Source organism: Meriones unguiculatus (assembly GCF_030254825.1).
Source record: "Meriones unguiculatus strain TT.TT164.6M chromosome 13 unlocalized genomic scaffold, Bangor_MerUng_6.1 Chr13_unordered_Scaffold_37, whole genome shotgun sequence".
Lineage (NCBI taxonomy): Eukaryota > Metazoa > Chordata > Mammalia > Rodentia > Muridae > Meriones > Meriones unguiculatus.
In genome coordinates, this window is record NW_026843647.1 from 1251440 (window position 1) to 1323528 (window position 72089).

The 72089-nt window shown below is 38.7% G+C and overlaps 1 protein-coding gene and 1 pseudogene across 1 annotated transcript; both read left to right on the forward strand.

Annotated features, from left to right (window-relative positions):
• The first annotated feature begins 10141 nt into the window (after positions 1–10141).
• Positions 10142–13259, forward strand: LOC132650996 (zinc finger protein 431-like; annotated as a pseudogene).
• Positions 13260–24068: 10809 nt separating this feature from the next.
• LOC132650941 (zinc finger protein 442-like) lies at positions 24069–56420 on the forward strand (the record flags this gene model as incomplete). The annotated part of the gene is made up of 3 exons (XM_060376262.1): positions 24069–24200; positions 53309–53436; positions 56246–56420. Coding segments are annotated over exons 1-3 (435 nt in total), but the record flags the coding sequence as incomplete, so codon positions are not given.
• Between the last annotated feature and the right edge of the window lie 15669 nt (positions 56421–72089).

The following is a 72089-nucleotide window of genomic DNA, read 5'->3' on the forward strand; positions in this document are numbered from 1 at the left end:
AGGGTTGAATGGTTGGTCTGCTCTGGTATAAGTGCTGCTGCTGTGTACTGTGAGGGGATTTCAGCCAAGTTCCGAAGTTGCAACATGGTGTGTGTCCACTTCCCCCAGCCTGGTGGAGCAGGAGGCTGAACAGCAGTAGAAGCTGTTTAGGGTCCTTCCTGAGGGTGGGTGGGAGCTGGCAACCAGAAACAGCCACCAGAGAGGCCCCCTTTCCTTGCCCTGAACATAGCCGGGCATCTGAATATCTTGAGTATATTGACTTTTGGTTCCGAACAGAGAGAACTCACTTCTGGAACAGGAGGTTAGAATGAATGCTTTATTTTCTGAGCTCAGGGAAGTGGCCAGTTCAGATCTGAATGGTGCCCCAGGGTATGCTTTATTGTATATTTAAAGGTTTAAATTCACAAGGTGAGGGCCCCTTGGAGAGAGTTGGGGTCATCCAATCAAATGTGGGTTAAGCAAGGGAGTTTATGTTGGAGGCTATGCTGATCCAGTACACCTGGGCTCAACACTTTTAAATGTTTTCTAAGACATTCGGCCTGGAACCTAAGGCCTCTAATTTTTATCACTTGACATTTGTTCCAGAGCTCAAGGTGATAAGGCAACAGAGAAGTGTGTCCTCTGACTGTTAGTAAGTGAGGGCTTACTTATACAATTTAAGGCACCTGGTTAAAGTAACAGCAAGTTTAACCAGTTAACTGATAATTAGGAAAATGTTTCAATGTGTTCAGTGGAAAACGGCGCTGCAACATTGGGACTTTAAAGTTAGATTTATCTTGCTAGTAAAATGGAAGAGCTGTTTGAGGAAGGTTGGGCTCCGGAGGCCACCTCTTACACACTATGTGTATGCATGTTTAGTGGAAGTTGTAGGTAACATATGTATTGAGTAGCACTTCAGTGTAAAGCTGTGATGTAAATTCATAGAACAGTTGATGTACAGAAATTTTCAGTGCTTAGGTGACAGGACATCACACCAAGTAGAATAGCTAAGGGCTGTTTTAAAACAGATAAGTAGCATGTCAACCCAGCCTGTTAGAGATTGGGATGCTAGGAAACCCATTTTCTCAAGAGGATAGTCAACAAATTTGTCTCCAGCCATAACCAAGGAGAAAGACCCTGATTCATACCAACCATTGGCCCATCTCCATGTCAAAAAAGAGACATCTAACAAGCTGCTTAGTGGGCCATTACAGAATCAGAGCCAACATTAAATCCAGATGTGCCATAAAGTTGCAGTTTTCTTCTTAATAAAAGCATAGTTCAGCCACACGGGCAAGACATCTGATGAAAACAGTTGAACAGAGAAAACACTGTTGTGTTGAGGGCTGCCCTGACCAAACAAAACCTTCCTTGAGGTCCTCATGATGGAGAATAATCTAACTTCTCACACTCCTCAAATATGCTTTGCAGAGCCAGTACATCCTTGTGGCCTAGGCCTTGGGAGATTTCCCCAAGATTCTGAGTTATTTAAAATAAAGCACTGTTCCTTTTCTAAAACCAGAAATAGGGTGAGCAGCAGGGTAAGGACATTTGAGGAGTGCTTACTTCTCATTTTGAGAACCCACCTCTTTCAAACACATGGAAATACCCTCATCAGTTCCAAAGTCACTGTGGTGTTGGTAAATAATGTTATTGAGATCTTGTGTTTCCCTCATGCAGTATTGTTTTTTTAGACTCCTCATGATTTTATCCCATTGTATGAGAATTTCTGATCAATTCATAGACGTTTCCTGTTTCCTTCCATTTCTTTCAAGAAAGTAGTGTACAAGATGCTATTCTTCTCAAGAAGCTTAGTTAGGATAAGACGTAGCTTGTGCAAGACCTTCCCACCCTAGCTTTTTGTTGTTGTTGTATTTTTTAATTTTATTTTTATTAATTTTTATTTTATTAGTTTATTCACTTTCCATCCCAGCTGCATCCCCTTCCCCTTTCCTCTCCTAATCCCACATTCCCTTTCTCCTTCTCTCCCATGCCCCTCCCCCATTCCAATAACAGGGTAGGTCCTTCCCACTTCCATCTAACCCTAGTCCATCAGGTTTCATCAGGACCAGCTTCTCTGTCTTCCTCTGTGGACTGACAAGGCTGTTCCCCCCTCAGGTGGAGGTGATCAAAGAGCCAGTCATTGAGTTCATGTCAGAGACAGTCCCTGTTCCCTCTACCAGGGAACCCCCTTGGACACTGAACTGCCACGGGACACTTCTATGCAGGAGTTCCAAGTTATCTCCATGCATGATCCTTCCTTGGAGTATCAGTCTCAGAAATGACCCCTGTGCCCAGAGTTCTTGGTTCTGTTGCTCTTGTGGGGCTTTTTTTCCTTCCAGGTCCCTCTATCTCCCCCTTCCTCCCCCAAATTCCCTGCACTCTGCAAAAAGGTGGGCTATGAATCTCAGCATTTTTTTTTTGATATCCTGCTGAGTAAAGTCTTTCAGAAGCCCTCTGTGATAGGCTCCTGTCCTGTTTTCTGTTTTCTCCCTCTTCCGATGTCTGTCTTGTTTGCCTTTCTCAATGAAGATTGAGTATCGTACCAGGGTCCTCCCTCTTGATCAGTTTCCTTAGGTGTACAGATTTTAGTATGATTATCCTATATTATATGTCTAATATCCACTTATAAGTGAGTATATACCATGTGCCTCTTTCTGCTTCTGGGATACCTCACTCAGGATGATCATTTCTAGATCCCACCTTTTGCTTGCTGATTTCATGCTTTCTTTGCTGAGTAGTATTTCATTGTGTAAATGTACCATAATTTCTGTATCCATTTCTCCGTTGAGGGACATCTGGGTTGTTTCCAGCTTCTGACTATTACAAATAAAGCTTCTATGAACATGGTTGAGCAAATGTCCTTGTTGTATACTTGAGTAACTTTTGGATATATGCCTAGGAGTGGTATAGCTGGATCTTGAGTTAGCACTATTCCTAAGTGTCTGAGAAAGGACCAGATTGATTTCCAAGGTGGTTGTACAAGTTTACTTTTCCACCAGCAATGGAGGAGGGTTCCGCTTCACATAATCTCTAGCATGTGTTGTCACTTGAGTTTTTGATGTTAGCCATTCTTATGGGTGTAAGGTGAAATCTCAGGGTCGTGTTGGTTTGCATTTCCATGAGACTAAAGATGTTGGGCCTTTCTTTACGTGTTTCTTTGTGATTTGATGTTCCTTTATTGAGAATTCTGTTTAGTTCTGTATCCCATTTTTTAAATTGGATTACTTGATTTGTTGCTTCTTAATTTCTTTATATATTCTAGATATCAGCCCTCTGTCAGATATAGAGTTGGTGAAGATCCTTTCCCAACCTGTAGATCGTCTGTAAACTGTTTTGTTCTTATGACAGTGTCCTTTGTTTTACAGAAGCCTTTCAGTTTCATGAGGTCCCATTTATTGATTGTTGATTTTAGAGCCTGTGATGTTGGTGTTCTGTTCAGGAAGTTGTCTCCTGTGCCAATGTGTTCTAGGCTCTTCCCCACTTTTTCTTCTAACAGGTTTAGTGTGTCCGTTTTTATATTGAGGTCTTTGATCCATATGTATTTTAGTTTTGTGCAGGGTGATAAGTATTTGTCTGTTTGCATTTTTGTACATGTACACATCCAGTTAGTCCAACACCATTTGTTAAGATGTCTTTTTTTTTTTTTCATTGTATGGTTTTGGCACTTTTTCTACCTTCTACTTTTCTTAACATTGGAAACCACTGAGTCCTCTCTCTTCTACCTTGACACTGAATAATGACCTGCTGTATTATGGAAGTGGAGTACTTAAATCATTCAAGGAATATCTTTGCTGTGTAAATCTCCCATTTGTTTCAGTGGCTAGACTTGAAATCTCTAGTCCATATTAAAATTGTTTAATGTATAAACTGAAGCCTAAAATTAAGAGACTTAAGAAAGACTGTGTGTATGGAATACAAAATCAGTTTTAGGCTGACTTCACTCATAGCATTAAGTAGAGCTAGATACGTGCTACTATCAAAGAGATTATTTTTTAGTTAACCATTTAATTATGTATGGTGTACTTTCACTGTGGGGGTGGATATTAATTCTAGAACAGCTGCATCTTCAGCCTTTTGGAAAAATATTTCTAAGGCAAGCTTTATTGGTACAGGTCTCTTAGATCCCAGTCTATTGCTTCCCAGCAGCATGACTTTGCTTTCCTTTTGGTTAAAATTCCCAAAATTTTAAGGTAAAGCCTGTACCACAGCTGAGTTCTAAAAATTACTCATTTGAGTCATGTAATGAGCTGCCTATTTATGTGTGCGAAGTGGGAAGACAACTTGAAAAAATGAAGGTCAAATTTCTGGGACTTAAGGAACTCAATTTCAGGTTTAAAAGGAGTTTCTGAGCTGCAGTGGTGTCACAGATGCACATTGTGTTATATAGTTAACTAGGGCAGATTTCACAGCTTGTGACATAATAGATGTGGCAGGAAACAGTTATAAAATTATTATTTAACATTGTTTTGTTTAGGGGCATCAGTGGGACTGGATTTGCCTGCAGTCACTAGGGGGCCATGCAGGGCTACAGTGCCATAGTCTCTCATTTTGGTGACCTCCATTTAGAGAGACAGGTCATGGGGACTCTGTTTGAAAATAAGGTCAGTAGTACCTAGAGCATAATTTGAACAGTGTAGGAGTTACTTTGAGTTATTTTTGTGGGAGTTGTGATGTTTGTGTTTATTTAATTTCTATATGTATATAATCATAGGAAACATTGGTCTACCTTTTTTTCTTGGTTGAGTTTCCTTAGGTGTCTTGATGAAAACTTGAGTATATTGTTGGGCTTATGTTTTGGAATTTTTGCTATATTCCTTCACACATATTGTATACAATCTTCATTACTTGTACTGAACAGTAAGTACAGAAGTCATATTTTTGTGTCCGTAATATATCTTCATAATCCTGCGTTTCATAATACTGTGGGTTTTTTACATGATAAATTCAGTTCACAGCATGCCAGCCTAAAATTGCTGGTTGCCAGCATTCAAAGAACATGCATGGAATGGACCTAGGCACTTACACATGTCTAGTTGATGGTCAGCTTTGTCTTCATGTTGGTCACCTAGAATCTGAATTGGGGGCTGTCTGTGACATGGACACAGTTGACTGCTTATGAATCATTTTGCCCTAGCTTGGAAGCCTTCTCTGGCCTCAGTGGAAGAAGATGCACTTAGTCTGTATGCAACTTGATGTGCTGAGATTTGTTGTGGGGAGTCTCCCCTTTCCTGAGAAGAAGGGGAGGAGGAGTGAAGGATGATGGTGGGGATGATAACAGCAGGAGAGGAGGTACAGAGCTTTGAGCAGGCTATAAGGTGAAAAAGTAAGTAAACTAATGAGAAAATGGCTGGTTTCTATGTAAACGAGAGATTGCATTGACTGATGATTTCTATAGAAGGTTCTTCAATTGAGGATGGCAGTATCCCTAATTAAGTGGCCCTGGGCTGCATAAAAAAGCTAGCTGAGCCAGAGACAATGAAGAAATGAGAGCAAGACAGGAAACAATATTTGCCCTGATTTTTGCCTTAGTTTTCTTGAAATTTGAGTTTTTATCCTAGGTTTTCAAAATGATGGGCCAAAAAAGTAAACCCATTCATGACCTGAGATGTTGGTGGTTAGGGGATTCAATCACAGCAGCACAGTAGCAGGTTAGAAGAAAAAAAAGTATGCTAAAAGTGACTTTTCTCCTGGACATTAACATTAAAATGTTTAATAAAATGTATGTATGTATATATGTATTGTTTGAAGTTACATACTTCTTTATGTCACATCGTGCTGAAGTTCTACCTTGTAAGAGAATTTCCTACAGATTCTATATAATGACACAATAATTAGATTAATTTCAAAAAAGCATGTTATAGATGTATAATATGACTGTGTTCTTAGACTATGACAGATATATGAAGATTTGATGACAGTTTTGGAGGTTTATTTGGACGAATTCTAATTTGATGGGCAAGGTCATGTTGCCAGTTTTCCCTCTGGATATTTCAGAGAATGTATTAATATTATTCTTTTTCATTTTTATTTATTATGTTTATTTCATGTCCCACCTACAGCCCCCTCCGTTATCACCTTTCAATTCCATTGTCTCTCTCTCTGAGTGTATTAAATTTTTTAGAGAGATTAGTTTGTTTTTTGACTTTACATCCAAAGAGTGATCCTTCCTTCCTCTGCTCTCAGTCCACCCTCACCTTTCTTCCTCCCCTCTCACAAAAATAGAGCCTTAGTCTTCCTGTATCACCCCATTGCAGCACATCAAGTCACATCAGGACTGAGCATATCCTCATCTACTAAGGCCATTCAAGGCACACTTGACAGGGGGAGATTTTCTAAAAGCGGGCAGTAGAGTTCCTTTTAGAAACAGTCCCCTCAACTTACCACTCAACAAACATGGACCCAACCACCCTTAGTACAGATAAGTTCAAGAAGCCTAGGTCTAGAACATGCATGCTCCTTAGTTGATGTCTCATTTTCTTAACCCCCCCCCCCAGGTCTGGGTTACTTTTCTCTGTTGGTCTTCTTGTGGCTTTCTATCCCCTTCGGGTTCTTCCATGTTTCCCCCAGTACTTCCATAAGATGCCCAGAGATCCTCCCCATGCTTAGTTGCAAGTTCCAGCATCTGTCTCCATTGGCTATTGGGTGGAGCCTCTGAGGTAACAGGCATAATTAGGCTCTTTTCTACAAGCTCAGCAATGCAACATTTACAGTTTCATTGCTGGCTCTCTAGTGTAGTGTGGGTCTCAGGTTGGCCCAATTATTGGTTGGACATTCCCTCAATCTTTGTTCCATCATTATCCCTAAACTTATTGCAGTCAGGGTAATTTTTGGATAGTGGGTTTTGTTGTCCAGTTGTTGTTCCCTCTCTCCACTAGTCCTGACTGGCTAAGAGGTGGTCACTTCATACTTAATTTTCCATGTCTCTCTTCTCCTGCCCCTCCATTAGGATTCTCAGCTAGAGTCACACCCAGTCACACCCAGGTCCTCTCATGAAACTTCCCTGTCAAATGACTCCAAGGAGAAGCCCCCTCAGTTACCCTTCTTGTTCTCATGCCTCTCACGTCCTACTACAATTCTCCCCACATCTGCTACCCACATTTGTTTCCCTCCCCATTCTAACTTCTGCACAGTTCCCTCTATTCATCTACTTCTGCTGTCTGTTCTCATTTTTTTTTATTCTGAGTGATATTCTGCCAACCTCCCATGGACCCTTCTTACTTAGCTTCTTTGGGTGTGTGGATTGTAGAATGCGTATGCTGTACTATAGGTCTAATATCTGCTTATAAGCAATGTGTTTCTTTCTGTGTCTGGGTTACCTCTCTCAGGATGATCTTTTCTAGTTTGATCCATTTGCCTGCAATTTCCATGATTTATTTTTAATAACTGAGGTGTATTCCATTGTGTAAATGTATTAGTAGTTCTTTATCCATTCTTCACTTTCTGGATGTTATGAATAAAACAGCTATGAACATAGTAGAACAAATGTCCTTGTTCTATAATGAAACATCTTTGGGATATATTCCCTGGAGTGGTATAGATGGGTATTGAGGTAGAAATATGCCCAATTTTCTGAGAATGCACCAGTTTGATTACCAGAGAAGTAGTACAAGTTTGCACTCCCATCAGACCTGGAGGAAAGTTCCCTTTTCTCTACATCCTCACCAGAATGTGTTGTCACTTGAGTTTTTTTATCTTAGCAACTTCATTGGTGTACAATGGAATCTTAGAGTCATTTTGATTTCCATTTGTCTAATGGCTAAGGACTTTGATCTTTTCTTTAAGTGTTTCTCAGCCATTTGACTTTTCTCTCTTATGACTTCTCAGTTTAGCTCTGAACCCCATTTTTAAATTGTTTTTTTTGATTTGTTGGTGTTTAATTTCTTAAGTTCTTTGTATATTTTGGATATTACTTTTCTGTCTGATGTAGGGTTGGTGTAGATATTTTCCCAATCTGTTGACTGCTGTTTTGTTCTATTGATAATGTCCTTTGACTTACAGAAGCTTTTCAGTTTGAGATGCCATTTATTGTTGATCTCAGAGCCTGTGCTGATGTTGTTCTCCTGTGTTAATTAGTTCCAGAATTTTCTCCACCTTGTCTTCTATATGATTTAGAGTCTCTGGGTTTATGTGACGGTCTTTGATTCCCTTGGACTTCAGTTTCTGCAGGGTCATACAAAGGGTCTATTTTCATTTTTCTATGTGCAGACATCTACCACAATTTGTTTAAGATGCTGTCTTTTTTCCATTGTATAATTTTGGCTTCTTTGTTGAAAGTAAAGTTCCAATAGGGGTGTGGGTTTATTTCTGTGTCATTATTCCAATTTTATAGGATTGTACTGTTATCAAGGGTATTTTATTTTTCCACTTAAATTTAATGTTTGCTCTTTCAAGGTCTGTAAAGAACTGTGTTGGAATGTTGTTGGGAAATGGATTGAATCTGTAGACTCCATTTTTAAGAATGCTGCTTTAGAGAAAGGGAATAAAGGGAGCATTTGGGAGGGGAGAAGGAGGACGGATGCAAAGTGAATAAACCGTAATTAATAAAATATTTAAAAAAGAATGCTGTTTTTCTATGTTAATCCTATATATCCATGAGTTTGGGAGATCTTTCCATCTTTTGATATTTTCTTCAGTTTCTTTCTTTAAAGACTTCAAATTCTAGTCATAGAGGTCTTTCACTTCATCTTGTTTGTGGCTACTGTTCAGGGTGTTGTTTTCCAAATTTTATTCTCAACCCATTTTTTATTTGTATACAGAAGGAATAATGAAAATTTTAATTGTGTTCCCAGCCACTTTGTGGAAAGTGTATTTCAACTGTAGGAATTCCCTGGTAGGATTTCTTGGGTCACCTAGGTATACTAAGAAATCATCTACGAATAGTGATACTTTGAATTCTTCCTTTCCAATTTGTATGTCCTTTATAACCTTCAGTTGTCTTATTGTTTTGGCTAGGACTTAAGGAGTATATTGAAGAGATATGGAGATATGTACCTCATATGAGTGGAATTTCTTTAAGTTTCTCTCCAAATAATTTGATGTTGGCCCTCAGTTCGCTTTTTACTACTTTTATTATGTTAAGTGTGTGCCTGAATCCTTGTATGCTTGATTTCTCCAAGTCTTTTAACATGAAGGGTTGTTGAATTTTGTCAAAGCCTTTTTTTTCATCTAATGAGATGATCGTGTGATCTTGTTCTTTCAGTCAGTTTATATGGTGGATTACAGATGGATTTTCATATACTGAACTATCCCTGTATTCCTGAGATTAAGCCAATTTTTTCATCGTGTATATCTTTGATGTGTTCTTGCATATGTTTTACGAGTATTTTATTGAATATATTTGTGTTACAGACAGCTGTTAGCTGTCATATGTGTGCTGGGAATTTAACCCATGTCCTCTGGAAGAACAGACAGTGTTCTTAACTACTGAGCCATACCTCCATCCCCATGTTGCTTATTTATGATCAACATTTACATTGCTAATATTTTCATCTCTCCTTTTGTAATTGTTCAAACATACATTTCATTTTTAAGAAGATCATATTAATATTACAGTTTAAAATGAGGTACTTCAGGTTTCTAGACATGTATGCAGAACTGGAGTGAATGTGTAACTCTTTATAAAAAGTTGAGAAAGATCTTTAAGGTTTTTTATCTTGTTTGTTTGATTAATTTTTGCATATTGTTCAGGTTCTTATTATGTACCCCTGAGTGTCCTGGAATTTATTGCAAAGAGCCATCTACCGTCCACCTCTGTGAAATACACCAGCCTCTGTTTCCTGAGTGATTTTGGAATTAAAGTCATCAGATAATACACCCAGCCTGCCCATTCTTATAAGAGTCAGGAATCATTTATACTATTTTTCTCATGTGGGCTCTGTACTGTTTTTCTCTTTACTCTCTCTCTCTCTTTATCTGTTAATTGACATTTCTCTTGTAAGCCTATATCCTACTAAAAGGATGCAGAAATTAGAGAGGTGAACCTCACTGTTGAGTTTACTCCGAAAAAGAGTTGGTGATCACATTACAACTTGTGTGTCAGAAACTAAGTAGAAGAGCCACCAGAATACATTGAAAATATTGTAAAAGAAGGATACATTTCCAGTATTCTAAGTATCATACTTTCTGTTGTACATGTGTGTGGATATTTTAGACTGCATTGACCTACAATGATGTGCATGTGAACTTCACTCAAGAAGAGTGGGCTTTGCTGGATCCTTCCCAAAGGAATCTCTACAAAGATGTGATGCTAGAGACCTACAGGAACCTCACTGCAATAGGTAGGGCAATGAATTTTCTTTCCTTATTAAAATATGGGGAAACACTATTCATTATTGATGTGCTTCTGTAATTTCTCTTGAGGATAAGGAAGAATTAGATGAATCGATCTTTGATTGACCATAGATCACGACTTAAACTTTGTATTATTTCCAATAATAAAGCATACATTTTCTGTTACTGTATTTTAGGTTACAATTGGGAAAGTCATAATATAGAAGAGCATTGTCAAAATTCTAGAAGACATACAAGGTAATTTTCATTGTAAGCTGATATGAATATGGTTCTGAAAAAAATTTTAATATGTTCTGGAAGTTTGAAAGAGAAGGGACAGTGTAAATGATCAGTTTTAAGTGTATTTATTGATGATGACTAACTTGTTACTAAACTATGTACGTCCACGTTAGGTATTTGATGTGTGTTTGCAAGGCACTCCTCTAAGAAAGAATGCAAGGAATAATACTCACACAAGATCAATGATTAAATTGTTTACTCATTAGCGCTGAGGTAAAACTGCAATTTGTTTAGTATCCTACAACTCAGATATTGCCAAATGTATTCACAGTAAATAGGTGATGAAAGTATATCCAAAAGATTATACTAATCAACTCATCCATAGTAAAATGGGGTTACTCATATACTTGTAGTAATGTTGCTAAGTTTTGTGAGAAGGGCAGTTTTTTAGAGTCAGGAATGTTGTTGTGGAAAAACCATAATCCCTATATCACATGTCTGTGATGAACAAAAATCAAATGTGTGAATGCATCATGGAACCATGTCATTTATTATTATTCTTTTAATAATTATATCATATATCACAATGAGTACAAGTCATTTTAATGTGTGTATATTGAAAGAAACAATGTACGACCCAGAACAACTAAAAGGTATAGTAGCCCCCATTTTGAGTGGATGTTTAAAAATTGATACCTATTGTGCTTTACATGGGCTATTTAGAGCTTCCAGCAGTACAAATAATGATGCAGAGGCTTTTTAATATTTTAAAGCTTAGGCAATTTACTGGGCAGATTCTGAACCTTTTTTTTTTCCCTAACACAAACCTAGCACAGTGTCTGAATGCATGGCCAGCTCTACTTCTTTGTTCATGGTCATGTCCATCTGTTAACCTCACTGTCATGTTGGTGAATGGTGTGTCATTTGCTTTCTTCTTCCCAGCAACCCTTTCTCACTCAGAAGTTCTGTCCTGCTTTTTGCGCCTTGCTATCACTTGTTAGCTCTTTATTATTTCCAATAGATAAGTAAGGAAGGGCAAAGGTTTACAAAATATACGACAGGTGATCAGCCATAGAACTAACAACACTATGATTTCATCAGTACTTAGCTGATTGCTGGCTCAGCAAAACAACCAGTAGAGGAGAACACTGTGAATGTAAAAATAATGATGAAAACTCAAAATGTAATTATCCTTTACTTTTAATTCAAACTGCAAAATTAAGTCATGTGGCAAAAACGTCCATTAGTGTAATGAATGTGGAAAAGCTGTCATATGTGCCAATTATCTTTGCAGGTATGAAAACAATCAATGTGCAGATAAACTCCCTGAAGATACTCAATATGAAGTCTTTGCACATCACAGTAGTTCCCACACATGTAAAAGTATGCATACTGGTGTGGACCACTATGAATGTAGCCTATATAGTAATGCCTTTGCAAATAAAAGTCATATCCTAAGACATAAAAGGATACATATAGGAGAGAAACCTCATGAATGTAACCGATGTGGTAAAGCCTATGCATCTAACAGTGATCTCCTAAGACATAAAGGAACTCACACTGGAGAAAAACCTTATGAATGTAATCAATGTGGTAAAGCCTTTGCATGGAACAGTGATCTCCAAAAACATAAAAGAACTCACACTGGAGAGAAACCTTATGAATGTAACCAATGTGCTAAAGCCTTTGCAGATAACAGTAGTCTCCAAAGACATAAAAGAACACACACTGGAGAGAAACCTTATGAATGTAACCAATGTGGTAAAGCCTTTGTACGTAACAGTCATCTCCTAGTACATAAAAGAACTCACACTGGAGAAAAACCACATGAATGTAACCGATGTCGTAAAGCCTATGCATCTAACAGTGATCTCCTAAGACATAAAGGAACTCACACTGGAGAAAAACCTTATGAATGTAATCAATGTGGTAAAGCCTTTTCATGGAACAGTGATCTCCAAAAACATAAAAGAACTCACACTGGAGAGAAACCTTATGAATGTAACCAATGTGCTAAAGCCTTTGCAGATAACAGTAGTCTCCAAAGACATAAAAGAACTCACACTGGAGAAAAACCTTATGAATGTAACCAATGTGGTAAAGCCTTTGCAGATAACAGTCATCTCCTAGTACATAAAAGAACACACACTGAAGAAAAACTTCATGAATGTAACCGATGTGGTAAAGCCTATGCATCTAACAGTGATCTCCTAAGACATAAAGGAACTCACACTGGAGAAAAACCTTATGAATGTAATCAATGTGGTAAAGCCTTTGCATATAACAGTAAGCTTTTAGTACATAAACGAACTCACACTGGAGAAAAACCTTATGAATGTAATCAATGTGGTAAAGCCTTTGCATGGAACAGTGATCTCCAAAAACATAAAAGAACTCACACTGGCGAGAAACCTTATGAATGTAACCAATGTGCTAAAGCCTTTGCAGATAACAGTAGTCTCCAAAGACATAAAAGAAATCACACTGGAGAGAAACCTTATGAATGTAACCAATGTGGTAAAGCCTTTGCATCTAACAGTAATCTACGAGTACATTAAAGAATTCACACCGGAGAGAAACCTTATGAATGTAACCAATGTGGTAAAGCCTTTACACAGAACAGTAATCTCCTAGTACATAAAAGAACTCACACTGGAGAAAAACCTCATGAATGTAACCAATGTGGTAAAACCTTTTCACAGAACAGTCAATTCCTAATACATAAAAGAACTCACACTGGAGAGAAACCTTATGAATATAACCAATGTGGTAAAACCTTCGTAGATAACAGTGTTCTCCGAAGACATAAAAATCCATGTTGCAGAAATCCTTATGAATATAACTAATGTCATGAAGTCATTTCATGTAAGACTTATCTTGAACAAGAACACTTATTGAAGTGAAACCCTATGAATATGACCAATGTGTGAAAAAGTTTGCATGCCATAATAATCTCCATGTACATATAAGAAGCACACTGGATAGAAACTTTTTGAATGAAATCAATGTGATAAAGCATTTTGATGTAATAGTAATCTCCTATGACATAAAGAATGCATACTAGAGAGAAACCTTATGAATGTAACTAAGGTGGTGAAGCCATTGCGTGTAACAGTAGTCTCCTAATACAAAAAAGAACTAACACTGGAGAGAACTCTTATGGATGTAATCAATGTGTGAAAGCCTTTGTATGTAACAGTCATCTCCTAATACATAAAAGAGCTCACACTTGAGAGAAACCTTATTAATGTAACCTATGTGGTAAAGCCTTTTCACATAACTGTCATCTAATGAAAACGTGCTGTTCACAATCATCTTCAACATCATGAAAGGATTCATACTGGAACGAAAGACTATGAGTGTATTTACATGGTGAAGCTACTCCACATTTGTATAATCTTTGTCATCATGAAAGAATTCATACAGAGAGAAAATTTATGAATGTGTTAAAATGGGAGACCTTTACACATATCTATATTCTACATCCTCATAAAAGTTTCAAAATGGAGAGAAAAATCTGAGAATATAATCAATATGGTAAGGCTTTTGTGTTCTTCTATTCACTGAATCCAATACAACTCAAATAGGTCAATACAGATGAAAAAAAATATTGTCATCCAGTTTGATGAAGGACACATAATGTTGAACTGTGATGCCTACCCATCCAATGAGCCAGAAAGTTACAGAGGTTCTGAGCTTGAAAATCATAAACATCTTTAGCGTTTTACAACTGAATTATTTCCATCAGTCATGGTTTAGGCATATGGGATTTGTTTATGTCTTTGAGGAAGTCACCTGATGCAAAATGTAGGTTTAACAGTCAAAACATTCATATCCATTTGTTCTTTTGTGGTTAGAAAAAGTTATTATGTTTTAGGATAGAGAATCTGTGGTTTGGGTCAGTCATTTTAGTTAGGGGACCAAAAATCATGGTATGGAACAGTCATGTTTTGGGCAACAAAAGTTTAGGAATTAAAGTCGGTCAGCTATTGGGAAGTCTACAGGTTTCTTAGGGACTATGAACTTAAACTTATGTTCACCTTATAAATCAATGAAGGCTGGTAACTAAAAGGAAATACTTAGGACAAATTGCTTTTTCATGTTCCCACATACAATTTGCTTTTACGTGTAGTACATATCAAAGTCATGTTCAAGTATACAAATGGTCAGATAGTAGAGAGAAACCTTTCACATGCCTTCATGTGATAAAGCCTTTTCTTAATACAGTCATCCCCAAATACATAAAAGAACACACACTGCAGTGAAACCCTCTCAATAAGCAATGTGGTAAATCCTTTTCATAGGGTTTTCTTTGAAATCATTAGAAAAAGACATGCTGCAGAGAAACCCCATGAATGTAGTCAGTATGGTAAGGTTTTCTGCTTCATGCTACCATTATATAAGAGTAAAAGCCTTACTGTGTGGGCTACATCTTAAAGCCTTTGCATATCACAGTAGTCTTTGAGAACCTAAAAGAACTCATTCGGTTGAACATCTATTAGAATAAAAATTTTGTTAAGATCTTTGACCCACCAGGTTGCATTCAATTACACTAGATTATTTTCGAGAAAAATTCTAGCAACAGTGTATGCATGCATTTATGACATCCATCCTTATTTTGTTTCCAATTGAAATCTCATGGACCAAAGGCATATGAATTGAAACAGTAAGATAATATGTTTTTATTTCACAATTCACTTCAATTACATGAAATAAATCATCCAGTTGTAACATTTATGTGTGCGTATTAGTGCATTTTCTGTGACCAAACACAATGTCTAAGGCAACTTCCAAATATGTTGACTTTGCCTTATGATATGGTAGAGGATATGTGATCACTTTAAATTGGGCAAAACAAGTGTCATACATGGCAGCTAAAGTAGGAAGCTTGGAGCTCACAACCTCCACCTACAGCATGAAGCAGAGAGTGGGAACTACAGAAGGTATGCAGCTGAAAACTATCAAGCCCACCCCAAATAACATACTTCTCCAGCAGGGATACATTTCTTAAACATTCCCAAATGATACCACCAACTGAGAAGGATTAATTTCTCTGACTTCAAACCTACGTGTTTGATTTCTGTTACATGAAAGAATTCATGATGAAGAAAACATTTGTAGATAAGCCTGTAGTTGCCGCCAACATATAAGTAAAACATTCATGAGTAAACATATATTCAAGAATTTGTTTTAATTTCCCTTATGTGATATGTTATGGTGTATACGTGCTAGTGAGAGTACAACTTATTGCTATTATGTACAACATCTCATATGTAAGTTCTTAACATGGAACACAAAGAATCTCATACTGGCCCTTATTTAGCCTGAAAATATATTTACGTATCTGCTAGTGTGTGAATCTGTATATACAGCAGTACAACTATAGAAACATTAGAAAAATCTGTAGCAGTGATATGGACTACTCAGGGATTGATCTCAAATCATCAGGCTAAACTAAATTTACCCACTGAGACAATTCTCTGACATTCACTTGCAGGTTTGAGAAAGTCTTAAGAACAAGTCTTTATTCCTAAGAAATAATGTGTCTTTGTCTATCCATGTGCCTGTCCATTCTAGTTTCCATGTAGACTAGACACACTAATTTTTCTCATACCAGGAATTATAGAAAGTTGTAAAAAAGCTGATGTAGGTCTTGGGAATGAATTTGTCTTAACTGCAAAGCCATGTATATAGTACTGTAAATATCTTAAATCTTAGTATATCATCTTGATGTCAGGAAGTAGAAAATAATTCATAGAAGAGAGCAATCTTATTTATGCAAAAGCGTTTATTACTTTGGACATAATAAATGTATTTATTTCCAAGAAAAGTAATTATTTACCATGTTCACTTCATTGTAATGGAGGAGATCACCAATTGTGGTTGTGGTCTAAATTTTGAAACATTGGAGTAGGTATTGAATTTGCTGTGTGTATAGCAAATCCATTCACAGAAGTTTTATTAGGTTCTGATATTCATTCTGTGGTGGCTGTTCATGTTCTAATGCATTTCCACTTGGTTATAGGAATTTTACTGCTGCAATGCATAGAATGGAATCCCCATCCTCTATGTGGTCCATTGCTTATTTATATCAGGCAGTGTGAGATCATAGTTTTCAAGGAAGTGTCTATGAGAACTTGTAATTTTTTTAAATGTTTTCACAAGTTCATTTAAGATGTTGGTTTTTAAGCCTTGCTTGAATATAAATAATTAATTGATGCTTAATAGTATGTGTGTACATATGTATGTATATATTGTTTGAAGTTTCATGCTTCTGCATGTTTCCCATATTTACTATATGGTACTTCATCTTGAAGTTTTGCCTTCTTAGAGATTTATCTAGAAGTGATAGTTAATGTAACAGCAACAAGATTTATTTCAAAAAGGCATCTTGTGTGTGTAATGGACTATTCATTCTTAGGCTATGACAGCTATATGAAGAATGTGTGATACTCTATGGGATCTCTTTTGGTCATGGTTATATGTTTTTCAAGTTTATGTTGTCTCTTGCATACCACAAGCACTCCCCACTAAGCTCATTGAGACTCATAAAACGTACTTGAAAAATTACATCAGTACAATATTGTCTTCTATTCTGATTATGAATATATTGTCATCTGAGGATGGAAGAAAATGAAATTATTTGAATAATAAATGCTACTTGCAAATGAAAATTATACACTCCTGTCTTGTTTTGGAATGTTAGTTATTTCTTAGGAGTAAAGACTTGTTCTTAAGACTTTCTCAAAACTGCAAGTGAATGTCAGAGAATTGTCTCAGTGGGTAAATTTAGTTTAGCCTGATGATTTGAGATCAATCCCTGAGTAGTCCATATCACTGCTACAGATTTTTCTAATGTTTCTATAGTTGTCTTGCTGTATATGCAGATTCACACACTAGCAGATACGTAAATATATTTTCAGGCTAAATAAATGCAAGTATGGTCACTGGCCAAAAGATTCTTTGTGTTCCATGTCAATAACTTACATATAAGATGTACATAATAGCAATAAGTTGTACTCTCACTAGCACGTATACACCATAACATATGTATGTGCACACAAACACACTCCAGCATTTTTAAATTTTTTTATTTCATTTTTATTGATTACAGTTTATTCACTTTGTATCCATGCTATAGACCCCTTCTTCTCCCCTCCAAATCTCCCTCTTCTCTTATGCTTCTCCCCCAGTCCACTGATAGAGGAGGTACTTCTATCCTTCCATCTGAACCTAGTCTATCAGGTTTCATGGGGACTGTCATCATTGTCTTCCTCTGTGGACTGGTAAGGCTGTTCCCCCTGCAGGCAGAGGTGATCAAAGAGCCAGGCACTGAGTTCATGTCAGAGACAGTCCTTGTTCCCATTACTAGGGTACCCTCTTGGACACTAAGCTGCAATGGGTTATATCTGTCGGGTACTACATTATCTCCATTTGTGGTCCTTATTTGGATTATGAGTCTCCAAAAATCTCTGTGCCCAGATTTTTTCATTCTATTTCTCTCCTTGTGGAGCTCCTGTCCCCTCCAGGTCTTTCTATCTTCCCCCTTGTTTCATTAGATTACCTGTACCCTGCCCAAAGGTTGGTTATGAGTCTCAGCATATGTTTTGATACTCTGCTGTATAGAGTCTTTCAGAGGCCCTATGTGGTAGGTTCCTGTCCAGTTCCTTGTTTCCTACATCTTCTGATATCCATCCCCTTTGCCTTTCTGAATGAAGATTGAGCATCTTACCCAGGGTCCTCCTTGATTTGCTTCTTTAGCTGTGCAGATTTTAGGATGATTATTCTATATTATATGCCTAATATCCAGTTAAAAATGATGAAATTAACAAAGGAATGCAGCCACTAATAGATGACTGAAATTATTTGTAGAATTTGAAGTCTTATTACTGTTCATTAAAAGGAAAATGGTTCCTTTGTACATCTTATTTTATCCTTTAATTCCTTGATTCAAGTATAGACCACTTAAAAATCATAGGTTGGCTCATAAGTGCATGTCTGTCATCCTAAACCTAGGTTTCAATGGCAGGGTGATCTCTCTGAGACTGAGGCCAGACTGTTACACAGAGTGTGTTCTCTGTTTGTTTGTTTTTGAGACACAATTTTCTTGTGTTGCTTTGGCTGTTCTGGACTCACTTTGTAGACCCAGCCATCCTCATAATCACATAAAACTGTCTGCCTCTTCCTGGTTGAATGCTGGGATTACAAGTGTGTGCCACCATGCCCAGCTCCACAGACAGTTCTAAAACAGCCATGGTTATGTAGAAATGTCATGTATCAAAATGATTTCAAAATGTAAACTATATTTCAAGTTATAGATGTTTTTTTCCTGAGGTATAGTGTACACAGGGATGCTAGAAATTTTCTGAATTTGTGTTCTCTGTCATTTGTGTAAGTGAGAAATATAGCATTGAATTATCCCCTCATTGATCAGACATCATGATTACCAGATGGCATTGCCTCCTGAGCAATCTAGTTTCATGGCCTCATTTACTTCATTTTCAGTTAAGAACTTGTGGTCATAATCTCAGGGGCATTTCTGTCCATTTTAAAAATTTTACACATATTTCCACCTGGCTTTGAGCAAAGAGTGCCTTTTGAGCTCAGATTTTACATTTTTATCACATTCAGAATAGGACATAATTTAGCATGGTTCTGAATAGAGAACCCGTATTTGAACATATCCATATGCCCTAAGTTAAATCCCAGTGCTTGCTATGTTGAAGAAAACCATTGCTTTGGAAAGGACTCTTATGTTCTTCTTGCCAGGAAAATATCTTTCTCAGGTCTTGTGTCTTGGCTGGTGTAACAAAACACCAACAACACAGGCTCTAAGCAACAATCAATAAATGGGACCTCACGAAGCTGAAAAGCTTCTGTAAAGCAAAGGACACTGTCTACAGAATTGGAAAGAATATAAAGTTCACTAACCTTATATCTGACAAAAAGGCTAATATCTAGAATATATAGAAAACTCAAGAAGTTAAACAGCAACAAATCAAGTAATCCAATAAAAAAAGGGACACAGAGCTAAACAGAGAATTCTCAATAGACGAATGACAGAGAAACACTTAAAGAAATGCTCAATGCCCTTAGTCATCAGGGAAATGCAAATGAAAACAATCACGAGATTTCACCTTACAGCCATCAGAATAGCTAAGATCTAAAGCTCAAATAACAATACATGCTGAAGAGGATGTTGAGAAAGAGGAACCTTTCTCCACTCCTGGTGGGAATGTAAACTTGTACAATCACTATGGAAATCAATCTGTCACTTTCTCAGACAATTAGGAATAGTGCTTTCTCAAGATTCAGCTATACCACTCCTAAGCATATATCCAAAAGTTGCTCAAGAATACAACAAAGACATTTATTTGTCCAACCATGTTTGTAACAGCTTTATTTGTAATAGTCAGAAGTTGCAAACAACCCAGATGCCCCTCTACTGAAAAATGGATACAAAAATTTTGGTAAATCTACATAATGGAATATTATTCAGCAATAAAAAAATAAGGAAATCATGACAATTGCAGGCAAATGGTGGGGACTGGAAAAGATCATCCTGAGTGAGGTATCCCAGAAGCAGAAAGACACACAGGGTATATACTCAATCATAAGTGGATATTAAATATATAATATAGGATATACATACTAAAATCTGTACAACCAGAGAAACTTATGAAGGAGGAGGACTCTGGCTAAGATGCTGAATCCTCATTCAGAAAGGCAAAGAGGATGGACATCAGAAGAGGGATAAAACAGGGAACAGGACAGGAACCTACCACAGAGGGAATCTGAAAGGCTCTACCCTGCAGGGTATCAGAGAAGATGCTGAGACTTGTAGCCAAATTTTGGGCTGAGTGCAGAGCACTTCATGAAAGAAGTAGGAAATAATAAAACCTGGAGAGGACAGCTGCTCCACAAGGAGAGCAAGAGAACCAAAAAATCTGGGCACAGGGGACTTTTCTCAGACTAATACTCCAACCAAGGACCATTGATGGAGATAAACTAGAACCCAGCACAGATGTTGCCCATGGCAGTTCAGTGTCCAAGTGGATTCCATCGTAATGGGAACAGGGACTGTCTCTGATATGTGTTGATTGGCCTGCTCTTTGATCACCTCCCCCTGAGGGTAAAGCAACTTTACCAGACCACAGAAGAAGACAATGAAGCTATTCGTGATGAGCCCTGATAGACAATGATCAGAGGGAGGGAGAGGAGGACCTCCCCTATCAGTGGACTTGGGGAGGTGCATGTGTGGAGAAGAATGAGGGAAGATGGGATTGGGAGAGGAGGAAGGAGGGGGCACAGAGGGATTCAAAGTTAATAAAGTGTAATTAATAAAAAATAATATAAAAAATGGAAAGAAAAAAAAGACACAGAAGCTCTCATTGGTCAAATGACAAAACAATTTGAACATCAAAATGATCTGCATATCTATGTCCTCCCAAAATTCCTATGTAGAAGTCTTGAAACTCAAAGTAACAGAACTGCAGGAGATCTTTGGGAGGTACTCAGGTATGGGTGGTGAAGCCCTTGTAAATAGGTTCAGAACCTTATTGAAGAGATCCTATGAAATCATGTGGCCCTTTAGAACACTGAGTTTAAAGTGAGAACATGACTGTAGACAAGCATGCCCCCAAGTACACCTTATAATTTAACTTTAGACTTTCTAGAGTTTACAATTGTGAAAACTAAAGCCTTTGTTATTAATCATTTGTCACTTAGCCCCAGCAGACTAAAACAAACAATAACAGTCTAGTCAGCTGCAGAAGGCACATAAATCATGAATCCATATTGATGTAAGTGTATGTCAAATGCATTAACATTCTGATGTGGACCAAGACACAGAGTGTTAAGGTACTCATGGGTGTACATTTATTAACACTGTAGTAGAAAAGCCTGGAAAACACTGATTACAAGTAATGAAAGTGAAAGTATGTACCACCTGACAGGACACAGTGTGTTACACTTTTGTGATACCTTGGTCCCAGTTTATGCATTGATCCATGAGAACACAGAGAGCTTAGAGAGAGTCAACAAAAATAACAAACCTGGGATATTAGCCGTATCTTACAGGATAACCACGGTATAATCCTAAATAAACTAAATAACATGGAGGGTAGAAGAGAGGATACTTGAATCCCCCTAAGAAGGGGACAGACATGGGAAGTGGAGGGAGAGAGGAAGTCGGTGGGAGAGGGGGTGAAAAGAGGAACACGATGGGGGATCATATGTTGGAAAAGTGTGGATGGGGTGAGAGGGCTAGGAGAGAAGGGAAATTGGTGTTGCAGCATCTCTGAAATAAAATGAAGACCTGGAATTCTGGAGGTACCTAGGAAAATATGGGGGTGTGAGTCTGGCTGAGATGCCGAGCAGCAGGGATATTGAGACTGACGTGGACACATCTTGTAGCCAGTGGAGGGAGGGAGACACCAACCAACTGGCAAAACCCTTGACACAAATTTGTCAACTACAAGATATGCAGGAATAAAAGACAGAAGAGAGATTGAGGAAATGGCCAACCAAAGACTGGCACAACTTGAGACTCAACCCATGGGAGAGACCCAAATTCTGGCACTATAATACTCTGGTATGCTTGTAGACAGAAGACTAACATAACTGCCATCTGAGAGGCTTCTTCTGGCAGATAATGAAAGCAGATGCAGAGACCCACAGCCAAACAATTAGGCAGAACTCAGGGATTCTTGTGGAAGAGTTTGAGGAAGGATTAATGGATCTAGAGGGGTAGGACAGTACAAGAAGACCAACATAGGCAGCTCACTTGGGAACATGGGGCCTCATAGAGCCTGATCCACCAACAAAAGTACATGCCTGGAATAGTCCTAGGACCCCTCCACATATGAAACTGATGGGCTGTTTGTCTGGAAGTAGGTCCCCTAACAAGTAGGGCAGGGGCTTTCTCTGATTTCGGCTCCTATCTCTGTTGCCTCCCTCTGGATCACATTTTCCTAGCAGGGCTGCCTTGTCTTGCGTCAGTGAAAGAAGAGGTACTTAATACTGATGTAACTTGATATCCCAGGGTGGGTTGGTTGTGGGGGTTATAGGGAAAGTGGTTGGTAGGGTGGAACTGGGACGATAGGAAGGAGTGAGGTTGTGAATCGGAGTAAAATGAACAAATAATTTAATGAAGAAAAATGTAACTGATCTGTAGTCATCAAAAGTGACAAGATCATGAAAAAGATGAGGGAACTGTTCCATATTGAAACTGAAAACTAAACAAGATTAAAAACAAAACTGATTCTCTACACTGGCAGTCTGGGTAAGACTATGTCTGTAAGAAACTAAAAAGTGAAATGACGTGGTATTATGGAGCAGCATGAAGATTCTCTAAATACAGCTCAATGTCTTCTTTTTAGTCCGTGTGTGTGTGTGTTTGTGTGTTCATGATGAAGGTGAAACATGCATACTAGGGAACACATAGGAAGGTCAGAAGACAATTCTTGCCTTCCACCTTTTCATGAATTCAGGGATCAAACTCAGGTCTCCAGGATTGCCAGCAAGAGTGTTTTTCTGCTGAGCCATCTCACCAACCTGCAGGCAGTTCTCTTAAGTGACCTCAAATAGGTAGTAGGGAGAAAAAATGTGAAGGATCCCTTCTCTTAAACAAATTCTTAGGGATGAATAAATAATAATAAGTGATGAGAAGAACATTAGTACCCTAGTGCTACCAATGACTAACAATCAGCAAAACACAGCCCAAGCACCTCTGGAGACAAGGGGCTGCAGGGCTGGTAGAATTAACCTGAAATGAATGAGGTTTCCCCAGCTCTACAGTAACCTTGTTATTACATCTCGTTTATCTATATATAACAACACAAAGATATAAAAATAAGAAAATAAGTCTGTGTGAACCCTGTATACTCTTGGTTATGCAAGTCCATCAAAGTATAAACAGCAGTGTATCTCCCAAACTGTTCCTTATGAAGAAGTATCTGATGAATAAAGAGAACAATCAAATCACTTGAAAGCTAAGTGAGAGAGACCACCTGCAGTGGTTGGCTGGCTGTCTTAAGAAGAGCTATTTCATTCTGGAATGCTGGCACATACATCCTGAAACAATGTTCCTAGAAATGTGCACGGATCCTGTGGCCTTTCCAAGTACCTGGCTTTTGTTCGACTGGGATGTCCAAACTCCCCCACCCCACCCTCCCAAGGGCAGGCGGGAGGCAGCACCCGACTCTCTGTACTTTCTTTCCGGGAGGACTGGCCCCAGCATCTCTCTTCCTCAGGATGCCGGGCACAAGCGTAATCCTAGGAAGTCCACACACTGTGCTCCAGCCCTCCCAACCCCAGCGGCCCGAGGGCACGGTCCCGGGTACCAGCAGCCTCCATAGAAGCTCTTGGCAGAACTCGGGCAGGCTCTCCCGACCCGCCCAGCCCGCCAGCCCCCAGCTGCACCGCCCAGACCTTGCCCTGCGACCGCCATCCAGCGGGTGCCTCACACAAGCCCACAGCCAGCCAAGCTTGGCTGCATTGGGATGGCTGATACTTGTGGACCCGCCGCTCCTACACCTCGGGACCCAACCCTCTCTCCTTCCCGCCTCCCAGCTGCGATGCTAGGCCTAGCACCACCTAGCCCACTGGATGGCTGCTGGGGGCTGAGGCGGAGCTCAGAGGAGGCGGCGGCAGAGGAGCCCAGGGAACGGAAGCGGAGCCCGAGGGCGGCGGGTGACATAGCCCGGGGCGTAGAGAGGCGGAACCCGGGGATGGAGGCGGAGCCCGGGGCGGGGACGGGGGAGGAGCCCGAGGAAGCAGAGGTGGAGCCTAGTGGGGGCGGAGGCGGAGCCCGGGAGATGGAGGCAGAAACTGGAGCTGGGCGGGGGCAGAGCCCTGGTGCGGAGAGAGGAGCCCGGTGTGTAGGCGGAGCCCGGTGGGCAGAAGCGGAGCCTGGTAGGGCAGAGGCGGAGCCCGGGGGATGGAGGCGGAGCTCGGAGGGGATGGAGGCGGCGCCTGGGGAGGTGGAGGCTGAACCTGGGGGCGGAACTTGCGGCAGAGGCAGAGCCCGGGACGGGGCGTGGATGGAGCCTGGGGTGGAAGGAGGAGCCCGGGGTGGGGGGTGGAGCCTAGGGCAGAGGCGGAGCTCCGGGGAGCAGAGGCGGAGCCCGTGGTAGCAGAGGCAGAGCCTGGGTGGGAGGAGGCGGAGCCCGGGAAAGGAGGGAGGCGGATCCCGGTGTATGTAGGAGGTGGAGCTTGGGGGCGGTGGCGGATCCTGCGGCGGAGGCGGAGCCCGAGCCCGGGGCGACTGAGGCAGAGTTCGGGGTAGAGGCAGAGCCCAGGGGCAGAAGCGGAGCTCAGGCGGCGCCCACACCCTTACCTGGCTTCTCCTGGTCTCAGCGTACCACTATGAAGTAGTCCGCTAGCCGAGCCACAACCACCGTCACCGGGCCCGGGAAGTGGATTTCCATCACCGCCCTCACTGCCTCCGCCCACCAGGACCAGTCGAGCTCAGCGTTTTCCCTTCAGCGTCTGTATCCATAGCGACGGCGCTTTCATCACGCTTGACAATGGAGGAGTGCTCTGCGCCTGCGCCTGCCCCTCCCCCGCCCCACCCACAGAGGGCTTGGTCTTCGCGTTTCTCCCAGGCTGGTCGGACCCGCGGCTGGGGAAATGGGCTGCCAGGCGCAGCCTCACCATGGAGGCCGAGCTCTTAGAGGCCGGGCCTCTGCCTCAACGCCCCCCTCCCCTATTCTTTATTTTCCTGGAGCGGGGTCTTTCCTTCTGCCTTCTCTCTCCCTTTTGCAGTGGGGGAAGAAGGGCATGGAAGGACTCCCTCTCACTCTGAGGAAGGATCAGGCCTGAAGGGAGGCTTGAAGTGTGCAAACCCTGAGAGGCAACAAGGACCCCTTTCCGTACACCGAAGCTGGAAGGGGACATGAAGAGTGTTCCTGGGTGTCTTCAGGGGAACACTCACCCAAGCTGGGATTACTGTTGATCATAGGGTCTGGGGGAGGGGCGAGGGGGCAGGCAGAAAGCTCCCCTGCAGCAGGCAGGCCCCATTCACCTTGGTCTTCCAGGGAGGAACAGGCCAGGAGCTTGTCAGGGAGTGCACCTGGTGTCCAGCAGCGGCCCAGGCCACCACCCTGGCTGTCTTCTCAGAAACCTGAGCCTCTGGAGGTCTGGAAGCAGGAGAAAGGGCTTAACTCTCAATGTTCTCCAGATGCTTTGGTCTCTCCAGGCCTCTGCTGCTGCTTGCCTCTGGTTACCTGGTAACCAGGGTTCAGAGTTCTATCTGAGGAAGCAGGGTCACTTCCTGGAGTTCCCCAGCCCAAGCCTCCCCCTCACGGGCTCTCTGCTCTCCCTGAGGGCCACCATCCCTGTCTGCCCCGCTGCTTCACAGTTCCCTGGACACCACCGGACAGGGCAGAAATGTAGGGGAAAGAGACCCTCTGCTCCCCGAGTCGCTTTGCTGGTGGAGTTTCATCACTGTGATGGAGAGAGGACGGCAGAAGGTTTGCTCAACTGCCTGGGGTCAGATCCCTTTTCGTGAGCTAAAGGCAAAGGTCTATGGCCACATTTCCAAAAATAAAAATTAAAAACAAACAAAACAAACAAGCAAACAACAACAACAACAACAGAAACAGCCATGCAATTCTCTAGCCCCTTCTCTTCCCTCCATGGGGTGCCCGAGGCCCTGTGCCCCTTGGCCCGGCAGTAGCCGAGCCTCTGGCTTCTCTCTCGCAGTGGTGCTCTGCCTGGGGGAGTGTAGGAGAAGAGGGTGCCCCTGCCATGGCGCCAGGAAATGCTGCCAATGAAACCTGAGACAGTCCTGGAGAAAAGCAGTGAAGAAGTTGCCTCCCGTCACCACTAGAGGGCGCGGAGACACGGGAGAATGTGCCCTAAAAGAAGAGCAACAGCAAAGAGAAAATACTATGGCACAGAGGTTAAGAGGATCTGTTGCAGGTCCAATTCAGGGGGTAAGAGTATAGGCTGCAGGTCCAGAGGTTCGCCGTTTGGTTTCCACCCCTTGGATTGGTATCTTCATAAGATCCCCTGCACTCTGCCCAAGTTTTGTCTATGAGTCTCAGCAATAAATAAATCATCCAGTTGTAAAATTTACTTCCTTTTCAGTGACAAAACACAATCTCTTAAGGCACTTCCAAATATGTTTAATTTGCTTTATGGTTGTAGAGGGATATGGGATCATTGTGAAATGGTCATCACCAGTGTCACACATGGTAGCTGAATTAGGAAGCTTGGAGCTCACATCCTCAACCTGCAGTCTGAAGCAGATAGTGGGAACTACAAACGGTATATACTTGTAAACCATGGAGCCCTTTGTAAACGCAGTTTAATTCCTAGCACTCTCATCAAATGGCCAGAACTACCTGTGTTTCTAAGCCAAGGGTGTCGGGTGTATTCTTCTGGCCTCATAGAGGACAAGACAATGAAAATGGTGAAAAGACGCATGCACATGTGATTCCCTAATGTAAAACACATGTTCTTCCCATATATGTACTCATTTCTTGAAAAATTAAAATTGATTGTAATTTAGGTGCATAAGTTTTGCCAGTGTGTATACTAAGTACATGCACGATATCAGTGGAGGCCAGAAGAGAATGTCTGTTCTCCCATGATTGGAGTTACAGACAGTTGTGAACTATCTCCTGGGTAGGCCATGTGGCTGAGCAGTCCATCGCTCATAGGTGCTAAGCCCTCTATTCAGTGCTAGGAACATATCATTATAAAAGTAATATCTATTTTTAGTGCTGAGGTGTGTTTCTTTTATGAAGCAGAAAGAGAGGAATTTTTTTTATGTCCATCCTTTTAACCTGTGTCTTTTCACAAGGGAGTTGATGCCATTGATGTTGAGAGATACTAATTTCCAGTTTTTGTTACTTCCTGTTATTTTGATGTTGGTGGTGGTAATGTGTGTGTGTGTGTGTTTGTGTGTGTGTGTTTCCTTTCCTTTGGTTTTGCTAATGTGGGGTTATATATTTCCTGTGTTTTCCTGGGTGTAGTTCTCCTTGGGCTGCAGTTTTCCTTGTAGTATCTTCTGTAGGGCTGAATGATGATATTTAAAGATTTATTTTTAGGCTTATTTATTTTTAATTAAGTATGTTTGTAGGGGTATGTGTGCAAGTATGTGCATATGAGTGCAGGTGTCTCTGGGGACCAGAAGATATTTTCAGACTCCCTGAAGGTGAAGTAGAAGGAGATTGTGACCTGACTGATGTGCATAGTAGGAAATGAACTTTTTTACTCTAGACCAAAGGTTTATTGATTGGTTCAGAACACTTGTTGCTCTTGAGGCCCTGAGTTTGAATATGAAAAGCTTAAGAGCTCTGCCAACAAAAGATGTCCACTTTTAGTTGTTAATTACACCCTAATTGAAGGCTGAATGTCTCTTCTCTCATTGAAAGTACGCTGCTGTTTCTGTTAGCAGCCCTCCCAGACTGGATAGCCATTCTGAGCTGGACATTAAGGTGCAGGAGTTCCTCTCCCCACCAGAGCCTACTGATCTCTGCCTGACTTCATAAGGAATGTTTTTAGACATAGATGCCACCAACCACATTTGATGGATAGCCTTGGACACAACTCCTAGCTAACTCTCCCCTCCCTTCACCTATAGGATAATTAAGTACTGTGTTCTTGTTCATATGATAGGAGTGTGCTGTTTAATGCAAATCAAGCATCTTAGATGTGCCTAATTTTAAACAATTATGCACACCTATCCTTGAAGTATCCCAAGGAGTATATAGCATTGTTTTATAATTTAAAGTTTAACTTGCTCTTTGTGGGGCTTCCCAGAATGGCCAATCTCTGTCATGCTTGTTGGTCTTCCAAGCTTTACACCCAATCTTCTCCTGCTCCTGCTTTCCTGGGCTGGTGGGAAAAAGCCCCCAAGGCAGGAGGAGAACCACCTTATCTCTGGAATGCTTCAGATCAAAAGTTTCAGGTATCATAGCATTTCATATTTTAGATGTTTCTGGATGTGAGATACCCAATCAACCAGTGCCTTGGGGGTGGGGCTCTGTAAAAGGAGTTACACTTAATGTTTATTTCACAGGAATGTTGCTGGCAAGATTCAGGATATGGAATCTTCTGAGCCAAGCACAGTGGCTGACAGAGAAGAAATTAAGAGCAGAAATTTTAGTCCAGCCTGGGTAACTAACCTTCTTCATTAAAAAGAAAGAAGATATTAAGAAAGAAAAAAAGTATAATCTTCTTTGTTACCTTTCTTCCATGTGGGCTCATTTGACAATCATCTTATGCAGATCATGGTGCTCTCTAAAGTTTATATTTCCATTGATGTAGGTTTTAAGCCTGGGATAAATGGCAGAGGTACCTATTTAAAAATATTAAAATGGACCTAGCTGCCAATTTTCTTTCAGAAATCCTTCAGTCCTTCCAAAGCTTAGTATGGTTCTCTTGGCTGGCACACTGCACTCCCTACCCTGATTTTTCCTGCCCATATCAACCCATTTTCTGGGCTAACCTCCCTTCTCCATATCAACTTGCAGATTGTTTAACAAGGTTAGGTAAGATGTTTTTGCTAATGAGTCTGATGTAAAAAAATCTTAGAGAACCATGTGGAGTTAAGAAAAGTACACTCTTAACAGTAAAGCTGGGGACTCTTTAAGTTTCATGAGCAAAAACAAAAACCCAAGGTAGCACTAGCTGACTGGACACTCTCCAGCTGTGCCTGTAACTGAGACAGCAATTGGTTTCCTTATACTTGTTTTGCCCTCAGCTTCCTGATATGACTTAATACAAGTTAATGAGCAGATATACATCCCTTTAAGATTTAATGTAGAGGCGGCTGATTGTCTTATATGTATAAAAGTTTAGATTTGAAATCCTTTTAAGAATGTTGTAAGATTACTTTTTAATATAATGGTTTCTTAATTACCACAAATTTCAGCTTACCAGTAAAAAAAAAAAGGTGGCTGAGAAGTTATGTTGCTTGCTCATCTTGTTAATTGATCACAAGTTCATTAATTACAAGTGTATATGGGGTCTTGGCAATAACTTGTTTTTCATATTTGTTTTTTACCCATAATACATAAAACAGTTGGTCATGTGAAGGTATTGCGGAATATGTGGTGTTTTTTTTTTTTTTGGAGGTATATTCTTTGTAATCATTCACTTAAAGAAAATAGGGTGTAACCACATTCTGTGTTTAGTACTGCTTGAAAGATCTTGCTGGGATAGATAAGCTGTGGAAAAAGAGGAAAGTGTGATATGAACTAGCATTCTGGGTCTTTTTCCATCCACAGACGTGTATTTGTATAGAGTGGTTTGAACCTTACATTTTGGAGTTTGTTTCATCCACAAAGAAGTATGTATATGTATGTATGTAAGGTTGGGATGGAACTTGCTCTTTTGTGTTTGTTCTATCCATCATGATGTATGTATATGTAGGTAAGGTGGTTTGGTACTGGCTCTTTGGAGTTTATTCCATCCACCAAGTTGTATATATGTAAGATGGATTGATCGCTCTCTGGAGTTTGCTCTATCTACCCAGTATGTGAATGTGTATATATGTATGTATGTATGTATGCAGGCATGAATGTATGTATGTATGTATGTATATATGTATGTATGTGATTGTGTAAAGAAAAAAATAGCCTGTAAGAGAAGCTAAATGAAGAGAGGCTTAAATAAAAAGAAGCTTTTTGGAACCTACCTGCTGGAGTCTGTCTTACTTAATCTTCAAGAATAAGTGTGGTGTGCATGTGTGTGTGTGTGTGTGTGTGAGAGAGAGAGAGAGAGAGAGAGAGAGAGAGAACCTATTGGCTACATTTGAGCAGGGTTTTCAGGTCTTCTCGATGCATTGTCCTTGGTTGAGGTATCCGTCTCTATAAGGACCCCAAGGCCCACTATTTTGGGGTTCTATTGGTCCCTTTTTACATCTCCTTTCCCCTCCAGGTCTTTCTATCTCCCCCTTCTTTCATAAAATTTCATGTAGTCTGCCTAAAGTTTGACTATGGGTCTCAGCCTCTGCTTTGATACCTCAATCAGTGGATTCTTTCAGAGTCCACCTGTGGTAAGCTCCTGTCCTATTCCCTGTCTTCTATTGCTTTGGATATCTACCGCATTTTCCCTTCTGAATGAGGATTGATCATCTTCCCTAGGGTCTTCCCTGTTGTCCAGCTACTGCAGCAGTATAGATCTCAGTATGTTTATCCTCTATGTCTAATAACCACATCTGAGTGAGTATATACCATGTGTGTCTTTGTGCTTCTGGGTTACCTCACTCAAGTTGATCTTTTCTAGTTTCCATGATTTGCCTGTTAGAAATCTCCTTCAGCTGACAAACACCTTCAGCAAAGTGGCTGGATAAAAAAGTTACTCAAAAACATCAGTAGTCCACTTGTATACAAAATACAAAAGGGCTGAGAAAGAAACAACACCCTTTACAATAACCACAAATAACAAAAAGTAACTTGGTGTACTCTAAACAAATAAGTGAAAGACCTGTATGAAAAAAAAAATCTTATTGGATCTTAAAGCTCCTCATTCCCCACTATTTCATTCCTTTGACCTGTCTGCCTCATAGGAATGAGGATATTCTAAAGACATTTATATCTCTCCCTAAGGTGAACATCTAGTAAAACCATGAGCTCCATGAAATTCTAATTTACCCCTCGAATCTCTTTCTGTGAAAAGGCTGATTCCTCCACATGAGAAATTCTCTCCTACACAATCATTAACTCAATGTCTGAATACTTTGTGAGAGATAAAGGAGCTGAGAATGATAGACAGATTTAAGGATAGAAAAAAATAATTATATGGCTTGGTTAGATACTTGGTTGTGTGTATTTTGCCTTCCATCTAAAACTGTTAGGACCTAGAGGATATAATAGTTTCCTTATAACCTCATCTCTGGTCAAAACTACTGAATAAATATGTTAATATGTTTTCAGTTTTTATTAATAATTTCCTTCTGTCATTGTTTTCTCTCTTTTTTTATTTAAAAAGATAATCCCAGTATGTATCTCTGGTTACCCCGGAACTCACTATATCCTAGATATACCCACTTTCCCTCCAGAGTGCCTGCATTATAGGAGACATGTCACAGCTTGGCAAATCAGGTTTTTTTTAATTGGCTTATTGAGGATGAGTGGCTGAACCTGACTATATGATAATTAGAACATGGGCTATGTTCCTAACTCCAGTAACAGAAGAAAGCTCCCATCTAACGCAGCACTCCTGGTTAAAGTCCATTTCTGAACAATATTGCTTTCCTTTATCATCGAGTGTATTATAACTCATCTAAGAGTAGGGCAGAGTTCTATTTTCATTCTACAGAGAGTCAAACTGAGGCTCAAAGAAATATGTGGTTTTGTAATATAGTTAAGTGTAACTGCTAATCTTACTCATTACATCATTCTATTATGTCACTAAATAAAGTTGAAGCCACCTCAGCCAGGTATGGTGACATAAGGTACTTAGAAAGAATAGGCAGGAATTTCAGGGTTTCAAGGTCACCCAAGGAGTGAATGATCGGTGGTATAGTGGGAGACCGTCAGAATAAAGAGAGGCAGTTAGTAGCCCAGGCCAAAGTCCATAGTCTTCCCTGCAGCTGCAGATATTCAGAGCCATGGCACTAGCAATTGTTTGTTGAGATATTTACTGCTTTCTCTTTTCTATTCTAATGTTTCTTTTTCAAGGCAGCTTAGGTCACTTCAGGATCAGACTCCTGTTAGTCATTAATGAATGGAATTCTCCTGCAGGTGGAGAAATCAGCCTCAGACAGGGATTAACTCCCTCATTACATATCCAATGGAAAGTCTTCAGGCCTGAAACCATATAAACAGAACCAACAGAAATGGATTCAGGTTTAATTCATATATTTAAACATAATTGCTCACATACTTATAAGGAAAATTTGGAATGGATGAATTTGGGAAGGGATGAAGAAAGGATATGGAAAGGGGAAATTGATGTAATATATTTTAATTAATGTACAACAATAAATACACCCAACAGAAAAACTCAGCAAGTATTGTATATATATTTATAAAAAACTTACATATTTAATAGGAAAAATTGAAATGAAGAATATGGGAAGGGATGGAGAAAGGCCATGTAAAGGAGGAAATGATGTATGTATTTTAATTAACATGTACAAAAATAAATTTGAAATGAAAAGTGCCTAAAAAGATACCATAGCAGTGAAGATCACTGTGTGGTGTCACAAAAGACATAGGTTCCAATTCAGAAAGAAGTTCTTAGCTAAACAGCTCCTTAACTTCATTCCCAATGAATCTGATGCCTGCTTCTGGCCTCTACCTGTACTGTACACAGATACATGGAAAAAAAACTTCCATATATACATACATAAAATATAAATAAATCTTATGAAATAAAATTTCCTGTGATGATGTCATAGCCCTGAGATAGACTGCAGCCAGGGTGGTTGAAATAAACTTCTGGTCCTGCATAGAAGCAGCTGTATCTCTTTCTCTGAGCCTGCCTTCTCAGAGGCAAAAGCTGCCTTACTCTGAAGTAAGAGTTGCTCCCATGTTGAATTTTATCACCAGGATACCATTCTATTGCTCTCCAGGGAAATGAGCTTGTCATCTTTTTTATTAATTTAAATAACTTCTTCAATTAAAGGGTGGCACCATCACTCAGTTTTATTTACCCACTTGAATCATACAGTCAACTCTCAATTACAGTAAGAGGAAAAAGACTTGCATGTCATGCTCAGCATCTGCTTTTAGACTACAGTAAAAGGACTAGTTACTTTTGTAGATCCCAAAGAAAAATAGGGTACTCAAAGAGCTGCTGATTTCACTATTGTGAAAATGAACTTGTTGTGGCAGGGTGAGTGCTTTTGTAATTTCCCAAAAAGTAATAATTAATGTCAGATGAATGAAGACAGACCAGATTGGTGGGTGTACAATTGGGGAGGACAGCATTGTGGGGATCAGGATTCAGGTGAAGGAGGTGTGGGAGTGGTGAAAGATCCCACCCAGAATCCTGGGAAATCAGACTGAAGGTGCAGGTCTAACTTTATTGTCCAGTGCAAAAGTCTTTGAATGACTGAAAAGCCAATGAGACCATCCTATGGTCTCAAGCACCAACAAAGTTTGGTGCAACTATAAGGAAAAGTGTGTGGTGGCAAGGTCACCTTAGGAAACTTCTGTAAAAAAGGTGGAAGCCGTCCAAACCCTACTTTCAGATCTATTTTGAGAGTTTAATAGTGAGCTATGAGTCCCTAGGAGATGAACACTGTATGCAGTGGATACATGGATCTTTTGAGGATCCGTAGGAGTCACTGACATCACTTGCCATTCCATTTTGGGCCTCCAATAGTTTCATGTTGACACTCCCCTTATAGCATGATCCATTGAATATTGAATATTCAACCATGGAACTGTCCTTTGCAGATATGTCCAGTCCACAGACACATTTAAGTCAGCTCTGAGGCTTGAGACACAGGCCATTCACTATAGCTGTGTGTGTCAGGTCACAGATCTAAACAAGTAACATTGCACTCAGGATTAAGTTCATACAGTATTTTATTAATCTAGTTCCCTTTGCAAAGGAACCGCCTGATCTTTTTCAGTGTCAGTTAGGCAACATTTAATTGGAATTTCCTTACCATTCCACTACCAGCAGCCACAGTGGTGTGATTAAGGAAAATTCAACTCCAGGTACAAAAGAAATTTCTGAGCTGAAGAGGTTTCTCAAGTGTGCATGTGTTATGCAGGTAGATACAGCAGATTTCACATCTTGTGCCATTATCCATATGTCCAGGAAGCTGACATGAAATTATAGTTCAAAATTATTTTTGTGTGGGCATCACTGTGGCTGGGTTTGCTGAACTTACAAATAGGCTTGAGGAGCTGCAGATCCATAACCGACCTTTCTGATCATTTCCCTGTACAGAGATATGTATAGAACATGGGACCTCTCTGGAAGAGAAATAAGTAGTAGCTGGAGAGTCAGAAATTATTTTGTGTGAGTTGTGAAATTTGTGTTTGCTTGATTTCTGTGCACATACAATTGTAACATTGTTCAGGTTCACATTCTTCCTGTTTCCTTAGGTTGTTTAATGAAAACTTGAATATAATTTGGGACTTATGTTTTCTGTATTTTTGTCTTCATCTACTTATTCTTTCACTTATACTGTATAAACTTTTGATTATTTTAGTTTTAAGGAAGTACAGAAGTCATGTTGTACCAGTGTGTGTACAATGTCTTCATAGTCATAATGAGAATTCTGAGTTTTTTACATGGCACATGGCTTTTGAATCAGCTTTTCTGTAATAAATTGTTAGGAATTCTCTTTGGATTGTTTTTAATTCATGCTGCAAATTGAAAGTTCAGTCTTTTATCTTTTTCTTTTGAAAACATAGGTAAAGTGTTTGAAATGGGTGAATTTTATTATATTCATTAATTTGGCAAAAAACAGTAAGTGTGTGACATTTAAACTTTTGTCAAATGATGTTCAAGCTATAGAAAGTGTCCTTTTGGACAAAGTTCAGTGACACCTAATATATTCATATAATATGGTCACATAACAACCACAATGAGCAGAGTTCTTATAAAAAGATATAATTGCTATGGGTTAAAGCAATCTTCTCATTAGATTTTCTAGTCACATGTAATTGGTATTGACAAGTATCACAGTTCTCATTTTCATTGCAGTTATACTCATCATTGCCTACATATTAAAATTTCTCCTATGCTTGTTTACCCAGGATAATCTTGTGCCTCAAGAGGACATCATAATAAAAGAGTGAAGACAATAGCAACCATTAAAGGATTATACACTTATAAATGACTCTCACAGCCAGTGCTGTATTAGTCATGAGACACCATGTAATAGCAGCAAAGGCAGTATCAACCCACTTTTTCTCCCTTCTGATTTTAATTATTAGTGCACACGTTTTTTGTTTTTTTTTTCAGATGGATAGGAGAGATTCATCAATTTTGTCTACACTTCAGATGCCAATAGTAAATGACGGGCTGAAAGCACAGAGTCTAGTTTTCACAATCACCTTCAAAAGGTTTTTCTAATGTTCTTTTAGATGGTATGTGGATAAGAAAAAATAAATATCAAAATTTTGTAGCAAGAGTTGTTATTAAAAGGAGAAGAAAATGTGCTGTTACAGTAGATTATAAAAAATGCAGAAAGTTGCTTAACTTGGATGGTATGAGAGATTTCTGCCAATAAATCACACTGCATGCAAAACTACAAATGCGTTTAAGAAATAGACTGACATGGTTGAATGTAAACAATGATAATAAATTACAGTTGAACAAAAACATGATTTCTCAGAAAAATGACTGATTGCGTTTTTTCTGATTAAATATTCTCTATAGATGGAAAGATTTTCACTTTTGCTTTGGATAATGTGTTAAAACATTTAACATTTTTATACACACATTTCTTTATGTTTAATATATTATATAATAAAAATAGCTGTACTGGATTGTATTTCATATTTATTTCTACTTGAATAGTTATTCAAACACTTGGTTTCCTTAGAAAGAAAGAAGAGTATTCTTCTGGAATGAAATGTGCAGGAACTGCTGTAATTCCTGAATAAAAACCAGTGAAAGCCAACACCAGAAGATGACCTGAGTTTGTTTTCTTTTCTTTTTTTAAGTATTTATTTATTATTTATACAACATACTGCCTGTACACCAGATCTTACCATACATGGTTATGAGACACCATGTGGTTGCTGGGAATTGAGCTCAGGAACTTTATAAGAACAGCAAGTATTCTTAACCTCTGAGCCATCACTCCAGCCCCTCAATTTTTTTTCTTTGTTTCACTTGGCTGAGAGCAATGCTTCTCAATTCACAGATGTAGACATGCCTGAGACAGAACTTGTCATGAATTCCCATGTGATGTTCAGCCACTACACAAAAAGAACAAGAATTCTGTTTGTCAAAACCAGCTTTTCCTGTCATTACTATTTTGCTCTTCTTTGTCCTTTATTGCTTTGTCCATTCATTCTGCTATGTACACAACAAATTAATCCTGCTGCTGTGGTTTGAAAGCATAAGCTGATCATGACTTGCTACAGCTGGGATACAAAATGAATGAATTATAATTATTTTTAAAAATTAATTAATTAAAAAAAGATGGAATGCTTGTAGCTCCTTCTCCAGAACTATGCCTGCCATTCCTTTGTCATGTCCCCCACCATGACATAAACCTCTGAAAGTATAGTATAGGCTATCCCAAATTAAATGTTTTCTTTTGTTGAGATGTCCTGGTGTCTCTTTACAGCAATGGAAACTGTAACTAAGACTAAAGTTGTTACCAGGAGCTGGAGTATTGCTGTAATAGGCCTTATCATGCTTTCCTTGGAGGAATGTGAGTTTGGTAACTGTGGACTAGAAAAAGAGCTAGAGAAATGGAAATAAGGGAATAGTGACCTCAGTGTAAGACCCCATGCAGCCAAGCTTCCATTTTGTGAAAGTACTGCTTAGGCCATGCATGGTGCTATGCACCTTCAACACTGGTATTCAGGAGATAGAAACATGTTCATCTCTGAGTTCAGTGTCAATCTATGGAGCAAGTACCAGCAGAGCCAACCTTAATCATTGAAGAAAAGCATTGAAAAAAGGAAGCTTGTTCAGAATTCATTGAACAATGATTCCATGTTCCAGCCCCAGCAAGCAGCAGAACTCAGCAGCCTCAGCCAAGTGGTTCTTGCTTTAGATTGGAGAATAGAAGAATGTGGTTATATCATATTCCACAGTGCTAAGATGGCTCACACAAGAAATTCCAGCACTCAGGGAGGCAGAGGCACGTGGATCTCTGTGAGTTCGAGGCTAGCCTGGTCTACAAAAGCAAGTCCTGCACAGCTAAGGCTACACAGAGAAACCCTTTGTAGAAAAACAAAAACAAAACAAACAAAACAAAACAAAAGAAAAGAAACAAACAAATAAATACCCCAAACTTGCCATGAAAGCACAGTAGTGTAGTTCAAGTAAGTAAAAACCCAAATAGTTGGGTACCGTGAGAGATTTATTTTATTTATATCTTTTGACATAAGTAAACCTTTCTTTAATATGGACCATTTGAGGTGATAAATTCCCTCTTTAGGCTAACACACATATCTGGTGGCAGCCTACATATATAATGGACATTGAAGATGGTCAATCTGTCTCTTGTTCTGCATGCCTAAGCTCTGGCTAGTAACTTTTTTTTTTCACTGACATTAGCATCTACTTCTTTGGAATTCTGGAATATTCTGATAATCAGGAATCTTAGTTATCCAGCCAAACATTTTGAAGAGCTACTGGAATCAACTCTCCACAGCCTTTGAGCCATTCTTATAAAATAGTTTTCTACATACACAGAGAAATTCTTTCTATCAGTTCTGTTCATATAGAGAGCCTTTACTAATACAGATTTGTTTTTTTCCAGACCTTCCCATTGAGGAAGAAGTGCTAGCTGATACTAGTAGTCCAAAGTGTCATGTGTTTCCTGTTTTTTTCCCCCCTGAGTTGTCTCATACCTTCCCGGGGGAAAGTAGCTGCGGTTTATCTGACCCTAGCGTGAAATCACAGAACAAAAATCTCATTTCATTTTATAAAACTTCTCTCTAATTCTTAATATTCTTGTCACTCTGCCACCTGCAGGACAGACTGTTCACTCTGCGGCAGGTTGAATAATGGACCGAGTGGCATATATCCACCTTGATTACAGGAGGAAGAGAGAAATTGCCTACTGAGTGCTGTAAGACATAAGGCAGGCTAGGGGAGGACAGGCACAAATGATGATAAAATACAAATATCTGCAGGTCTGGAAAAAGTCTGCTCCTGAAAGGGAAGCTGCGCCAGGAATCACTGTACAGTTTTCATTTTTGCTCCGGGAAACTGTAACCCTAAAGGAGGTGCTCATGTCACTCAAGACTCACTGGCCAATCAGGACCCTGAGGACATCCCTCCAGTCAGCGGAAGAGGCAGGCTCTTCCTGATGCCATGCTCCTTGTTTGCAGTGTAGCTGAGCAGAGTTGAATGGTTTTTGTGCTGTGGTCTGAGCGTGGTTGTTGTGTGCTGTGAGGGGATTTCGGGCGAGTTCCAAAGTCGCAACATGGTGAGTGTGTGTTCGTTGCCCACAACCTGGTGGAGCAGGGTCTGAACCAGGACCTGCATGTAGGGTCCTTCCTGGGACTGGGTGGAACCTACAGCCGGGAGCCAGGGGAGTGATCCCTTGTCCTAATCTTCAATGCATTGAGGGCATTTGAACATCTTCACCGTATTGGGTTGGTGTGGAAGCCGAGAAATCTCTCTTCAGGAACAGAAAGTTAAAAGGAAAGCTTTATTTTAAGAGCTCAAGGAGGCGGCCAGTTCTGGATCTGAAAGGTCCCCGAGGGGGTGAGCTTTGTTGTATTTTTAAAAGGTAATATCCACAAAGCTAGGCGCCCTTGGTGAGTGTGGGGGTCATCCAATCAAAATTTAAAATTGTGGATTAAGCAAGGGAGTTTGTCGGAGGATGTGCTGATCCAGGACACCCGGGCTCAAGGCCTTTAACTATTTTCCAAAACATTAGATCTGGAATCCAAGGTCTGAATTTATCCCGCTAGAGGTTTGGTCCGTGGTTCAAGGTGATAAGGGAACAAAGAAGTGAGACATCTGTTTATAATGAGGGTTTTGTAGGTGATATATTTTTACAATTTAGGCACCTCTTTTCAGGTTAAAGTACGTTTAAGCAGTTAACAGATTATTAGGAAAGTGTTTCCGGGGGTCCAGTGGGAGATGGTGCTGCAAGCTTGGGAATGTGAAGTTATTTTAACCTTGCTAGTAAAATGAAAGAGCAAAACTTAAGAGTTGCTTGGGGAAGACTGCACTCTGGAGGCCGTCTCCTTACATATTATGGAGATGTATGTTTGCAAAGTATTTGCAGCAGGGACTTGAACGTAGAAATGTCCTTGGTAGGATGCAAACTCAGATAGGCCTAGTTTCTAGTGTCTTCTCCAAGTTCTGACCTTGGCATTTAACATGTAGGTATAAAATTCATTTGGAGTTAACTTTGTGGAGTTCGGAAATAACATACTTGTTGAGTAGCACTTCATCATAAAGCTGTGATGTAAAAGAGTAGAATTCTTGATGTGAAGGATTTACCAAGGTTTAGGAGATAGGAAGTCACTACAAATACAAATCAGGTAAGAGTTTGTTTTAAAATATCCCTGAGATAAGTAGCATGCCAGCCAAGCCTGTTAGAGATTAGGATGCCAGGAAATACGTGTTTGTTCCCGAGGTTTGTATACAAATTTGTCTTTAACCATAATCAAGGGGACAGCCCTGATTCATAGCAACTGCTGGCCCATCTCCATGTTCAAGAAGAGGCATCTAACAACCTTCTCAGGGCATTGCAGAATCTCAGCCAACATTAAAGCCTGGTGTGCCTTTACGTTGCAGTTTTCTTCTTGAGAAAAAGCAGTTCTGCCACTTGGGCAAGATATCTACTGACAACAATTTGAACAGGGTAATCACTATTGTGTTGAAGGCTGGCCTGACCAAACAGGGCTTTCCCTGAGGTCCTCATGTATAGAAAATGACATAACTGCTTCTCACACTCCTCAGATATACTTGGAAGTGCCAGTATGACCTATGGCCTAGGCCTTGGGTGATTTCCTCAAGATTCTGAGGTATAATAAAGTATCCCTCATTTTCTAAAGCCATATATATGTCTGGGTTAGATGTGGGGCAGAGCATTTCAGGAGGGTCTGCTTCAGATTCTGAGAACTTAACACTTCCCAAATATGGAGCAGAATTTCTTAGTTCCAAAGTCAATGTGGTTTTGGTAAATAATGTTCCCATTGTGCAGTATTTTTTTTTAATAGACTCCTCATGATTTTATCTCATTGTATGAGAGATCAATTCATAGATGTCTCCTGTTTCCTTACATTTCTTCCCTGGAAGTAATGTACAAGATGCTAGTTTTCTAAAAAAGCTTAGTTATGATAAGACAGCATGTACAAGACCTTCCCACTCCAACTTTTATACCTTATACTTTTCCTTTCATTTGAAACCTCAGAGACCTTCCACTTATGGCCCTGGCACTGAAAAATGACCAGCTGTATTATAGGTGCACAGGACATACATAGTTCTAGGAATATCTTTGCTGTGCAAATCTTCCATCTGCCTCAGTGGCTAGACTTGAAACCTGTAGTCCATATTGAAATTGTTTAATATATACCTGGGCCTTGAATTGAAAAGAGACATAAGGATGACTACATGTAGGGAAATCAAAATCTGTTCTAAGCTGTCTTCTCTTTTAGCATGATCTAGAGCTGGATACATGCTACTCTTAAAGAGATTTTTTTTTCCTAACTTAACGATTTAATTGTGTTTGGAGTACTTTCTCCCTGGGGATGCATATTAATTATAGAACAGCTGCATCTTCAGCCTTTTGGGAAAATATTTCTGAGAGAAGTTAGGTTGGATCAGTTCATATTGATCCCAGTCTGTTGCTCCCCAGAACAATGACCTGCTTTTCTCCTTGTTAAAATTCCTATATTCTTAATTTAAAGGCTGTTTCACCACAGACTTTTAAAAATTACTCATTTGAGTCAAGTAATGAGCTCAATATTTGTGTGCATGGGGAAGACTGATTGGAAAAATGAAGGTCAAATTTCTAGTAGTTTTCAACACTGCTTTATAATTAATTTTTTTTTCTAAACATTTTGCATTATGTTCGAAACTGGTGTCAGGATTGCATTGACTATATAAATAGCTTTTGGTAGAGTGGACATTTTCACAAGGTTATTCCTATAAAACCCTAAGCATGTGCAGTCTTTCCATCTTCTGGTTTCTTTTCTAGTGACTTAAAGTTTGACTTGTATTTGTTAGGTGCATTTGACTTATGCTGTCTTTTAATTCCACAGTTCCTCAGATTAGTTTATTTAGAGATAACCAGTTTATTGGCAGAAGGGATTTTTGATTATCACTCTTTTGGAGTAAATCTGTTGTCTGTTGTTTCACATCTGTTTTCTTTTATGAAACTGAGTGCAGTTATATATATATATATATATATATATATATATATATATATATATATATGAATTTCTTTTTTTTAAATGCTAGGATCTCTCTGTGTAGTGCTGCCTCTCCTGGACTTGCTTTTTAGACCAGGATTGTCTTGAACTCACAGCAATCAACTTCCCTCTGACTCCACGTGTGCTGGGATTATGTAAAGGCATGCGCTGCAACCACCATCCAGCTGATTGTATTATCTTTTGCTCGATTTTTCTTTACTGAGTATGAATTGCTCCTCCCTTAAATATATTGACTACTTTTGGCTTTCAGTATGTTTTGTCAGGCAATGGAATATCTGAATACATGGTAGTTTTCTGGCTCCATTTCCTCAGAATCTTATCGAACCTATTACCACAAATAAGTGTCTGCATTTAGTGTTAATGGGAGGTTCTTAGAGGCAGCAACCATATGGATTCTGTTTCTTATTCAGTCTGATAGACTGTATTTATTGAGAAATTGAACCCAGTAACATAGTTATTTTTGAAAGATGTGTATTGATTCTTCTCATTTTCTTGATTTTATGTTGTTTTCTTGGATCTATTTGATAAATAAACATTGTAAGGGCAATGTTTTTTAACATATTGTGAAATCTTGCATGTATTTATTCTCTTAAAACTGATGCATTTCTCTTAATTTTCTCTGTAGTGCTGTCTTTGTACATATATGCTCTTTTAATATTTTTTTTTACTAGAAAAGCTTATTCCTCCTGCAGTTTTAATACATTCCTTTGCTGACTGTAACATCAGGACTAAAAATTATGATGTTTCAGGAGTTATAGTATATTTCTGATTTGCTTCTGAGGTTAAAGTTTATGTCAAACAGTTTTGTATTATTCTATTGGGCTTGCCACATTTGTTAGTAACCTGATCTTTCTCAATGCAAATTTTAATACCATTTTTTTAAATTTTCTGTTTCTAATGGTTTAACTGTAATACATTTTTAAAATCCACATCAATCTCTCTTTTTCTGCTATGGCAGGGTTCCTGTGTGCAGTGTTGGATCTGGGACAGAAGCAGAATCCCTGTTTTCTTTATCTCTTAGGTTGCCAGGCAAGTGACCAGGAAGGATGATTGAAAGGAAAAGAAATAGGGGAGGGAGCCCAGGTTTTTTCTCCAGGATTAGGGACTGGCTATATATACTACTGCTAAGGAGGAAAACTAAAACTAAACACATTTTTTCTCTGACTGAAAATGTAAAAAGCAGCTTCTAGTTGAAACTGCAAGGGGTTGTTATAAAGGGCCCTTTGACTTGAAATTAACACCTGTGCAGGAACAGGCCTCTGAGGAGGCCTCCTCAGTTAGTGACATAGACATCCAAAGTGAGAGCTGAAAATTCCAAATTATCTGATACTCTTCCTGAACGAGTCATAGATTTCCTTGATAATTACTATCTACTGTGGGAAGAAGCTGCTCAGATGAGGGTTGATACAGTTGATACAGTTGATACAGCTGTGTGTCATTAGGAAACATTTTATCTCTATATCAATTTAATAGGTTAATATTAGTAGGTTTTCTTCTAGGGCTCATGATTTATCTGCTCTCTGGTTCGTGGCCTTAATGACAGTATCAGGCATGGGTTCCATTTTATGGAAAGGGCATAAAATACAATTTAAAAAGTAGTTGGACACTTCCATAACATTTGTGCCACAATTTTACCAGTGGGCATAACTTTCAGCCTAGTCATTATTATAGCTTGCATAGTTCACATTTTGGTAAGACTGAATATTACATTTCTTATCCAGTATTGTGCATAGAACCTTTCTGCAAAAGTAACTTTTTCACCCTGGGTAAGATGATTAGTCCTCACTCACAAAGGCAAATGGGAGAACGACATTGGAAGAAGGAGAAAACAGGGAACTGGACAGGAGCCTCTGAAAGAGAGCCACAAAGGGCCTCTAAAAGTCTCTGCCCAGCAGGGTATCAAAGCAGATGCTGAGACTCATAACCATACTGTGGACAGAGTGCAGAGAATCTTATGAAGGAAGGGGGAGATATTAAGACCTGGAGGGGACAGGAGATCCAGAAGAAGAGCAACAAAACCAAAAACATCTGGTCACAGGGGTCTTTTCTGAGACTGGTAGACCAACAAAGGACCATACATGGAGATAACCTAGAACCTCTGCTCAGATGTAGCTGATGGCAACTCAGTCTCCAAGCAGATTCCCTAGTAAGGGAGCAGGGACTGTCTCTGGCATGAACATGGTGGCTGGCTCTTTGATCACCTGCCCCTGAGGGGCGATCAGCCTTGCCAGGCTACAGAGGAAGACAATGCAACCAGTCCTGATGAGACGCAATAGCTAGTTTCAGACAGAAGGAGAGGAGGATTTCCCCTATCAGTGGACTTGGGGAAGGGCATATGAGAAGAGGGAGGGAGAGTGGGATTGGGAAGGGATGGAGGAGGGGGCTACAGCTGGGATACAAGGTGAATAAATGAATTAAATAAAATTAAAATAAAAAAATAATAGACTCATTGGTAAAGAAAAGCAGTATTTTTCATAGTTGCAAGATAGTGGAGTTTAAGGGTTAGAACAGTGAAAAAAGAGGCTAACTATTTGATCCTTGGGGTAATAGCATATTTGGATAGAAGGCAAGAAATGTATGCACAGCTAAGTAAGGCTACTCTCCTGTTCCCTGTCCTCTCCCACTTCTGAGGTCTATCCTGTTTGCCCTTCTGAATGAGGATTAAGCCTCTTCCCTAGGGTTCTCCTTGTTGTTTACCTTTTTTAGGACTATGACTTTTACTATGTTTATACTATATTATATGGCTAATATCCACTTATAAATGATTATATACCATGTAAGGCTTTCTGCTTCTGGATTACCTCACTCAGGATCATCTTTTCTAGTGCCATCCAGTTGCCTGCAAATTTCATGATTTCCTTGTTTTTAATGGCTCAGTAGTATTCCATTGTGTAAATGTACCACAGTTTCCGTATCCATTCCTCAGATGACAGACAACTAGGTTTTTTCCAGGTTCTGGAATAAAGCGGCTATGATCATAGGTGAGCAAATGTCCTTGTTGTATGGTTGAGCATCTTTCAGATATATTCCCAGGAGTGGTCTAGCTGGATGTTGAGGTAGCACTATTGCTAATTTTCTGGGAAAGCACCAGAATGATTTTCAAAGTGGTTGTATGCCGGGGCCAGCTGGGCAGAGACGAACGGTTCTTGAGTCGGGTGTGAGGATTAATATTAATAAAATAAACACACAGCACACAGGAAACTTTTTAAAGGTCCAGACTCGACAGCTTTTGCAAAAGGCAGACTGCTGCAGCAAGCAACAAGTCTCAAGTGTTGCCTCATCCTCTGCCTCCAGCCTTCTGACCACTTTATTTTTTGAGGAGTTACTTTAGCCAGTAAAACATCTCAGAACAATAGGTTAATTTGCACAAGGAGCCTGAGGAAGAGGTGTAACCCTCACAAGCTATCCCACCTTTTGTCACAAACAAAAGGAGATGGACTTGCAAGTTCTCCTCTGCCATTAGTAAAGGCCTGCTTAAAGCCATCTCTCTGCCGAGATTTAAATATCAAAGCAGGCCGCTGAGTCACGGCTCCCGACAGTTGTACAAGTTGACATCCCTCCAGCAATGGAGTAAAGTTCCCCTTTCTCAACAACCTCTCTAGCATGTGTTGTCACTAGAGTTTTCGAACTTAGCCATTCTGATGGGTGTGAGGTAAAAACTCAGGACAATTTTGATTTGTATTTCCCTGATGACTAAGGATGTTGAACATTTCTTTAAGTGCTTCTCTGCCATTCAGTATTCCTTTGTTGACTATTTTCTGTTTAGCTCTGTACCCAGTTGTTAAAATTGATTATGTGGTTCTGGGGTGTTTAACTTCTTGAGTTCTTTATATACTCTGGATGTTATCCATCGGTCAGGTGTACGTTTGGTGAAGATCCTTTCCCAATCTGTAAGCTGTCATTTTGTTCTGATGACACTGTCCTTTGCTTTACAGAAGCATTTAAGTTTTATGAGGTCCCATTTATTGATTGTTGCTCTTACAGCCTGTGCTGTTGGTGTTCTTTTCAGGCAGCTATTTCCTGTGCCAATGAGTTCAAGGCTCTTCCATAATTTTTTGTCTAAGAGATTTAGTGTGTCTGGGTTTATGTTGAGGTCTTTGACCCACTTGGACTTTAGTTTATGCAGGGTAGTAAATATGGATCTATTTGCATTTTTCTACATGTGGACATCCATTTCACATAGCACCATTTGTTTAAGATGCTGTAATTTTCCATTGTATGGTTTTGGCTCCTTTGTTAAAAAGCAGTTGTGTAGGAATGTGGGTTTATTTCTGGGTCTCTGATTTTATTCCATTGAACAAAACCCTATTTCTATGCCAGTACCATGCAGATATTATTGATATTTATCTATAATATGTCTTTCTTTCTTTTTGTATTTATTGCAATTTATTCACTTTGTATCCCAGTGGTAACCCCTTCCTCATTCACACCCAATATGCCCTCCCTCCCTCTTCTCCTCCCATGCCTATTCCCCAGTACACTGATAGGGCCTTTTCTCCTTCCCTTCCATCTGACCCTAGCCTATCAGTTCTCATTTGGACTGTCTGCATTGTCTTCCTTTCTGGCCTGGCAAGGCTTCTTTGCCCTCAGGGGGAGATGATCAAAGAGTCAGCCACTGAGTTCATGACAGAGACAGTCCCTGTTCCCCTTACTAGTGAGCCCACTTGGAGACTGAGCTCCCTCTGTGGAGGAGTTCTAGGTTATCTCCATGTGTGGACCTTGGTTGGAGTTTCAATCTCAGAAAAGACCCTTGTGCCCAGATTTTTTTTGGTTCTGTTGCTCTTCTTCTGGAGCTCCCCTCTAGGTCTTTCTATCTCCCCCTTCTTTCATAAGATTCACTGCCCTCTACCCAAAGTTTGGCTATGATTGTCAGTGTCTGCTTTAATACCATGCTGGGTAGAGTTTTTCAGAGGCCCTCTGTGGTAGGCTCCTATCTTGTTCCTTGTGTTCACCCTCTTCCAATGTCCATCCCATTTGCTTTTCTGAATTAGGATTGAGCATATTACCAAAGATCCTCCTTCCTGCTTAGCTTCTTTAGGTATACATATTTTAGTATGATTATCTTATATTATATGACTAATATACAGTTTTAAGTGAGTATATAATATTTGTTTCTTTCTGCTTCTAGGATTCCTCACTCAGGATCATCTTTTTTAGTTTCTACCATTCGCCTACAAATTTCATGATTTCCTTGTTTTTAATTGCTGAGTATTAGCTCATTGTGTAAATGTACCACAATTTCTGTATCCATTCCTCAACTGAGGGACATCTGGGTTGTTTTCAGATTCTGGATATTACGAATAAAGCTGCTAAAAACATGGTTGAACAAATGTCCTTGTTGTGTACTTGAGGGTATTTTGGATATATGCTATTATTGGAATAGCTGGATCTTGAGGTAGCAATATTCCTAATTGTCTGAGAAAGAGCTGGATTGATTTCCAAAGTGGTTGTAGAAGTTTATATTCCCACCAGCAATAGAAGAGGGTTCCTCTTTCTCCACATCCTCTCCAGCATGTGTTGTCACTTGATTTTTTGATCTTATATTTATTTTATTTCTTGTTTTATTCTCTATTGAGAATTTTCTCTTTGTCTCTGTACCCCATTTTATAATTGGATTACTTGGCTTGTTGCTGTTTAACTTCTTGAGTTCTTTATATATACTGGATATTAGCTGTCTATCAGGTATAGGGTTGATGAAGATACTTTCCCAGTCTATAAGCTGTCATTTTGTTCTGATGATATTGGCCTTTGCTTTACAGAAGTTTTTCAGTTTCATGGAGTCCCATTTATTGATTGTTGATCTTAGAGGCTGTGCTGTTTTTCTGTTCAGGAAATTGTTTCTTGTGCCAGTGAGTTCAAGGCTCTTCCCCACTTTTTCTTCTGGTAAATTTAGTGTGTTTGGTTTTATATTGAGGTCTTTGATCTACTTGGACTTTAATTTTGTGCAAGGTGATAAGTATGGATCTATTTGCATTTTTTTACATGTAGATATACAGTTAGACCAGCACCATTTGTTGAAGATGCTGTCTTTTTTTTTTTTTTTTCATTGTATGGTTTTGGCTCCTCTGTCAGAAATCAGGTGTCCATAATTGTGTGGGTTTATTTCTGGGTCTTCTATTTGATTCCATTGATCTACCAGTCTATTTCTATGCCACCATGCAGTTTTTATTACTGTTGCTCTATAATACAGCTTGAAATCAGGGATTGTTTTACTGATTCTGGGTTTCTTGTTATTCAGTATGAAATTGAGAATGTTTCTTTCAAGGTTTGTGTTGGGAATTGCATTGAATCTGTAGATTGCTTTTGGTCAAATGGCCATTTTTACTATGCTAATCCTGTCAAGCCATGAACATGGGAGATCTTTCCATCTTCTGATATCTTCATCTATTTCTTTCTTTAGAGACTTTAAGTTTTGTGTTTTTTTTTCATACAAGTCTTTGACTTGCTTAGTTAGAGTTACACCAAAGGTACTTTATATCCTTTGTGGCTGTTGTGAAGGGTGTTGTTTCCCTAATTTCTTTCTCAGCCCATTTGTCTTTTGTGTACAGACGGCTACTGATTTTTTTTTGAGTTATTTTGTATACAGCCACTTTGCTGAATGTGTTTATTAGTTGTAGGATTTCCCTTGTAGAATTTTTGTGGTCACTCATCTATACTATCATAACATCTGCAAATAGTGATACTTTGACTTCTTCCTTTCCAAACCAAATCCCCTTGATCTCCTTTAATTGTCATATTGCTCTAGCATGGACTTCAAAAAGTATGTTGATGAGATATGGATAGAGTGGGCAGCCTTTTCTTGTCCCTGATTTCAATGAGGTTGGTTTAGGTTTCTCTGTGTTTAGTGTAATGTTGCCTATAGCCTTGCTGTACATTGACTTTATATGTTTAGATATGTGCATTATATCCCTGATCACTCCAGAACCTTAAACATAAATGTATGTTGAATTTTCTCAAATACTTTTTCAGGATCTAAGGAGAGTATCATGTGTTGTTGTTTTTTTTTTTTTTTTCACTTTGTTTATATGGTGGATTACATTGATAGAGTCCTGTATCTTGAACCACCTCTGCATTCCTGGGATTAAACCTACTTGGTCATAATGGATGATATCTTTGATGTGCTCTTGGATTTGGTATGCAAGCATTTTGTTCAGTATTTTTGCATGAATGTTCCTAAGGAATAGTGGCCAGAAATTCTCTTTCTTTGTTGGGTCTTTGTGTGTTTTAGTTATCAAGGTGACTGTGGCTTCATAGAATGAGTTTGTTAATGTTCCCTCTGTTTCTATTGTGTGGAATAGTTTGAAGAGAATTAGAGTTAGCTCTTCTTTGAAGATCTGGTAGAATTCTGTACTGAAACCATTTGTTCCTGGGAATTTTTTGGGTGAGAGACTTTTGATGATAGCTTAGGTGATATAGGACTACTTACTTTATTTACCTGGTCTTGATTCAGCTTTGGTAAGTGGAATTGATAAAGAAAATTGTACATTTTATTTATATTTTCAAATTTTGTGGCATATAGGTTTTGAAGTAAGACCTACTGATTTTTGGATTTCCTCAAAGTCAGTTATGTCCCCCTTTTCATTTCCTATTTTGTTGATTTGGGTAGTGACTCTCTCTTTTACTTGGCCTGGCGAAGGGTTTGTCTATCTTGTTGATTTTCTCAAAAAAAAAAAAACCACAGCTCTTCATTTAATTGTTTTGTTTCTAATTCATTAATTTTATCCCTGATTTTGATTATTTCTAGCCTTCTATTCCTCTTGGAAGTGTCTATTTTTACTTTTACAGGATTTCAGGTGAACTGTTAAGTTGCTTTTATGAGATGTTTCAAATTTCTTCTTGAAGGCACTTAGTGCTGTGGACTTTCCTCTTAGCACTGCTATTATTGTGTCCCATAAGTTTGGGTATGTAATATATCTTGAAGTCAGGTATGTAGATACTTCCAGAAGTTCATCTCTGGAGTCTGAGTACTCTTCCTTATGACAAGAGATGTCCAGGGAAACACGAGTGGGTGCTGGTTTTTCAGATAGAGCCAAGCAGGAATATGTATTTTGAAGGAAGGGCACAAGCACAGTGCCCAGAAGGGTGAGGCATTGGAAAGGATTTCTTTGAATGGTAAAGGGCATGAGTACCATTTTAGTTTTTGTTTATTTTCTTCTCTCTCCTTTTTTTGTGAAGCAAAAGTATTGTTTTGTAAAGAAATGAACCTCTGTAATGCCACAGTCCAAGCAAGTGAAAGATAAGGCAAAAGGTGACCTAAATATGTTTCCTCGAGGATATATATTTCACATTGCTGAGAGCAAAATTATAGGCTTTGCTTTTTGAAAAACCTAATAAATTTAGGATTCTTAAATACCTCTATCCCTCTTCCACCCACCACCCCTAGTTAGGAGAGAAAAACCGGTTTGTACAGACAAGGAGCTCAGACCTCTCCAGCTATTTAATGCTGGTTAGGGTTGTTGGCTTCTTTAGGATAATACCAGTCTCAGTCATCTGGATTCCAGAAGTCTACTCAAACAGCAAACAGCTTGGCACGATTTTTTATAATATATTTTATTTGGGTTATTATGCCTCTACTTCCCTTACAACCATTATTCCTTCAAACACCCCAACACTAGATAAAAGAGAAAGAAGGCTAGAGGGAAAAGAGATATTGGTCTCTTTAATAAAGCTGCTTCCTATGGATTATTGTGGTCAAGTTCTTTGGGGCAATACCTCTTAATCATGAGGATATTCAGCAGTCCAACAAACCAGCAATGACAAACACAGTAGCAGTGTGGGTGAAAAGCATCATGAAGAGCAGCATTCTTTCTTCTTCAAATACCCCAGGCCTTCTTATGGCTCTCGCATGTGTACCCTCTCCAGAAGACTCAGAATTAAACTATGTGCAGTTGGCAAAAACACATGTCTGCTAGAGCACGAGACAATCAGAATTAACAGCTGTGGACAAACTGAAGCAGCCTTGTGCTCCACACCTGGGGTTAAAAGAAAAACACATTCACATAACATGAGTAGGATTTTAAAGGAACATACATTTGTAACACAATTTCTGATTCTATTACTTTGGTTATTTTCTCTCTGTCTTTTACTTAGATTAGATAAGTACTTATTTAATTTGGATAAGGGTTTGTCTGTCTTGTTGATTTTTCTCAAAGAACCAACTTTTTGTTTCATTGGTTCTTTATCTTCTCTTTCTATTTTATTGATTTCTGCCCTCAATTTGATAGTTTCTTGATGTCTACTCCTTTTTTGTGTGCTTACATATTTTTGTTCTAGACTTTTCAGGTGTGTTTTTAAGTTGATAGTATGAGATCTCTCCAATATCTTTATGTAGGCCCTTTGTGCTATGAAGTTTTCTCTTAGCACCACTTTCATTCCTCATTGTATTCCATGAGTTTGCATACAGTATTTATTTATTTATATTGGATTCTATAGTCTTTATTTTTTTTCATTTGTTTTAACCCATTTTTCATTCAGTAGAAGATTATTCACTTACCATGAGTTTGTAATGTTTTTATGATTCTTTCTGATGCTATTTTTATCCTGCTTTAAAACATGGTGGTCTGACAGGATACAAGATGTTATTTTAATTTTCCATTAAGATTTACATTGTGTGTGAATATGTAGTCAATTTTAGAGGATGTGTAATGAAATGACGAGAAGGTATATTCTTTTGTGTTTCTGTAGAATGTTTTGTAATTCTCAGATAGATTTAGGTCCTGCTGTGGTAACATAGCTGAGCTCAGGTGGTGACATATTGCCTGACTGTTCTTGAATCTATTCCTATGCTGCTGTCTAGAGATCTGGATTTGGGGTGATTATAGGTCTAAGTGCTGTTTTTTTGGGTGGGAGTTTTGTGCTTGAGGTTCTGCTAGCACTCTGAAGTTCCAGAAAGTGTGTTGGCTGGGTGTTGATATTTTAATGACCTGCTTGGCATGTATTCACTGTGTTATGTTTGCTGGGATGGTATGGAGGGAGAGGTGCAACATGTGTTCAGTTGGAACAGTAGGGAAGATCCTGGAATTGGGTTTGTGGTAACAAAGATAGTGAGGAAGATTTCTGGTATTCCACCTTGGTCTCCATGCAAGTATGGCCTATGGTTGAGCAGAGGAGTTGGGGGTGAGATTACAGAAGCAGAACAGAGATTGGGAGTGTGTAATCTACAGGACACAAGAAAGGGGAAGCTGCCACTGGTGTTCTTTGTAGTGCTAGGGGCAACCATGAGAATTGGGTCTTCTGTAACAGAGAGTGGGGAAAGCTCCACAGAAACAAGTAGGAGAATATCACTGAACATTTGTTTCTTCTTTGTGTGTTTCTTTGGGGGAACTTAAGAAAGCTTTTGGAGGAGGAACCTGTCTAGATTGGGGATTGGATTTGAGTGTCTATGATCTCAACCCAGTTCCTGGTGTTTGTGTCTACTGTGTTGTGATTGAAATTGATCGTTCTGACTCCTTGTTATGTTCTCATGCTTTCACTTTTATCAACTCTATCCCAAAATCATATAGGAAAGACTCAAAGCAATTGCTATTCAGTGCTAGGCTATTTTGGTATCCTGAGGTTTTTACATGTTTAATTTTGTTGTTTTTGGAGACCAAGTTTCTTTGTGTAGCGTTGGCTGTCCTGAATGTAGGTATGAAATTCAGCCAGGCTTCACACTTAGAGGTCTACCTCCCTCTGGCTGCAGAGGGCTGGGATCAAATGTAGTCCAATATGCACATTTTGTTTCGATATATAGGCTGATGGGCCTGGTATGTAGGGTCTAGTACATGTCAAGCATATTCTATTTTGCTGGTCTTCACATCCACACTTGAATTTTGATATTTGTCGGAGTGTATATTCTGTTTCTCAGGTTGTCATGTATTCATCACATTAACACTGCCTGTATTTCTGAGTCATTGGATTGTAGGTCTGTGACATTCTTCTTGCCTCCTGTGTTTGTTTTGTTTTGTTTTGTTTTAACGGGCGAATAAGGGTAGTATTTTGCCTGTATGTATGAATATGCACCTCTTTTGTACCAGGTCTTCCCAATAGTCAGCAGATGGTCTCAGAACTCCTGAATTTGGAGTAATGGATAGATGTGAGCTTCCATTTAAACACTGGCAATTGAGCCCAATTATTTACAGGACCAACAAGAGCTTTTCATTGCTGAGCCACTTCAACTGCCTTATGTTGCTTATTTCATCTGTCCATTTGTACCTGTTTGAACACGCATTCCCTTTTAATAAGTTCTCATTAATGTTACAGTTTAACCTGGGACACTTCAGGTTTCTGGAAGTTAGATATAAAACTGTAGTGAATATATAAACCATTGAGTTCTTTGTATCTTTCTTATTTGAATGATCTTTGCAGTGGATTCAGATCTTAAATGTACCTCTGGAAGTCATGAAACTTGTTTGAAAAGAAGGCCGGCATCCATCTTAATGAGATACACAGACTGAGTGCTAGCATTAAAGGCATGAGCCAATACGTCCTGCTTGCCCATATTTTTTGTAGTTAGTAATTGAGCATAGCATTTCTGTGATGTGCCATCTGTACTGATCATCTATTTTCTTGTTTCTCATTATGTCTTTTAATTGGCATTTCCTTTGAAAAGCTATATTTTATTCAAAGGGTCCAGAGATGACAAGGTGAACCTCATCATTTAGTTTCCTTCTAAAATGACTTGTCAATTACATCAATTCATTACATCAACGTCTATGTGAGGAGATAAGTAAGAGAAGCACTGGAATTATAGGAATACATTGTCTATTAAGTATACATATACAACATGCATTGCCATGCTTTCTGTGATACTCACATATGGGATATTTTAGAAATCAATAACCTATGAAGAAGTGGATGTTAATTTCACTCCAGAAGAGTGGGCTTTGCTAGATCCTTCCCAGAAGAGTCTCTACAAAGATGTCATGCTGGATACCTACAAACACCTTACAGCTATAGGTAAGACAGTGAATTTTCTTTCACTATTAAGAAAAAGAGGACATCTGTTGTTATTGTTTTTTGTTTTTTCTTATTGATGCTCTTATGAAATTTCAATTGGAATGAGGAAGAATAAATCACACATGTTTCTAAGATTCACTGAAAATAGTAACTTAAATTTTGCCTAATTTTGAATAATATGCCATACACTTTCTGGTATATATTTTAGGCTACAATTGGGAAGACCGTACTGAAGAACATTGTCAACATTTTAGAAGACATGGAAGGTAATTTTCTTGTGGAAACTGGTATAAATATTCCTGTGAAAAAAAATTTTAATGTGTCCCAGAAGTTTTAAATAAAAACAATAGAGAAAAAGCACTAGTTTAAGTATATTAAGGAATATTAAATTCTCCCAAACCCATTTTCCTCACAGTCAGGTGTCTGATTTATGTTTTCAAGGCATTTCTCTAAGAAAGAAGATGATGAAACACTTGCTTAACAGATATTGCTGTGAAAAGGACTTTAATTCACATGTAGTCATTGCTGTATCTGAAGACTACTGCCCCTGTCTGCTGCCCTAGACCTGGGCAGGGCAGCTTCTAGGTTCCATACAATCTATCTTAAGCATAGAAGATTTTCAGCCTCTGTGAATTACTGCTTAATATGCACACCCTTTCTTTCTGAGCACATAGATGGCTGATTCAGTTCAGCTGTTCTGGCTCAAACTCCTTTCCTAGCTAACTTATTAAATCTGGCTTTTCTCCCATCCTCTGAATTGCTTTGTTTGGCCTCAAACTAACTCCAGCAGTCTTTTCTAATCTTCAGGCTCTTATTTTCCTGATCATTTGATCTTCACCTTAGTTCTCTCCAACCTGTCTTTCTTTTACTGTCCCAGAAAAACTGCCTCCTCTCTCCATGCTGTGTCCCTTAAGGAGCTTCATTTCCTCTCTATTTCATGAGAGATGAATGTATCCTATTCTGTCAAATATTTTTCTGAATTTGTCCCCTTTTCTGCCACTCACTTAGATATTGCTTTCAAACATGTGTGCTTCCTTCTCCCAACTATTTTTACACCCATTGTTTGAGATTAAACACATGTATCACCATGCCTGAAACTAAGCTTTTCTTTACTGGACATTGCTCTATACCAGGCTGGCACTGAAGGCAGATCTTCTTGCCTCTGTCTACTGGATTAATGTATTGTTATATTCCAGCCAGATCACATAGACATAGAGGGTCTTCGGATGTGATCTTTTGCCAGAGCAACAAGTCTCTAAATCAAATTCCTCTATAAAAATCATTACTCATATCCACATTACAGATGCTCCGTAGAAATTCTAATCTCTTAAGTCTTATACAATTCAGATATTGGAAAAAGCAAGCTCATTAAATAGGTGATAATTTTATGTACAAAACCTACTCAAGAGCAAATATTCCATAGAAAAGCTGATGTGACTCAAATACTTGAAGTAAACTTGCTAAGTTTAGTTAGATGGAAAGGATGAAAGTCAAGAAAATTGTTGTGGAGGAAAAATGATTCCCATAGCACATGTCTTTGAAGACAAAATACAAACTGTGAATATGAGGATCTTCCATTTGTTACTCAAGTCATTTGACCATAAGGATATGAAAAGAAAAATCATACTTACCTCTCAGAACAAGGAGAAAATATGTAGTATTCCTTAGTTGGAATAGACTTCGTGAATGTGATGCAAGTTTACATTTAATTTATTAATAATCACTAATAATAATTAAATAATAATCATAAATAATAATCAGATTATTATTTAAACAGTTAAAGAAAATTCCCCATCTACCCAATAGCAGTGAGATTCCTTTAGGTCTCCAGCATCACTTCTTTGAAGAGATTCTTTTGGGATGGATCCAACGAAGCCCACTTTTCCTGAGTGAAGTTAACATGCACACCATCATAGGTTATTGCATTCTAAACTATTCTATACATATGTACAACAGAAACCATGAAAGTGACAACACTAAATTTATAATTATTCATGTATCAATTCATTATTAATGACAGAAACTCTAATGAAAGCAGGGGACAATTAATAAATTAAACTACTATGCTTAATTAGTTTTTGAAACTAATTGGGAATATAGCCACAGAAATCACATTAGAGATTACTAACCCTGTGGAAATTGTTGTGTTTACCCTAGTTCAGTTTCCACATGTAGTGTGACTCCCACTATAGGAAAATTTATGAATGCAGTCACTATTGTATAGATGAGTTCTAGTTCTTTTCAAATATGTGAAAAAACACTTATAGAAAAAGTACCCCCCTACCAGTGGACTGGTGGAGGAGCATGGTTGGAGAAGAGGGAGGGGGGATGAGATTATTAGGGAGCTACAGTTGGGATACAAGGTGAATAAACTGTAATTAATAAAAATATGCTCTTTAAAAGAGGAAAGAAAGAAAAAGGATGCTATAAGCAATCCATGTAATATGTTTCTTACCTCAAAGGTATCTTTAAAATGCAAAATTTCCACAATCAAGGGGGAAATTATAAATGTAAACAAAGTGATAAAACAGTAAGATGTAAGTCCTTTTTACATTTAGATCAAATTGTAAACTTAATTCACTGTAATGAATCACTGTAATGAATGTGAAAAAGCTTACACATATACCAATTATCTTTGCAGCCATGAAAAACCACATACTAGTGAGATCCCCTATGAATGTAATCAGTGTGGTAAAGCCTTTGCATGTCATAGATCTCTTCAAAGACAGGAAAGAATTCAGAATGGAAAGAAACTCTACAAATGTAATCAATGTGAAAAAGCCTTTTCAAGACATAGTAGTCTCCAAAATCATAAAAGGACACATACTGGAGAGAAACCCTTTGAATGTAATCAATGTGGTAAAGCCTTTGCAGATCGCAGTAACTGCCAGAGCCATAAAAGAATTCATAGTGGAGAGAAACCCTATGAATGTCATCAATGTGGTAAAGCCTTTTCACAACTCAGTAGTCTCCAAAAGCATAAAAGAACACATACTGGAGAGAAACCCTATGGATGTAATCAGTGTGATAAAGCATTTTCTCGTTGCTGTGATCTCCAGAGACATGAAAGAATTCATACTGGAGAGAAGCCCTATGAATGTAATCAATGTGGCAAAGCCTTTTCACATCCCAGTAGTCTCCAAAGGCATAAAAGCACACATACTGGAAAGCAGCCCTATGAATGTAATCAATGTGATAAAGCCTTTGCACGTTGCTGTGATCTCAAGAGGCATGAAAGAATTCATGCTGCTAAGAAATCCTATGAATGTAGTCAATGTGGTAAAGTCATTGCACATTCCAGTGACCTTCGAAGGCATGAAAGAATTCATACTGGAGAGAAAGCCTACATATGTAATCAATGTGGTAAAGCCTTTGCACGATGTTGTGATCTCCAGCGGCATAAAAGAATTCATAGTGCAGAGAAACCCTATGAATGTAATCAATGTGGCAAAGCATTTGCACATTGCAGTAACCTCCAAAGGCATGAAATAATTCATACTGGAGAAAAACCCTACAAATGTAATCAATGTGATAAAGCCTTTTCACATCCCAATAGTCTCCAAAAGCATAAAAGAACACACTGGAGAGAAAGCCTATAATGTAATCCATGTGATAAAGCCTTTGCACGTTGCTGTGATCTCCGAAGGCATGTAAGTTTTCATATTGGAGAGAAACCCTAAGACTATAAACAGTGTATTAAAGCCTTTGCATGGTGCATTGACCCTCAAACCATAAATAAATCATACTTGAGAGAAAACCTTATGAATATATTTAGTATGATGAAACCTTTGTACATTTCTATAGGTTTTATTATTGTGAATGAATCATATTGAAGAGACACCCTATGAATGTATTTAATATGGTAAATGAAAGTTTTGCATTTTCATCTACCATAGAGATGTAATGAAGTGATATAATCAGCAATCAATTGTATATCTCACTACATAGCTTGCTGTGATATGAATATATAATTTTATGTTCCATGATTCTGCATGTTCCTCTTAATTATCCATTTATGATTTCATCTAAAGTACTGCATTCTATAGGAAATATATGAAGATTCTAGATAATGTTACAGCAAGAATATTAATTTCAAAACCACTTCTGATGTGTGTGTGGAACATAATTATGGGTTTTTATGTCATGACAGATATGTAGAAATTGGGAGACAACTTTGTGCAGTCTCCTTTGTCTATCTTTGTATGATGACTGAGGTCAAGTTGCCAGGTTTGGACACCACAAATGTTCCCTACAGAACTGTTTTCATGATGCTCAAATAGGATTAGTTGAGATATTACATAAATAAAATTTCTTTTCACATTGTAAACATTTTCATGTAATAATTGAGGAAATCAGGGTGATTTGAATTAATTTTATTTGTAAATGAAAATGATCTGGAGCTCTATATTTTGGAATGTATTGATTTATTCCTAGGAGTAAACACTTGTTCATAACATATATGAGAACTACAAGTGAGTGTCAAAGAATTGTCTCAGTGGGTAAAGTTGGTTGCTGCTAAGCCTGATAACATGACATCAATCTCTGGGAGATTCATATTATTCCAAATTTTTCACTTATTTCTACATTTAAGCTATGGCATATGCACACTCTCACACCAGCGTATACAGAAATTCTTTGTAAATCTAAGTCAGGACCATTGAGGTCACCTGAATCAAATAATTGCCTGAGTTTCATCTCTAGGACCCACATTGGAGATGTAGATGATAGTCTGCAATACACTGTCCTCTCACTGCCACATACACAGGTACTTACATGCTAACAGAGTGCAAACATTTTAAAGGATGAAATTCACAAAGCTAAGAAAAATAACACAAGAGAACATATGAAAAGATTTGACAGACTAAATTATTGCTATTGGATTTCAAGATGTATTTCTGTTCATTGAAACTATGATGGTTCCTTTTTTAATTAATGTCCTGGTTTTGATTTGGAAAATGAGTGGATTTTTTTTTTCATTCATTTTGCAGTTCAAAGACAGGTCATTTAAAAAATATGTCTCAATTTAGCTTACTGGTGAATGCCTGTAATCCCAGCACCTGAGAGACATTGGCAACCCAATCTGAGTTTTATACCAGTGTGGTCTACATAGTGAATTTCAGACAGCCATGGCTATGTAGAGATATCCTCTCTCAAAAAGATCCTAAAATGAAAGAGTATATCTCAAAGCATGGAAATGTTTCTGATATAATCTTCCTGAACATTGATTTTAATAAATATTCTTGTTACATTTACTCACATTAAGAGACCTGTGTTAATAATGAAAATAGGAAACTGTCCTAAGTCCAGTCACAGAGGGAAAGAAATCCATTGAGCCCTTCAGCAGCCATCTAGCAGGGATACATAACCTTCAAGTGATAGGAGACCAAAGTATTAATGGAACATCTTCATCCTCTCTATTGTAATGACATGTTTGGGAGATAGAATGTTAGTAGTTCTGCTCCTCTTGCATGCCCAAATTTGGTTCCTAGAACCCACATCAGATGGCTGAGAATAATGTATATTTCCAGGTCTAGGGTATCTGATGAATTCCTCTGGCCACCTAGGGCACCAGCTATGAAAATGGTGAAAACACACATGCATATTTGACTCCACATTGTAAAAGAGGTTTTCTTAATGTATATGTTATTTTTATTAAAATTCATGTAATTTAGGTACATAAATTTTATTGCTGTGTATCCCAAGTGCATGCAATGTATGAGATGAGGCAGAAGATCGTGTCTCCTCCATGTGATTAGAGTTACTGGCAATTGTGAGCTGTGGCTTGGATGCCTGACATCAAATCTAGGTCATGTGGAAGAGCAGCCAGTGTACCTAGGGACTGAGCCATCTATTCAGCTCCATAAACATGTCATTAATAGCAGTAAGGTAGGAAAAGTTGATCTTCAGTTCATTTTTAACTCAGCCCAGATGACCCAGAAGAAAAAGATTGATAGCTTAAGGAATTTAGGATTGGTTTTTAAAGAAGTTTCTAAGCCAAAATCTCCATAAAAATATGGAAGTATCCAAAAATGATCAGGACAGAACTGATAATACCAAATGATTAAAAAGTGCCTGACCACTTGACCAAAGCCACAAGACTGAGTTTATCTTGCATGTGTTAAATAGGCAGCAATGGGAGCCCACAAGAACGCATGTCAAGACACATACCCCTGCTTGAGATTGTGACTACTGTAAAGAAAGAAAATAAACTTGAAGACATGAAGACTAACTTTTCTGAAACAGATTGCATTCTGCTTCCCTGATGCCTGCAAAACATTCAGTTAGGAGCCCAAGATGGAGACTCTATAAGTTGTAGAGGTTGTGGTCAGAGGAACCTGAGGGTCAAACTATAAGGCTGGAAAAATCAGGTGTTTATAAAGACCTGTGGAAAGTGGAGGAATTATTAAGGAGGGAGCTTTGAATGTTAAAGTGTTACTTTTACACAAGGAATACTACTCAGCAATTAAAAACAAGGAAATTATGAGGTATCCCAGAAGCAGAAAGATACACATGGTATATACTCACTTTTAAGTGGTTATTAGACATGTAATATAGGATAAACATACTAAAATCTGTACACCTAAAGAAGCTAGGCAAGGAAAAGGACCCAGGGAAAGATGGTCAATCCTGATTCAGAAAGGCAAATGGGATAGACAACGGAAGAAGGTGAAAACAAGGAACAAGACAGGAGCCTACCACAGAGGGCCTCTAAAAGACTCTACCCAGAAGGATATTAACGCAGATGCTGAGGCTCATAGCCACTTTGGGCAGATTGCAGGGAATCTGGTGAAAGAAGGGGAGATTGAAAGACATAGAGAGGTCTGGAGCTCTACAAAGAGAACAACAGAAGCAAAAATATCTGCACTCAGGGGACTTTTCTGAAACTGATTCTCCAACCAAGATCCACGCATGGATCCTAGAAACCCTGTACAGATGGAACCCATGGCAGCTCAGTCTCCAAATGGGCCTCATAGTAAGGGGAACAGGGGCTGTCTTTAACATGAACTCAGTGGCTGGCTCTTTGATCACCTCCCAATGAGGTGGGGCAGCCTTACCAGGCCACAGAGGAAGACTAGGAATTGAGAATTCTGAGTTTTTCACATAGTACATGGTTTTGGAATTAGTTTTCCTGTAATAAATCATTAGGAATTTTCTTTGGATTGCTTTTAATTCAATCTTCAAATTGAAAGTTAATTTTTTAAATCTTTTTCTTTTGAAAAAAATATGTTTAATGGTGGTGTTTATACTTGTTTGAAAGGGTAAAATATATCATTATATAATCATTAATTTGACATAAACCATAAATACATGCCACTGAAGATTATTTGATATAAGGTACAAAGTAATACAAAGCGACTTTACTGTTGAGTTCAGTGACACAGCATACATTAACATGGTCACATAGCAACTACATTACGTAGAGTTCTCATAAAAGGACAGAATTGCTGTGGATTCATTAGATTTTTCCATGCACATGAAATTGGTATTGTGAAGTGTCACAGTTCTCATGCTCATCGCAGTTATATTCATAACACAGCCACAGAAGACATGGCACAGACTTAGAAAAGCCCCATTGACCCATCCCATTTGACGGTCTAGTCAAACAGGGTCTACCTGAAAGAGGGAGTAGAAATGGGGGGACAGAGAGGCGAATGGTGACCAAAACAGGCTTTTTGAACAAGGTCTTAGTTTACTGAATGTGCAAACAACACTTATAAAGCCAAGGGTACAAGAAAAAATTTTTTTTCACAGTAGCCACACATCTGCACCACCTGGCAAGGCATCCAAGAAATTCACTCAAGGTTACACAGAGTTTGCTGTCTGGTTCTCAGGGTTGTAGGGAGCTTGCTATCTACTTCTCAGGCTCTGAACACCCTGCTTGCAGAGACTGCCAAGACTGTCTCTGAAAAATGGAACTTAGTTAAGATCTGCATCTGCTAAGGCCAGGAGGCAGAATTCCAATTACCAGACTCCTTCACCCCATGTTTGATAATTATGTCTCTGTGATATTCCTGAAAATCTAGGCAGTATAATATATGGGTCCCCCATCACCTTAGCTTCAATTTAAAGCAGATATTCTCTTGGCACTCCCAAATATTCTGTACCATCAAGTCACAGGACAACTTTTCTGGCTCAGTTGGTGGTGAGGTTTTTCTTCCCATTGTGTGTAGAGAATTTTCTTTCCCCCAAGAGGCTGGAATATAGGGTTGAAGACTCCAAGCCTGTACATGCTCATCTTCTGTATATTCAGCAAAGCTCTGTGGAAATGGCCCTCAGCAATGGGGGCCTTTCTCAGTTTTTTACTACCATCAGCTTGATTTGTTTAGGGATATCTACAGGGCCAATGAACCAAGACATCAATTGATTGTAACACAATTCCAGCACTGAAAACCCTGTCTGACCATAAAAGATGGTCAGTTCAGACTCTGTATCCTTTGTTACTAGGACTTTTTACTAGGGATGCAATCATAGACTCCATGAAGTTGCCACAAAACTTTTTTTTCCACTCTAAGCAGCAAAATTCTCCTGATTCCAGCTGTGTCTTCCTGTAGCTTTTCTCTCCCTCCATTATCTGATGTTTTCTGCTCCAGCATACCCACAGCATCTATTCTTTCTCTCCTTCCCAGAGAGCTCCAATTTCTACCATCTTGTTTACCTAACACTCTGGATCTGTGGAATTTTAACTTGAAGCAGTGTGTCACTGTGGAGGCAGACTTTGAAGTCTTCTATGCTCAAATAAGTCCATTTTCACAGTCTTTTCTGCTTCAGATCAAGATGTAAACCTCGTAGCTTCTCCAGAACTATACCTGCCTTTACTCTGTCAGGTTTCCCACCATGACAATAAAGCAGTAAACCTCAGAAAAAAGACAGCCAAAATTAATGTTTTATTTTATAAAAGATGCCGTGGTCATGGTGTCTCTTCAAAGCAATGGAAACTAACTATGAATGAAGTTGCTAGCAGGAGCTGGGGTATAGCTGTAATAGTCCTTTCCATGCTTTTCTTTGGAAGAATGTGGATTTTTGTAAGTTTGGATTAGGAAAATAGTTGAAGTGGAATAAAGGGAGTAGTGACCTCAGGGGAATACTCCCAGTGGCAAAGCTTCCATCATATAAAAGTAAAGCTTAGAGGCCATGCATGGTGGTATATACCCTCAACATCAGCACTCAGGAGAGAGCAGAATATAGGTTTCTGAGCCCAAAGTCATATATGGAGCAAGTTCCTGCAGATCCAAGCTTAATCAGTGAAGAAAAACATTGGAATAAGGGAAGCTTATGTAGATTTCATTGAACATTGGTCCCAAGTTCCAGCCCCAGCAAGCAGCAGAACTCAGCTGATTCAGCCAAGTAGTTCTGGCTTTAGAGTCAATAATAGAAGACAACGGTAGAATAATAATAGAGGTCAACTTTGGAAGAGTGGGGTAATGTCATTATTCCCTGTGCTGAGATGGTTCACACAGGTAATTCCAGCACTCAGGGAGGCAGAGGTAGGTGGATCTCAGTGAGTTCAAGGCCAGCCTGCTCAAAAAAAAAAAACCAGTCCAGTACAGCTAAGGCTACACAGAGAAACTCTGTCTAGAATAACAAAAAAAAAAAAAAAACAAAAATGATTTAAAAATGAAATAAAATAACTGTATTTCAAGTAAATAAAACCCAAATAGTTGGGTATTATAAGGGAACTTTTTAATTTATCTTTTGGAGTAAGATAAATTAAAAATATTTAGTAAGATAAACTAAAGATATTTAATTTATCTTTTCTTTGATCTGGACCTATTGAGGTGATGAGCTCCCTCCTTAACTTAAGCCACATATCTCATGGTAGCCTAAATATATAATGGAAACTGAAGATGGTTAATCTTTCTCTTGTTCAATGTGCCTTAGCTCTGGCTAGCAAGTTCATTTTTTCACTTCCATTAGAGTTTACGTCTTTGGAATTCTGGTGTATTTTGATGATCATGAAGCTTAGTTATCCAATCAAACGGTCTCAACAGCTACTGAATTCTTTAACTCTGCATGGTCTTTGAGCAATTCTTATAAATTAACTTTCTACATACACAGAGAAATACATTCTATCAGATTTTTTCATGTAGAGAGCCTTTTCTAATATAGCTTTGTTTTTTCCCCACTTTTCCATTGAGATACAAGTGCTTGCTAACGTGGTGCTCAAAAATATCATGTGTTTCCTGCTTTTTGCCCCTTGGTTGCCTCAGACCTTCCAGGGGGAAAGTAGCTGCAGTATATTTGACAGTAGCGTTAAATCACAGAACAAAAATCTCATTGCATTTTCTGAAATCTCTGTTTAATTCGTAATATACTTGGGACCCATCCACTTGAGGAACAGATTGCTCACTCCCCTGGAGGTTGAATAATGTGCTGTGCATCCATCCACCTTGATTCCAGTAGAAGAGGGAATGTGCCTACTGAGTGCTAGAAGACAGAAGGTAGAGAGAAGGTAAGAGAGGACAGGTACAAATGATACTGAACTAAAAATCTCTGAGATCTGGAAAAGGTCTGATCCTAAAATGGAAGCATGGGCCAGGAATCACAAAGCCTTGTCTCTTGGGTACACTCTAACCTTAAAGAAGGTGCTCATGTCACTCAATACTGACTGGCCAATCAGGACTGTGAGGTCATCCCTTCAGAGGAAGAGGTGGATTCTTCCTGGTGCCATATTGCACATATGCTCTGTAGGTGAGCAGCTTTTAAAAGCTGGTGTCCTGTGGTCCATTTGAGGCTTCTGTGTGCTGTGAGGATATTTCAGGCGAGTTCCAAAGTCACATTGTGGTGAGTTTGTGGATACTGACCCCAACCTATGGAACAGGAGGCTGAAGAGCAGGACCTGCTTTATTGGGTATTTCCAGAGTCTGGTTAGGAACCTACATGAAGTCACAGGAGGGATCACTTGTCCTAGCCATGACCATAGCAGGGATATTTGAATATTTTCACTGTATTGGGTTCTGGATGGAAACCGATAAATCTCACTTCAGGAATAGAAGATTAAAAATCAAAGCCTTATTTTCTGAGCTCAGGGAATCATATAGTTCAGGATCGTCTAGTTCTCCCAAGGGTAAGCTATTTTTGATATTTAATATTTTTGGCTTAGCACGGGAGTTTCTGTTGGAGGCTTGGTCTAATCCAGCATATTTCACCTCAAGGCCTTAAATAATTTTCCAAGATATTCGGTCTGGAATCGAAGGTCCTTAATTTATATCCCTAGACATTTGGTCCAGAGCTCAAGGTGATAAAGGCATGAAGAATTGGGTCCCTGGTCTGGTTAAAAGTGAGTGGTTTGTGGTCAAGTTTTTTTTTTAACAATTTAGGCACCTCCATTAAGTTAACAGCAAGTTTAATCAGTTAACAGATAATTGGGAAAATGTTATAAGGAACCCGGAGGGAGATGGCTCTGCAAACTTGGCAATTTTCAATATCATATGGGAAAACAATAAACGCAGAATTGACAAAACAAGCCTGTACAGGAAAATATTTTCTAGAGGTTATCCTCATCCCAGCTCTCAAAGCTGTACTTTAGAGCAATAGTAATAAAAAACAGCATGGTAATGGCACCTGTACTTTAAATCTTTAAGGGGTGTGCATTTACTTATTAGTTGCTGGGAGCCAAAGCTATTTACTGAAGCCTAAGCCAAATGGTAAGCCAAAGCTATTTACTGAAGCCAAAGCCAAATAGTGAGCAAAGGTCATTTAGTGGCAACATAAAGCTATTTAGTGAAAGAGTTATTTAGGATCCTAAGTCATGGGTGATAGATTTATGAGGACATCTGTCTGTCAGTTTTAGAGCATCCATGAGAAATCTTAAGAAAACATCCTTACGGTATCTTGCAGGTGCAATATTCAAGCCATGGAAGCACTCTTGCTGTCTCTTGCAACAGTAATTAAGCCTTCCCCCTTTCCTGCCTTCTCCCTATATAAGTCGGGCAAAAATTTCTAATAAATGAGGCTTTGATCAGACAAGAAAACTTGGCCTCCATCAGGTCTCTCTGTCCCACCATTCTTTTCACCCCCACTCCCCCTTAGGACCCCGATGAACTTCCGCAGGTCAGGACAATTAGTAATTTTTATTAAATCATATTAAGAAGTTTAGGACAAAATAAGTATAGTGGAATCAAATGCTGTCTCAGTTTCAGGCCCAGCTTGAAGGTATGCAGTCAGCCAATACTACCTTGGCTATTGTTTCTGCTTATCAGCCTTAACATCCCTGGCTTTACTATTAAGAGTGTACTTTTCTTAACTTTAAATTATTCTCCAAGATTTTGTACATCACAGACATTAGCAAAAACATCTTCCCCAACTTTGTTAAACTATCTTTTTAAAAATTCTTTCTAAGTATAATGATCATTGATACAACCTACAACTATGGTTCCTTTCAAGGGCAGTGGTTAATTCATTAATCTGCTCCAGCTTGATCTGTGAAAAGAGATCAAGAGAAAAAAGATCAAGCATTGTTAAAAATTTAAATGCCAGTGATATTGCCCAGTGAGGGGGCTAGGAGCATCCTTAGAGTTTTCATACAACTCTTCTTATGAGGAATATGGATATCATAATGGCATCAAACAGAGTTATGTTCCACAGGCCCTGGGAAAGAGAATTCATGGTATTGGGTGGGCTATGCCAGCCTTGAGGACCATATAACATGGAAGAACTGAAGGATTGTTGGGAGAAAATTGGCAGCTAGGTCTGTTTTGATATGTTAAATATGAACCTCTGCCATTTGTTCCAGGTATGAAACCTACATCTATGGAAATATAAACTTCAGAGAGAGCAGGATGGTCTCCATTAGGTAATGATTAAATAATGATCTCACCCGGAAGAAAGGTGGCAAAGACAAATATTCTAATTTTCTTTCCTTTCTTTATATCCTCTTTCTTTTCTTTGAAGGAGGGTGGGTACCCAGACTGGACTCAAATTTTTGCTGTCAAGTTTTGTTTTTTTTAATTTATTTTTATTTTATTAATTATTTTTTATTTTTTCACAATTTATTCCTTGTATACCCCTATTAAAGGCCACTCTCTCAACTCATACTGGTCCCACCCTCCTTCCCTCTTCCCCCAAACCCTTCCCCATAGTTCACTCAAAGGAGGAATTCCCCTCCTCTGCCATCCATCCACATATTATCAGAACACTACTCAGCTATTAAAAACAGGGATATAAAATTTCTGCTCTTATTACTTCTGCATAGGCCACTGTGCTCACCTCAGAAGATTTCATACTATGAAGCTTGCCTGCAAGCTTACTGTGAGATAAACGCTAGGTATAACTCATTTTAGAGAGTCCCACCCCCAAGGCACTGTTTGATTTACCATCTCACATCCAGAAACATGTGAAATTTGAAATGTTATGAAGTGTGAAACATTTTTTCACAAGCATTTCTGAGAACATGGTTCTCTTGCTGCCTGGAGGCTGCTTCCCAGAAGCCCAGGAAGGAAGGAGGGCCAGAAGATGAGGTATAAAGCTTGGAAGACACCCACAAGAATAACAGTGATCAGAACACTCTGGGAACTACCTCAGGAAGTAAGTTCAAATTTAATTCCAGAAAACAGAGGGTATATACCTCTTAGGGAGTGACTGGAATGCTGCAAGAATAGGTGTAGATGATTGTTTAAAACTGAGCACTTCAAGGATGCTTGATTTGCAGTAAACGGTACATTCATATCATATGAACAAGAACATGGAACCTAATTATCCTATCTTTGAAGGTAGGAGAGAGTTATCAGGGATCTGTGTCAAAGGCCATGTATCAAATTTGGTTGGTGGCAGCTATGTCTAAAGCACTCTCCAGATGAAGTCAGGCAGAGAAAACTCACCCTTGACATGGTTATACAACTAGGCCAGCAGCAGGGTCATACATGGAAGAAAAAGCCTCCTCACTCACATCTCAAAATTCAGTCTGGGTTGTGATGGTTTTCAGTAGAACCCCTTGGAACAAAAGGTATGTGTGAACAAAGAAACTTCTACAGGTTACCACTGTTGTGTTACTCTCAGAGAACTTACTGGCTGGTGTTAGTTCACCATTCCCTACATATTCATCCATTGGACTGAAAGTTTCTTGTGTAAAGTGAGGCAATTGAAAACAGTAAATGTTGAGAATCAGGATTATCAATAAGTCTTCCAGAAACACCTTATTATATAATACTGTTGCATTTAATTGATATTCACCATTCATTGTATTCTTTTTAAAAATAAGTTTATTTGCTTTAAATTCCAATTGTAGTCCCACTCCCTTCTCTCCCCCAGTATGACCCTCCATTCCTATTGCCCCTATTCCCTTTCCCCTTCAGAAAAGGGAGGTCATTTCCATTGAGCTAGTTTTTCAGTTCTGGATCTCAGTGGACCAAAGAACACAAAGACCTTTCCACATTGCTTATACTCTCAGAATTCCTCTCCAGAAAAGATACTTTTATGAAGATGATGACTCTAGATTTGTGCATGGCCTCACCATTTTAACACATTCATAAGCTTTCACTCCAGTATGAATCCTTTCAAGATGATGAAGATTATACACATGTGGAATGGATTCACCATGTTAAAAGCACTCACAGGCTTTCTATCCATTAGGATTTCTTTCATGAGTGTGAAGATGATTCTGAAGTCCAAAAGTTTTTTTACACTGGTTACAGTCAGAAAGCTTCTTTCCAGTATCTGTTCTTTTATGTATTAGGAAATGTTATGTACAAAGGCTTTGCCACATACTTATATTCATATGGTTTCCCTGCAGAATGTGTTGTTGTCTTAGGAGATGACTGTTACATGCAAAGGCTTTATCACACTAATTACCCTCAGAAGGCTTCTCTCCAGTGTGTGTTTTTTCCTGTTTTTGGAGACTACTCTATTGTGCAAGGTCTTTATCATGTTTAGTATATTTATAAGGTTTCTTTCCAGTATGTGTTCTTCTATGCCGTATGAGATTACTGTTTTGTGCAAAGGCTTTACCACACTGGTTGAATTCATAAGGTTTCTCTCCAATGTGTGTTCTTTTATGGCTTAAGAGAGTACTGTTTTGTGCAAAGGCTATACCACACTGGTTACATGCATAAGGTTTCTCTCCAGTGTGTTTTCTTTTATGCCTTATGAGATTATTCTTCTTTGCAAAGGCTTTGCCACACTGGTTACATTCATAAAGTTTCTCTCCAGTGTGTGTTCTTTTATGGCTTAAGAGAGTGCTGTTTCTTGCAAAGGCTTTACCACACTGGTTACATTCATAAGTTTTTCCTCCAGTGTGTGTTCTTCTATGGCTTATGAGATGACTGTTTTTTACAAAGGCTTTACCACATTGATTACATTTGTAAGGCTTCTCTCCTGCGTGTGTTCTTTTATGCTGTATGAGATCAGTGGTATAGGGGAAGGCTTTACCACATAGAGTGCATTTAGAAGGTTTCTCTCCAGTATGACTGCTTTCATGCCTGCAAAGATAATTGGAACATGTAAAAGATTTACCACAGTCATTGCATTACACTAATAAATATATTTATCTATATGAATTTTGTAATTCAGTCTAATGGCAAAGAAGAATAAAATTTTAAAGTTTTATCACCTTATTTACTTTCATGGTTTTTCCCTTCATTTTGGGTATTTTTGAAGATCCCTGTGATAGTAAGATCATTTGTTATGTGATTCACTTTTATGGCATCATTTTTTATAACAGGTTTTCTCGTATATATGAAGAGTATTGTAAGAATTCAGAGTTTTACCACAGCAGTCCCATTCACAAATTTTTGTACTGTATGAATGACACTTCATTTACAAAGTGAACCAGGACAAGCAGAAGAAGTTCCAAATTCCTAGTATTTATAGGTATTTTCAGCAGTATGACTTTGCTGATGAATTCTCAGTGAAGTTGCAAAACCAATTAACAGTAACCATTTATCACATTCAGCAAATCTGCTCAAATTGGGGACTTCTACAAAATCAACTGTTCTTGGAGAAAGACAGGTACACTGCTTCTTTCAATATCTCCATGCTCATGTGTCTTAGAAACATTGTGACATATGATATACCTACTTAAATTACAATAATAATAAAAGATTCCCACATTGAATTAACACAGTTTTTTTATCATAGACATGTAATATAGGGATTAAGGTTTCTCCAAAACAGTATTCTTGACTCTCATAAGCTGCTCCTTTCACTAAATTTTACAATGTTACTGCAAGAATATGAGTAACAATAATTTTACTATGAAATATTTGCTTATTAGAAGGTTTTGGACACATACTAATCACCTATTCAATGTGTATACCTCTTACAATATCTGAGTAGATAAAATGAGACTAAACAGATTGGCAGTTCAACTCAGTAGCTGTAATGTCCATAATATTCAAATGGTATTTTCTGTACATTACTTTATTTTCTTGTATCTTGGGGGAGTGCCTCGAAAACACAAATCAGATACCTGACATTGAAGTACGTGGAACTGTGAGATTTTAATGCTCATCAGTACACTTAAAGCAGTGCTGTTTTTACACTGTTGCTTTTCTTTAAAACTTCCAGGACACAGCCAGGTGTGCTGGTACATGCCTTTAATCCCAGCACTTGTGGAGGCAGAAGCAGGCAGATCTGTGTGAGGTTGAGGTCAGGCTGGTCTAACAATCAAGTCTAAGTCAAAGCACAGCTACACAGAAAAAAAAAAACTATTTCAAAAACAGAAAATAAAAAGCAGCCAACAAACAAACAAACAAGCAAACTTCCAGGACACATTAAAATTTCTTAAGATTCATATCTGTATCAGCATGCACATAAAGTTACCTTTTATTACTTGTAGAACTTTGAAAATATTCTTCAATTTTATGGTCTTCCCAATTGTAGCCTAAAATATAGTACCAGAATATATGTATTATTGGAAATATCACATTATTATTAAGGCAAAACTTAAATCACTATCTTCTGTGACCCTTAGAACCATGCCTGATTTATTCACATCATTCCTCCTCATTCTCAATTGGAATTACAGAAGAAAATAAATAACAAAGTAAGAGTTATCTCCTTATTTTAAAAGTGAAAGAAAATTTGCAGTCTTACCTATAGCAGTGAGGTTTTCACAGGTCTCTAGCATCACATCTTTGTAGAGTTGCTTCTGGGAAGGTTCCAGCAAAGCCCACTCTTCTTGGCTGAATTTCACATGCACATCACTGAAGGTCACTGAATTCTAAAATATGCCATACATTTGTACAACAGAAACAGTGGCAACAATATAAAATTATATGTCATTGTCAATATAATCATATAATTCTACTGCTTCTTCCATTTATTTTCTGACACAGAAGTGCTAATATTATACAGTTGGGTGCTATGCATGATGTGAAGTAGGGGAGATGAAAAAGCCTAAAGGTTAGATTGAAAAAAAAAACAGAAAAAAAAACAAAGGCGTGCTTCAAAAACCTGTGTTTCATCAGTTTGTAAGACATGAATATAAAGTAGCCATTAGTTGGGTTCCTGAGCAATCTATGAATCATCTTCAGTTACTTAGGCAAGTAGGTCAGGACCCTGTCATGAGACAGGTGGAAGGACAAAACACAGTCATATTTTATATAGCAACAAATGAGATGTGTTGATCTGGGGACACTGAACAGATGGGTAGCATCAGTCAAAAGACAAGATGGTACTGAATATTATGCTTTGACCAGGGCTCAGGGATGTGGCATATCAGTATGTGAAGAGGGGGGGCTCATATATTTGTGGAAGGGAAAGTGGACTACAGTGAATACATGGATAAAAATAATGTGAGTGGCAAGCAACAACAATCATAGCCAATAACATCATATTTCTGAATGGCCAGACAAAAGAAAAGGAATATAACACATGATTATTCTCTGATCATTGTTTTGTATATCCTCCTTACTAAATAATGTAGTCTATAGATTAAAAATAAAAATTAAAGCTTTTCTATTAAAAATAAATGTTAATGTTATCACTAAGTCATTTTAGAAGAAAAAGGAATAACAAGTTTTAACTGTATCATATCTGAACTTTTTGAAGAGGATATAGCTTTGGAATAGACATGGCAATTAATGTGGACAAAGACAAACATAGAGAAGAGTGTGAAATGGAGAGACAGAGACACAGAGACAGAGACACACAGAGAGAGAAATTAACAGATGAACAATACTAAGTACAGATCAGAGAAATTTAACAGTTACTAACTACAAAAAATGGTGGACAAGCTGGGTGTATTCTATTATGCCTTAATTCCATCACTCAGGAGGCAGACGCAGGTGTATCTTATTGAACTAGATATCAACATTATCTATTCAAAGAGTTCTAGGACAGCCAGGCCTATATAGTAAGACAGAGCCTCCCCTAAAAGTTAATCAAACAAACACAAACTATTGAAAGAACTCAGAGGTCTTTACTGAAGCTTCTACAAGGAATTATACATTCACTCCTGTTATATATTTGTTTTCCAGAAATCTGCACTGCCCCAGCTTAAACTGTAACTTCAATGATATCTTACTAAAAGGGAATGCATGTTTAAACAGCTAGAAATAGAAAGATGAAAATATTAATAATGTAAATGCTGATCATAAATAAGCAACATAAAACAAGACAGATGGCTTAGCAGTGAGGTGTTCTTGCTGCTCTTTCAAATAACTGGGCTCAATTGTCAGTGATTACCTGGGACCCACTACTATCAATTGCTATAAGTTC